Genomic DNA, 72089 nt, shown 5'->3' with positions numbered 1-72089 from the left:
GATTATTAAGGCTATGCAACAAGATATCAATAAGGGCCAGATATTGCTGGATGAATAGAACAATAATTTATTAAATATAACAAATGCCTATTAAAAAAGGACATGTATTAATTAAAATGATAACACCAGTATATACGACTAACATTTGACCAATGGCTCTCCTTATTTCATAAATTATTCTTAGTCTGTGCTGACACCACCAGATTTCAAAGTGGTGAGATCGAGGGTCTCAATTTTTAATAACTCATTTGAATGACAAGTTGCCTAGCTTTCAATTTATATGCTGTAGGAGAGATAAAGGTGGAATTAAATCTGCTAGCATCTGCATCTTGGATTTTGGGGTTAGCTCTGAAATACAGAACCACAAGTGATAATTTTCAATAAGTAAGTTGCATTACCAGCCACTCACAGATGCTAATGGCAAAGTACCTCTCATTATTCTAAATGACATAAACACAGTACTGCTGTCATTTATACCATGGAGATTTTTCTCATCATCATTATTATAAGATAAATTAAAAAGATTATTAAGAGAAATGAGTCAACATTTCTTTATATGCCAAAAATGGCAGCTGTGATCATACGGGGTTCACTTATGTAGACAACTTACCTCATCCAGTCATGTTCTGGGATTCTGAAACTGTTGTACACAGCCACACTGAAAGACTTAAATGCTGTCCGTCTGCTCTTAAGCAGCCAGGAGGGTCATAAGCATTGAGAGAAATGCAGCATCATTTGTTACCTCTGTCTCTTCCACTGTGTGTTTGAGAGGAAGTATTGGCACTTACTTTGCAACAGATTTGATCTTCTGTTCTCTGAGGGAATGCTGTCACTGGTATTATTTACTCCCTGAGCAACAAATCCTCATAAATTATAATGGTTCTCCAGACAGCCATTTCCAAATTTAATCAGGGATGATTTCCTTGCTTTTTTCAATTATCTCCAAATTATATTCAGGCACTGTAATAGATTAAGTCCTGTACCTTATTTATTCCAGACACAGGACTACAATAAGCTTCCCACCTAAAAGGAAGAATGCAGCTGAAGATACATCTAGCCTACTGAGAAAAATACTACTCCTCATGCCTTAAACTATGTAAGTGATACAAGCGATTCTCGGTCATCCTGTGTGTCAAGACCCTCTATTACTTCCCATGGACAACACCCACCATCCAAATAACCAATAATCATAGAACGTTAGCACCAACTAGAGCCTTATCCCTATTGCACAGGTTTTGAAGACAGACAGACCTGAATCGGTGTTCTGCCTCCACCATTTACTGGATGTATACCCACGAGAATGTTTTACCTTCTCTAGGACTCAGTTTCTTCAAATGTAAGGCAGACTAATACTAATAACTCTCTCACTCATTTATCATTGGATTAAATGATACAATAGATATAAATAATATAGAGAAGTCTAGGTACAGTAAGGACTCAGTAAATAATGGCTATTGTAAACAGACCACCTTTCTGCTCTTTTTAAATGAAGTAGCTTAACCTGAAATAATTTAAGTAACTGCCAAGGACCATATTAAGAATTGGCATAGCCTTGGGTTTTGAGCATATGTCTCCAATTCTGGACCACTTCCTATTAAACTTTTGGCTGCGGCAGTTTGCATTATGTCAGACTCTCAAATGTAGATAATTCCCTCAGCGTCTTACTCATTGTCTAGTGGCGATCCTACCATGTTTGCGCCATTTTGTTCAAGTAAGGTTATAGAGGCATGGTGGCCCATCACCTCCGGCTGTTGCCCTAAGAGTGTCTGGTGACATTTTAGGCTTATCAGAAACTGCTTTTGCCTTCAGACATCGTGCTGCTGTTGGACACTAATGCTGGATGAAGTTGAGATGCCTCAAAAATCAATAGTCAGCAAGACTGAACTTACGTTAATAGGCTAAGTAAAGGCCCCGGAAACAAGGGCTAAGAGTAGGGAGTCTCAAGGAATTTAAAGAATAACATTTCTCTTCCCAAGGTGGAGCCTGAGGAGAAGACCACAAGCTGAAAGTTGTATTTGATTTATTTTTGTATCATGCTTATTATATCTGGGAGCTAAAAGTGGGAGACACCAAAGAAATATGTGAACAGGCAGACTGAAAGCTAAGTACACACAACTATACTGATCTCTTTCTTTTTAAACAATTAGATTAGCTACTAGTCGAAAATGCAAAAAGCAGATATTAATATTTTTTAAATAAAGGTAACAATTTATAATTTGATCATCTCAATTCTTCTGAATTTTAAGACTGAGGAAGTCAAATAAGTAAGTTTTTTAAAAATAGGCCCAAATTCAGAAAATATTAAGAATGAAAAAAATATATGCAAAAAATCACTAGTTTTGACATGCTGTAGTAGGTTAAGTTGAGCAAAATTATAAAATATTTGCATTCTAGCCTTGTGTTATCAATTTTGGCTTTGGGATTATATTATATTTTGAACCCATTTAACTTGTTAGGGAAAAAGGTAATATTCAATCCTTTCCAAATAAGAAATGATTCAAAGTATATAGACTTTCAAGCTTTGAAGTCATTGTGTTCATCTATAAATCTATAAAAAATACATTTTGGGGGGGGTGTTGTTTTTGTTTGTTTGTCTTTATTTTTCTTTTTGAGCGGGGTGTAATCTGATTTACTTATTTTTGGAGGAGGTACTGGGGATTGAACCCAGGACCTTGTGCATGCTAAACACACTCTCTACCACTTGAGCTATACCCTCCCCCTTGCATGTTTGTAAATAGCTGTTTGCATATGTGAGTTGATGAACACTGATAGGCATTGAAAGTGGTATATTGAAAGATAAATGGGTATGTATAAAAAGAGCTGGAGTCTCTGCTGTATCCCAATAAATGACACTTCTCTTCCTTGCCCAGATGTTTTAAATTGATGTCTAAAAGGAAAAGGACATTGAGGCCAAATATCATCTCATCTACTAAGCTGGAAAAAGTCAGTTCGTGTTGGAGCTAAGAGGTTCTGCTAAATCACCCCCCAAGATAGAATAGATGCAAAATAGAATAGACGTGTCATCCCGTCACTATGGAGTTCTTTAGTCTCATTACAACTCTTACGATTCTATCTGATAGATTTCACTCTTCCTAAATCTTTAGCAATGTCATTAACCCTGGAATGACTGATACACAATCAAGAACATGAAAATAAGTGATATTTTTACAGAAAAGTGAAACAATGTATCTTAATAATTCAATCCAATAAGAGCTAGATTTTGCCTCAAACATCTTGCCATCTCAAAGTCTATGGTACAGCAGTGTCCATTTGGTGTCCATTTTTCACTTAGCTTAACAATTGTCTGCATGTGTATTGCTCATACAGCATCTACCTTGCACTGATAGTCCACCCAAGCAGTATAGATATGTCACATCTGTTTAACTTTAATGAGCTTTACATACAACATAAAAGATGATTTCTATATCTGCCATGCTCTTGCAATTGAATATGACAACCACAGATTTAATAAGCCTTAAATGCTTCACTTTTGTTTTCTATTTTATACTTTTCATAATGTTGCACATTTGAAACTCATCCTTTCTGCCAGTCAAAAGAATGTCTATTAGGAGATAAGTTTCCTATCTCAGCATTGTTTTTAACAGAGTACTATCTTGTTGTCTCTATTCCAAATCTCACCTGCGGAATAATGGAGTTTTATTGCAATTAATCTTAGTAAAGCAGCATAGCTTTCCTCATTGCCTTTAACGCCTTTTCTCCCCTTTTCTCAACCCATAAAACATACAAGAGAAGCAAAGGCCCTTGAGGACAGACTATAGGGGCAACTATTATATTAGTTTTTTAGATTATTGTAATGTTTTATATGTATTTTACTGAAGTATAGTCAGTTTACAATGTTATATCAATTTCTGGTGTACAACATAATGTTTCAGTCATACATATACATACATATATTCCTTTTCACATTCTTTTTCACTGTAGGTTACTATGAGACATTGAATATAGTTCCCTATGCTGTACAGTATAAACTTGTTCATCTGTTTTATGTATAGTAGTTAGTATCTACAAATCTTTTTTTTATAATTTTTTATTGAGTTATAGTTAGTTTACAATGTTGTATCAATTTCTGGTGTACAGCACAATGCTTCAGTCATACATGAACATACATATATTTGTTTTCATATTCTTTTTCACCATAGGTTACTACAAGATACTGAATGTAGTTCCCCGTGCTATACAATATGAACTTGTTATTTATCTACTTTATATATATTAGTTAGTATTTGCAAATCTCAGACTCCCAAAGGGTACCATCTCTGTTGCACATCCTGGTTCTTCCTCTGAGCACATACCCAGCACAGCAGATAAAGGGATCTAGAGTTATATGATTAGCTGTTAAGCATTTAATGACAATGGCTAAAGCATTTATTAATTTGTTTCCTTTTGTAATACAGTTAAAGAAATGCTCATGTGAGAAGGTGATGTGAAGCAACAATTATCCTATCACTGTTCACTCTGACAGTCAAACTGAGACTACATGGTCAAAACTGAAAATACTTGAATAGTTCATCTACCTCATTCCAAATATAGGCATGTTTAGAAAGCTCAAGAAGTTAGTGTTATTATCATTATTTTTTAATTCTAGTAAAAAAAGTTCCTCCAGTAAAGTAAAATATGGGGCTGTCCTTAGATTCAGTTTTGATCACAGGAGGAAGAGACACTGTTCTCATTGATGAGATTGAAAGAATTAACAAGTGTGAACCAGTTCTCTCTCTCTCTCTGATACACCTGCTGAAGGACAGCACATACTCTCTGCATCACCTTCCTTAAAACTTTACAGGGGCAGGACCCCATGGAGAAGTCTTGTAAGTTCCCAGCACCAGTTAAAACCAGAGGGGCAAGTTCAGTTTCAGGAGGTAGCCTGAGCAAGCCCACGTGGCTAACAGAGAGAAAGAGATTTTCTCCAATTTAGGCTTTATCAGTATTGGTGGTGCTCTTTTGATCTCCACTTGTTTGATTCCTGTGTCTCTTAAGTGACTCCAACTTGAGCAGGAAAAAAAAGGGTTGCTATTTACTGTTCTCTCCTCAAGCTACAATAATAGCTTACACTTACTGATGCTTCATTTATTTGAATTTTATAAATTTATATTGCTCATAAACTCCACGGAATTATGAGTCAGTGTTTCACAAACACTTAATTATTTACCTCTACAGCAAAGTTATAGTTTTCATTATATTTTAATAGCTTTATTAACTTTTCATTACTTAGATAAAATTGAACATTAATAAAATCTCAAACAATGATCATAGATAGGAAACTTAAGTGACAACAAGCTACAAGAAATGCAGAAGAAATTAACTTAAATAAATCTAAATTTACTGAAGGATTTGGAAGCCAGGAGTGTGAATTGCTTTTTTATGTGTTTTAATTAGGTCCACTTCCAGGAAATCACAGTACTACTAGATTTTTAGTAGAAAGAATTCCAAGGTTTTCAATCTTTGAATATTATTGGAAAATTTCCATTGTTTCCCAATTTTCCTAGAACAGCTTAGAATCATTATCCTGACATTTCCCAGATTTTTTTTGGTAAATTCAGTCATATAGACAAAGTTTCTGCTACATAACATTTTAGTGCCAGAATGTATCTGGGTACAAACCAGTTTCAAAGATCTTTAATATGTCTTTGTTCGATTCATTGATAAATTAATCATCAGGAAGTGAAATGATTTCTTTTACCCACAGCCACTATTTACCGCTCTTCCTCAAGAACATTTATTTAGGGTATGTATCTTGGTTTTCCATTTTTTTTCAGCCTTTGTATTGTATTTATCACACTTTATTTTACTTTTAAACTAATCCTTGCTGCCATCCTCCCAAAAAAATCGGGAAACAGTGAGAGAGAAAAGAGGAGTTTTCAGATTCCCTTGACTCCCTGGTGTATTTTTCGTCCTTCAGATATAAAGTGATACATTATCTGTAGGCCAAGTGCTTTGAGTTCATTTTCTATTTATGAAAATCCAAGCATGCAAATATCCCTGTGCTCTCAGAAATGCAAGCTCAATTTAAGCTATGTCACTGAGGAACAAAGGCAATTAAATTAGCCTTCCCTGTTCTCCTTGATGGCTTTCTCCTGACCATACCACTTCACTGATGATTTGTCTCAAAAATCATGTCAAGAGAGCTCAAGATCAAACTCCTTTGGTACTCACCATCATGAATAAACTCACTTCATCTCTGGAAGAAAATGTCTTGGGTAGGACGGACTTATTTATGTTCCACTCCGATGAAAACTTTCCTCGGGAGCCCTGGACCATCTTCATTAGCACTGATGTACTCTCACTCCAGACTTAAACTTTCATTTCCACTTTAAATGTGATGGAGGTGACCTTCTCTTTGGAAAGATAGTGATTAGAACAACTAAACACGCTTAATATCACCTTCAGTTTTCTTTCGCTGATGCTCATCCTTCTCCACCGTAAGACATTCGAACTGTCAAAGGATCTTAGCAAAGAGAATAGATAACATGGCCGCGTCATTTCTTGACTAACATGCAACCATTTAGTTACTAATACAGTTTCAGGCAATGCCCTGAATGGGAAGTTACTGAACTAGAATTGGGGAATGGTATCTAAGCTCTCCAGTTAATGTAGTAAACAAGTGGAGGAATGCAGTTTTAAAAATCCAGAATGTTAATCGTGAATAATCTTAGAATTCTATTCTGAGTGCTTTGTCTTAGAAAGGCTTATTGTTCAGGTCTGTGTAGACAATTTTATATAGCCAGTACAGACCAAAATGCTTCATCCTAACAGCATTTGTTGATTTATGTAACATTTTTCAGGTGAAAGATTTTTTTTTATCTTTTCTAAATATTTTGATAAAATAGCTTCATTCCATATCCCAGTAGTCTGAGAGTACTTGTCTTCTCTGATGTCTGAGAAGCAATTATAAAATATGAAAAATGTGATCAAACCCATCAAGACATACCCCTTCATTGCAAAACCAGGCAAATGCACACGGATCAGATAAGCATACTGCTATTATTCTGGTAGATTTATGTTTGAAAAACTGGTTACTTTTATCATATGGGTTTATGTGATTCTTTTTTTCATTTTAAGAATAACAGAGGTAATGACTTTTGGATGATAATGAAAAGCCATCGTTCATGCTGAGAATCCATATTCATACAATGGAAAAAAAATGTGAATGAAATTCTAAGCATTGCTTTGAGTTGAATCAAAGAATGCTAAAATGCTTCACTGTCACTTTTTTAAAACCTTTTTGAGCCAACCTGTGCAAAATAGCAGGAAGATATGTCAACCTAGAGACACTGTCCATCAGACTATGGCATAGTACAAGTATCTGGTAAATATATTAGAGCCCCATGGGGAATCACTTGGGGCATTGACACTTTATATTTTGGCACTTATGCTAAAGGTAAAATGTTAAATGAAACTCATGCAGGTATCCATATATTTCTTGCAAGACCTGAATTATCTGGGGAATGATGAAGCTGAATGACCAAGAGAGCAGTAGTAGGTATTTAATGAATCTTCTCTACAGGATTACACTAGTCTTGGACCTCTTCTCCCTTTCTTGCTCAAAGGGGCCATTCCTAGGGATACCAGGAATGGCTGACAGTTCTGCTAACTGTACACAGTTGGAGAAGGAACATCGCTAAATTCTTCTGCCCTGTCTTCTAAGAGTTCATTCTTTCAAGCAGCAGTGTTAGCAATTCACTTCAGTTTTGAGGAAATCCGTTTTTGTTACCGGACTACCCCGTTCTCAGAAATCCCTTTAGATTGTCAATAGGAAAGGCCCATTTGGGGTTCAGTCAATGCGTAAAGGAGGTTTTTCAGTCAGGAGATTCTTACCTTTCAACAGAGCTACTGTCCCACCTCTCTTTTCCCAGGCAATTCCCGGGCTCTCTCTTACAGTTGTATTGTTTGAAAACCATTACCCCTCAGTAATGGTATGAGGACTGTGATCTGAAACTTGACTGTAACCATTTCAAAGTGCTAATGTTAGTGGTAATGCCCCCTCAGTGACTAAAGGAACACCAACTGAATTGAAATGTTCTCTTGTTAATGGGAAAAAAAAAAAAAAAAAAAACCACTCTACAGCTCCAGGGAGAATGAGCAACAATGACTCTTACGATGGCGAGAACAGCAGGGAGCTCTCCTGTACATACCAGTTGAAAAAATCATATCTTGGTCATATTGGGGATGAATTTCTATTAAGGGGTGATTTGTCTCTATGCTATATACTTTTGGACTCTCAAGAGGAATGAAAATACCTCCCTGGGAAACCTACGTGCCATTAAGTAAAAGACATTTAAATGGCCAGGGGTACAAATATGACACATTTCCTAATATGTCAGAACAGAATCAGAATTTGACATTAACCTCCAAAAGGCATTAATTCAGAAACCCATTTTTAATCAACTTGGCTATCTCCATATGTCTGTTTTTATATGTTTTGCCTGTTACCCTAATTTAGAGTCATTTTGACAAAGGTGCTGTTTTGGGTTTCCATTTCTGGTCCCTCTCTATGCCTTTGTATTTTCTGTCTTTTTAATTTCAATTGTAATCGAAACCAGATATGAGAATAAGTATAACAGATTGTGCCTTGTACACAACTGGAATTCAACAAGTGCTGACTGTTTCTTACAAATACATGTCATATCATTCTTGTGATTAATTGTGATCTCACAATTACAATAGTAGCTTATTTGACTTTAGATCAAAAATCAGTATTCTGGAGGGATCAGATCACTTGCTAGAGTGGCATCAATGCTTTAGGTATTCAGCTAATATTAATTGATGATGATGGAGATATTAATGAATAGTAAAAGATGCCACTGGCTAAAAAGGAGCAGATAATATCTTTTAACTTCAATTTTAGATTTTTTATAATAATAAATGATATGCAACTGTTATCTACTTGAGAAAGGAAAAAGTCTGCTCTAGCCAACTTCCTTTTGTGAAAAATATTCATTCTTAGGTACAAAAAGTCATCTCAAAACTGAGAGATCTATCTCTTACTGAAAAATCTCTTCCAAAAATTTTTACCAGTCTAATTCTGTAATAAGTCAGCTTTTAAATTGCATTGTCAAGAGGGTGAATTTCTGCACATACATTAAGTTGTAGCATTAAGTTCAGTCACCATTTTTTTAAATCAATAGTTTACAAGGCTTGCACCAACTTTCCAACTTTCAAAAAAGTATGTAGATAAACTTCCTCATTTTTATTTATACGGTCTTGGAAGAAATAATTGCTGAGTTATAAGACCCACAATAGCTGTGTTTCAGATTTATAGTCCATGCATATATCTTTCAGAATGCAGAACACCTGCACAGTATGATACGCGCTTTGGGCATGCATCAAAAAGAATTTCCAAATTTTATATTGGCATGTGGAAGAAGAGGGTGGATTATCAGTGATATTGAGATATTAATTATTCAGTTTTACTGCCATGTGTTATGAATAATGTATTTGACATTCAGCAGTAGAACAGTGGTTCCTATCAGCATGCAGTACTCTATAAACATGTATAGGAACATCGGGGCATTCGTAATGTAATTAATTGGTCCTGGTTCTTAGCATGAAGACTTCGTCTTCATCAAGACTGGTAGGACAGGCCTCTGTTTTCATATGACTCTGGTGTTGGCCCAGCAAGTAGCACGAGATAGAGTAAAGTCAACAAGGCACAGTGGATTAATTCTGTTGGGAGAGAGAGCTTAGAAAAGTTTTGAACTGTGATCTGTGGAGAAAATGAATTTTCTCTCCTTGTTCCTTTTTTTCTCTCTTAGTTTCTTTTTTGTTTTAACATTCTGACTTTTTACCTATAGAGGTTTGCCAGCATTTAATTAGCATCAGAAAATAAGATTACAGTGGTTACAAGCTCAGATTCTGGGGCAACTCAGAGCTTTTTCCAAATCAGACTCTAAGATCCAGGAATCTTTATTTCTCTAATAATTTTTTTACTTGAAGAAATGGTGAAAGTAATACCTAAACTAATAGGTTGATATGAGGACTAGGTAAAATTAGATAGAAAGAGATACAACTAGACAGAATTATTTAATTCTTGAGAACAAAATATTGATGAAAACTATTATTGTTATTATTATTATTGAAAATGAACCTAATTTTTATATTGGATGCTGGATAATGAGAACACCTGAGGATAAAATATTACTTAAAAATAAGAAAAAAAAACACAATTAGGGATTAAAAAATAAACTCAAAATTAAATAAGAGTGAATTCAAATTTATTAAAAATCTGTGAATATATGATGAGATAAACTATGTTTTCTGCCTTGGCTAGTTAGCATGAACATCGTAAGAAAGATGGCTGAGGAGAAAGCTCACATTTCATGCAAAGAAAACACAAAGCCATTTATGACTCCCTCCTCAGAACTCAATGCTGGGAAAGTTAAAGGCAGGAAGGAAACATGGACTCCAAGAACTAATCAGTCAAGCAAACAATAACAATAAAATATGAGTAACAAGCAGCAGGACAATTAAGACAATCATAGGAAGACGGAGTGTTGTCTAGGACCCGGGTGCTTAGGCATGCGGGGCTGCAGTCTGGACAGGAAGGCAGCTGGAGCCTGCAGGGAGGAGACGGCTGGGAGAGCGTGTTTTAGGCTTTGTTCCCGCCTTAGCTCCTGCTAGCCTTATTTCATTAGAATGAAACAAAACCCCACAACAATTGCCAAAGCCATCTGTGGTCATGTCCTTGGATTATATCTGTGCATTGACAAACGCGGGAGTTGACAAAAATGGGTGAAAATTGAGTAACCCTTGGGCATTATTACTTCAACCCCGAACATAAAATATTCCTTTTGGACTGATAGAAAATGGAAATAATCAAACTGGCTACAATTGTCACTATTAAAAAAAGAAGGGATCTGACTTGGAAGCCTTATTCAACCCAATATTAGCAGGCCATGTCTGATAACCTGAAGGCAGTGTAAGCTCACAGACCAAAAACTAGATATCTGAGGAAGACACACACCATAACAGTGATTGGCCGACAGAAAGATTTGAAGCAGTTACTGCCAACAGACAGGTCAAAATTTTTTAAAGAAAATAAAGATGTTAGCAATAAAAATAAATAATTTGAGATGTTACGTATGAAAAAGGTAATGGTTGAAATAAAGACAAAGTAGATGGGGCTCTTAATAGGATACAGTAAAGAAGAAATCAGTGGATTGGGATGTCAGATTGAAGATCGCTCAGATAACTTAAGGAAGGGATAGTGTTGGAAAATATATAAGGAAGCATAAGGCATATAAGATCACACTATAAAAATTAACAGCATTTTTCTATACCAGAGATAAATGACTAAGACGTACCACAAAGCCTTAGTAATAAAAACAGTGTCGTTTAAATAAATGGCTTTGCTTAAAGGATATCGAGATGGAACCATATGTGTGGGGACATACAATGCCATAAGTATGTGACTGCAAATCAAAAAGACAAGGGCAGGTTTTTCAGTCTATAAAAATTGGCTCACGATATGGAAAAAAAAATAAAAAATCTGAAACTCTACCTTTACGTGACATCAGGTAGCTCCTATTGAATTAATTATCTAAAAGTGAAAGATAAAGCTATAAAGTTAGAAGAAGAAAATGTGAAAAATATTTCTTGCCTAGGGAGAAGGAAGTCTTAGGCAAAACTTCTCACCAATGAAGGCTTTATGAAAAGAATCAACTGAATCATATCACAAGTAACAGCTTCTGTCAGTGAAAAACACTACAGACAAAATTATTAGAAGAATGCTAGAATGGGAGAAAATATATGCTTTTCAAAAACTGTCAGTGATTGAATACTCTTTCCCCTCAAAATTAAGGGGGGTCTTGTCAATCAACAAGAATTATATAGAAGTTCCAAGGAACACATGAGCAAAGGTTATAAACCATAATTACAGAGGAGAAATACTAACGTGCTAATAAGGTATAAAGAGAGGCACATTGTCATTAGAAATCAGAAACGTGCCAGTGCAAGTAACAATGAGATATTAGCATATACCTATTTCTCTGGCAAAACTTTAAAAGCTGGACGATTCTAAGTACGCTTGTGGCTCTTGGCACAGCAGCTCTCAAGCATGGGTGGTGGCTCTGTAACCTGTGAAATCTATTCTACATGGCACCCTACCAGGACCAAAGTACTCAAATGCATACATTTTATCCCAGCAGTTCTGCTCCTGGGAGTTCATCACGTAGAATTCCTTACACTGGTCCACAAGGGGGCGTTTACTAAGATGTTCAGTACCCTGTCCTGAGTGGTAGTGAAGAATTACAGTCGACATACCCATTGCTTGGACAGCAGAGGGAGAAATGTGGATGCACATCCTACAGCAGAGGAAGGAGTAAACACACATAACAGAGCATGGCTGAACCTTATAAATACAGCTCTGAGTTAAATACATACATAATACAGGGGGTACAATGCACAAGATCACTTTGGTAAATTTTAAAAATACTTGCATACAATCAGTATATATTTTAAAAGAACACATAAAGGGGCATAATAAAGATGAAAATTTTTATGTCTGGGGAGATTAAAATATCTTGGAAATAAAGGAAGAAAGCTAGGGAGTAAGGGATGGGGGTGGAAGGAAGAGAGGGAAGAGGGGAGGAAGGGAGGAAGAAAGGGCCTAATGAAGGGAAAGTGGGAAGGAGGGAGGAGGAAAGGAAGAGAGGAAATGTGAATGGACCAATAATGTTAAGGTACCATGAGTAATATGATTAAGTCATTCTCTTAATTTGAAGGGTTTTTTTTTTTTCAAAGGGACCAGTAATTTGTGAGAGAACGTCTCTCTCTTCAAGGAAGAATGCACACACACACACACACACACACACACACACACACGTGTCCCATTTTGTACAAATATGTCCCAGAGTTACGCACAGTCAAACAAAATAATAAAATAGAAAAAGATGGAATCATGCATTTTCTTGCTGAAATCCGTGACTCAAAAGTTTTGGTATAATTTATACAGCTAATATCATGGTGTCTGACGAACTATGAACATTCAGCACAACATTCATTAAGTAAATGATTGAAGCTATAATTGGTTTAAAATAAAAGTAAAAAGTTTATTCATTTATACTTTTGAAAAGAATTAACACCTCAACATCTACAGCCGTGACCGAGGTTTGTATGCCTATAGCCCAAGCGGTGGGTGGGTAAGACTCCTGCCAGGCCCCTTGGTGTGTGGTGCTGGTTGCAGAACCAAAGCCAAACCGGGCTGTAGCAGAGTCCTCAGGGGTACAGAGCTGTTTCCATGTCTTACAGCCGGGACCACGGTCAGGGAGGCTTTGACCTCAAAGAGTCAGCTTCTAGCTTTTGTGGGTTTTTGTTTGTTTTGTTTTTTTGGTTATTTATTTATTTAATTGAAGTATGGTCAGTTACAGTATGTCAGTTTCTGGTGTACAGCACAATGTCCCAGTTATGCATATACACATATATTCCATATATTCTAGCTTTTATCTTAATTTTGACTTTTTGGTTTCCCATCTCATGATCTGCAAAGAACAAATTGATGAATAATTCGTCAAATTTAAGATTTCTTCTCTCTGAGAAACACTGATAAGAATGAAAGTACAATCCATGTGTCAAGAGGAAGTATTTGGACAGCGTGTATCTGATTAAGGCCTTGTAATCAGTGTACATAAAGAACTCTCAAAAACTCAGCAGTGGCACAACAGCAAAAAATTATTTTTAAAATGCGAAAAGAAATGGATACTTTACCAAAGGAAATATATGGATGGCAAGGAAGAATATGAGAAGATTTGCAATATCATCGATCATCAGGGAAATGCACAATAAGATAACCTACACATCTGTTAGAATGGCAAAAATTAAAAAAAAAAAGAGTACTCATACCAAGTGTTGGTGAAGATGAAGGGACACTGGAATTCTCATATACATCTGGTGGGAATATAAAATATTATCATTTCTAAGAAAATTTTTGCAGTTTCTTAAAGTGGTAAACACACTCATCCTGTTAATGCAACCAGATTACTTTTAGGGGTGTTAAAGCACATATCTATACTCAGCCTACACACAAATGTTCATAGCTTCTTTATTTTTAATAAAAATTTAATTATTGCTGCATACCACAAAATACATAAATTTCAAAATCATCATGGTGAGTGAAAGAAGTCCAACAGAAAAAGAGTACAAATTGTCTAGCCGCATTTATGTAAAATCCTAGAAAATGCAAACTAATCCTTCATGGCTGAAAGCAAATCATTCTCTGGGGAGGGGCGTGCAGGTGGGGTGGAAGTGTGGATAATGGGCAGAGAGGTCAGGAGGGAGGCATCACAAAGGGGAGTGTGGAAACTTTTGGGAGTGGTAGATACGTTCATTATCTTGACTTTCATGATGGGTCCATGGGTGCGGACATATGTCAAATCTTATCAAATTGTACCTTTAAATGTGTAGGTCATTGTGTGTCAATTGTACCTCAAAAAACTCCTTTAAAAAATAAATACACGGAGATGATATAAAGGTAAACTAGAAAAATCATACAGTACTGTCAGGCGAGATCTTCATTTAACCAGATCAGGTGCATCTGAGTGCCACGTCTGATGTTCCTAGTGCAGGCTTGCTAAGGTACCAGTGCAGGTCAGCATCTCCAAAGCCTGGAGCCCCCCGTTAGCCATTCCCCTGCAGACAACAGCAGGACATAAAGCTCTTGACCTGAACTGATATTTTTCTTACCTGTATATTCTCACTTCCTAAAGCCCTCAAGCCACAGGCACAGACTGTATTTGATGCAAATGTGTGAGATAAGGCTCACTTTCCACAAGCAAGAAACATCTTTATTTCAACTTAATTATTTTTAAAACAATCCAATTTTAACTGTGTATCTCCTTCCTCTTTGACAGAAAATTCAAGCTTGGCCATAGGCAGCAGCAAAAAAAAAAAAAAAAAAAAAAAAAAAATCCTGGGATGTCTCCTGTGCTTCATCAGCACAGTGCAGTGGTTTCCTCTAAGAAACCTGCAGGTTCATTTCACAAGATTCCCATAGCTCCCTCAGCCCTGCCACTTACTCTGACTCATTAATCTTTGCCGAGGCTGGAACCATACCAGTTTTCCACTTGGAATTCTCAATACTTTCTTGGAAAATCTCAGCAGAACAGATTAAGGAGTCGCATTGATTGTCCTCACCATAGAACTGCACCCCAATTTGCTTTCTCCAATCTCTTGATTTTGCCTTTAGCCTGAAAAATAATCCTTTCTTTCTGTTCAGGTTTCTTTGTGTCTTCTTCCTCTAGGGATCCTAGACTGATTGCTTCAGGGGATTTTGGTTATAGGAAACAAAGGCCAAGTAAGGGGGGTGTCATGCAGACAATTGCTTTTTCTTCCTCCCAAAAATGCCTCTTAAGAAAGGACAGCTCAGAGCCTGTTATCTGCAGAAAAGAAGAAAGGAGAGGAGAAATTACAAAGAGAAAGCGATAAATTGATGTCGCAAACATTTCATAAGGACACAAAGTATTTGATTTCCAAACTGTTTTGGTAGCATTTGCTAAAATCTTTTCAAAAGTCCAATCCAGTGAAGAAACTTCTTGAAGACTGCAGTGCCTCGCAAAGCCTTACAACTGCTCTGCATTGTGAGCAAGACCCACAGAATCAGCTTCCAGCAGAAAGTTAGAATATGCTCGATAACAATTCTGAGAATTCACATGTGTGTGAGTCTATCTGTGTATGAGTGTGTACGAGAGAGACAGACAGACGGACACCTAAAAGCATTGTTCATAAAACAATATGCTGTAGTTCACATTGTCTTTTCTCAGATACTGCACTGCTCTAGTCTCATTTCAGCCCTTGTGAGAAAATATTTTAACTGTAATCTCCATTTAAAAAACTAGATTTAGGGAAGTTAGGTGACTTGCCAAAAATATGAAGTTAATTCAACAGAGATAGGATTTGAAATCAAGTTTTCCTCTTTAAAATCTCTTAATGTGCTAGTGTTATCAACAATACTGGATTCACATTCTGCCTAGACAGTTTACACACAAGATGTATATTTCTCTTCTATAAAATGCAGATAATCTGGTAACCACCATGCTTACTGCTCCTAAGGGAACCATGCCCCCATATGCAAATAGGTAAACCTATTTGATTTTCTTAACATGACTAATTCTTCTGCTCTCCCGGAAGATAATATAAGTATTTCCAAATCACTGTGATGGTGTATATCATTTAAAAATTAACATGTTTTGTCTGTGAGGTGCAATTCCAGATTTAATGAATAACTTAACTTCAGGTAAGACAAACTGTAAAGAACTTTCTAAAAGAAATGATTTACTCTGTTGGTGGTGTTAATTTTTTTTTCTGCCAAATACTTGTTTTGAGCAATTTTTGATCAGTAACCAAGAACTACAACTGTCGAGGGAAAAACTATACAGGTTACGAGACACCTGGTGAAGCGGAGTTGACAGTAGTAGGGCAGATTTCTTCCATGTGCTTCCCCAGATCTGCTCGTCTCCCGCTCCCTTGTCTTTGCTCTGAGAACCTGTCCCAAGTGAACTACATAACTGGGACACCTCAGCTTTCAGGACTGGTTTTGTTGGGTTGGTGTTCAGGGTTTCCATTGGAGAAGGGAGAAAGAAGAGTGAGGCCAAGATCCTTATTCAACTTGCTGCCTCTCAGTGAGAGCGACTTAAATTTTCTATGTCCCTAAAAAAGCAGCCTGTCTGTAAGATTCTTCCTCTTTTTAGCATTTGGAAGCCTCTCTTTCCCTCATCCCTTCGGCCTAGACTGATAACAGTCTTGCAACTTTGTAGTCAAGAATCTTACACTGTCTCTTTCTTTCATGTTCTATAACCATCAACACATTTGTAATTAATTTCTTTGTAAATAAACTTTCTCCAAATTACCTTAATTTGAGTGTGCATCTGTTTCTTATTTGGACCCTGATTGATACAAATTATTATATAAGCTCCCAGAAATTTGCTTAATAAAAGTTTTATATTTTTTTCTGCACAAATAGTAGCATCCTCTGCACAATCGTGTTTTTTTTAAATTAATAACGTATCTTGTGGATTTTTTCCATGTTAGCGTAATGAAGATTTACTGTGTTAAAGTAAGTTTTAAACAGTGTAAAATTTGGAAGGCTATGAAATGAAAAGTAAGTATTGTTTATAATGGAAATGTTTATCGTCACCAAAAGAGTTTAATACACAATCATTTGTTTTCAAATTTCTCACAACTTCAGAATCTATTGAATGAGAATTTAATGTCACCACAAGAGTAAAAATTATTCACCTTCCAGAGGAGAAAGTCATTCTTTTCTTTCAATCCCATGTGTCACTGATTTTCTTTAAAGTAAATCCTTTAGTAACTACCTAATAAAACAGAACATGTTTACCACCTTAGGAAAGAGTGTGTATCACGTAAAAGTGAAAAATATCAAGGAGCAGCATGATTGTAGGTGGGCCTTATTACCACTGGCATGAGGGTTGAACTGTATCAAATCAATACATTATAACCCTTAAACTTATATAACATTATATGTCAATTATATCACAGTTAAAAAATGATAATTTTTAAAACTAGCTTATATTGGAGTCTACAAAACCACTGCTGATATCACTGGTTATAGGTCTTTTCTATATATTAGTGTATCCTTTGAACAGATAGAGAGCATTTGTCAGGGGTGGAGAGGAAGTGAGGCCATCTTTTTTTTTTTATTGAAGTATAATCAGTTTACAATGTTGTGTCAACTTCTGGTGTACAGCACATTGCTGCAGTCATAGATGTACATACATATATCCATTTTCATATTCTTTCTCACCATGAGCAACTATAAGATATCAAAAATAATTCCCTGTGCTATACATTGTAAACTTGTTTATCTATTTTATATATACCATCAGTATCTGCAAATCTTGAACTCACAGTTTATCCCTTCCCACCCTCTTCCCCTCTGGTAACCGTAAGTTTGTTTTCTATGTCTGTGAGTCTATTTCTGTTTTACATATAAGTTCATTTGCCTTTTTTTTTTTAGATCCCATATATGAGTGATATAGTATTTTTCTTCCTTCTTCTGGCTTTCTTCACTTAGAATGACGTTCTCCAGGGCCATCCATGTTGCTGCAAATGATATTATTTTGTTGTTTTTTATGGGTGAGTAGTATTCCATTGTGTGTGTCTGTGTGTGTGTGTGTGTGTGTGTACCACAACTTCTTTATCCAGTCATCTGTTGGTGGACATTTAGGCTGTTTCCATGTCTTGGCTATTGTAAATAGTGCTGCTATGAACAGTGGGGTGCAGGTGTCTTTTTGAATTAGGGTTCCCTCTAGATATATGCCTAGGAGTGGGATTGTTGGATCATATGGTAAATATATTTTTAGTTTTTTGTGGAATCTCTGTACTGTTCTCCACAATGGCTGTACCAAACTGCATTCCCACCAGCAGTGTAGGAGGGTTCCCTTTTCTCCTCAGCCTCTCCAGCATTTGTCATTTGTGAACTTTTGAATGATGGCCATTCTGATTGATGTGAGGTGATAACCTCATTGTAGTTTTGATTTGCATTTCTCTTAATATTAGCGCTATTGAGCATTATTTCATGTGCCTATTGGCCATTTGTATGTCTTCATTGGAGAATTGCTTGTTTAGGTCTTCTGCCCAGTTTTGGATTGGGTTGTTTGTTTTTTTCTTATTAAGTCATATGAGCTGTTTATATATTCTGGAAATCAAGCCCTTGTCAGTCTCATCTTGTGCAAATATTTTCTCCAATTCTGTAGGTTGTCGTTTTGCTTCGCTTATGGTTTCCTTTGCTGTGAAAAAGCTTGTGAGTTTAATTTAGTCCCAATTGTTTATTTTTGCTTTTATTTCTGTTGCTTGGGTAGACTGCCCTAAGAGAACATTGCTGAGATGTATGTGAGATAATGTTTAGCCTGTGTTTTCTTCTAGGAGATTTATTGTGACTTGTCTTATGTTTACTTCTTTAAGCCATTTTGAGTTTATTTTTGTGTATAATGTGAAGGGAGTATTCTAACTTCACTAATTTACATGCAGCCATCCAGTTTTCCCAACACCATTTGCTGAAGAGACTGTCTTTACTCCATTGTATGTTCTTGCCTCCTTTATCAAAGATTAGTTGACCAAAAGTTTGTGGGTTCATTTCTGGGCTCTTTTTCTGTTCCATTAATCTTTACATCTGTTTTTGTAACAATACCATGCTGTTTTGATTACTGTAGCTCTGTAGTATCGTCTGAAGTGTGGGAGGCTTATTCCTCCAGCTTCATTCTTTTTCTTCAGTAATGCTTTGCCAATTCTGGGTCTTTTGTGATTCCATATAAATTTTAATGTGATTTGTTCTAGTTCTGTGAAAAATGTCCTGGGTACTTTGATAGAGGTTGCATTAAGCCTGTAGATTGCCTTGGGCAGTAAAGGCCATCTTTTGACTCTGAGAATATTAGCAGGGTGCGTGTGTCCTTTGTTCAACTTTCAAGCATCTGCAATAACCATCTTCTTTTGGTAGCTACCAACACTTATGTTAGTCAGCTTCATGGGAACGTTGAATAAGCCTACACACATTTCCAATCTCTTGGCATCTTCTTCATTCCCACTGATATATTTATTATCAGAATGTTCTAATAAAATCCTTGGAATGCCTCCCCAGTGATACAAATATTCTGGAAAAGTATTAAATAGCATTAACAAAAGAAAAAAAAAGAACTGTATTGAAATCTAAAGGGAATCACATAATTCTGAGAAAAATTCTATTTTCACAAAAAATAAAACCATATGGCCAAGTGAGAATCACTTTCCATATTTACATCATCTTCTTATTAAATGTTCCGTATGCTATTGTCTGGGAGACTGGAACCACATTGTGTTTAAACAGATTCAATCTATTCATTTATTAAAAATGACAAAACAAGACAATTGTTTACTTCCAAAAAAGCATACCATTTCCTTTATGGTACTCCTTTTCTCTGTGGATTCCATCAGTTTTGGGCTAAGAAGTGAGTTTTCTCTGCCCTGGAGGACTCCGCTTTCTTTTGGTTGGCAATGATCCTTGTCTCAGAGTTTATTTCAGCACTAAGATTCAAGAGTCTTATGGAACCTGTCTCTGTGTTTATGTTGTTCTTTTTAGCATTTTAAAGCTACATGAGTCTTTTTAAGCCAAAGAAGAATGGGCATTCTCTGTGAATCTCAGTCTTAAATTATACTATTGCAAAAAACACTGTGATTTCCTACAGAAGCACATTAAAACACTGGATGGGGTTCTCACTAGACTTGGAATTAAATAAGTAATTGAAATGACCATAACGTATTATAAAACAAATAACTTAACAATCACAGACCTATGTAACTACTGAACAAATTTAAGGTATCTTTAAGATAAAAATGGGCATTGGTATAATGTACACATTAATTCTACTAGAGATCCCAATGTATTTCAGTGTTCACACATGGTAAATAAAGTATAGAGTCATACTGTATCTTAAATCTGACCTAACTTTATGATAGCAGGGTAGGCATAATAATGCTTCCCCAATGAAACGTTCCTATCCCCTAAACTCTGTAGTCTGTGAGTGTGTTGTATATTCATATTCAGATATCATTAAGGTTACTGACGTTGAGATGGAGAAATTATCCTGGTTTACCCAGGTGGACCCAAAGTAGTCACGTGGACCCTTAAAAATAGAAAAGAGTTGCAGAAGAAATGAGTCACAGATGCAGCAGAAAAGGAAGACAGAAGAAAGATTTTAAGTATGAGAAGAACTGGGCCTCCTTGGCTGACTTTGAAAGTGGAGGAGAGGGGCCACTGAAAATCTGATAAAAGACTTCCAGCAGACAGCCAACAGAGAAACAGGGACCTCATTCTTACAGCTACGTGGACCAGAATTTGCCAACAACTTGAATGTCCTTGGAAACTGATGCTCCCCAAGAGGCTCCAGAAAGGAAGCAAGCCCTGCAGACACCTTGATTTCAACTTCATAACAGAGCTGACTCCGTATGGAATCTGTTTCTTGAGCTCTAACCTTTGTTCTCTGTTGCCTGTGCCTAGTCATGCTGGGTCTGTACCTTTTATAAAAGCATGTTGCCTAGAGCCTGAAATATGCAGGAGAGCCCATTCTCAAGGCCCTAATCTTTAAAGGGATAACACTTTTCCATTCATATAGAGATAAAAAGTTGCAGAACAGAGAATAACATATGTCTTGTTGGAGGTTTATAGGAACATTGTGACCAGACCTACATGGACAGATGCAAGAACAATGGATTCCTGCACCAAGAGGCTTGCAACAACCAGCCAAACCCCCACCCCTTTTAGTATAAAAAGAGCCTGAATTCTGACTCTCGTAAGAATGTTCTTTGGGACACTGGACTACCATAGTCTGCTGGCTTTCTGAATAAAGTCGCTATTCCTTGCTCCAACACCTCCTATCTCAATTTATTGGCCTGCTGTGCAGCAAGTAGTTTGAACTTGGACTAAGTAACACTGAGGCAGACAAGCCAAGTCCACCTGTGAGCTAATAATTGATGTTGCTTAAGCCAGTGAGTTGGTGGTAATTTGTTAAGGTAGCAAAAGAGAACTAATACAGTTCACAAGCTTTATTTGTGATAATTGTGATGGTCCAGATTCTTTCAAAGGATCTGATCAATGGTATTTTAAATTTTATTTTATTTTTATAATTAGATCTATCTTCTTCAATAGGCAGAAGGAGGCCGTGAAATAAGGTGTATCACTACCCAATTAAGGCAAAGTGCATTAAGATAGTTGAGTGGTCTTCCAAACTACATATTATAACTTTCTTTAGTTCATCTATATGGTTTCCTAAGGAGTCAAGATATTAGTACGATCTAGCCCTTTTGCCCCTGTTGTTCGTTTTAGAATGAATGACAGTGTAACAAATTTTGGCCAAGTCAATGCCCTGTGCCATTGACCATGTTTCTTGATTATGGGATGGAGATCTGCTTAAAGGTAGAAAAAATAAGGAAACTGATATACAGAGAAACAACAAAGACAGAAATGGAGAAAGCATAAGGCATTTGAGTTTATGGTCCGGTATGCCACAGGTGCTTTTCCAAACCTGATATGGGATAATAAATTAATTCTTTCCTAAGGTAGACAGAAATGTGTTTCAGTCATTTACAAGTGAAAAGAATCAGGGTGGAATACTGTGTTTGGTTTTGGTTGGGGCTATTACAGATTATTGCAAACAGTGGCATAAAACAACTCAGATTTATTCTGCTACAGCTCATTTGGTCAGAAGTCTGACAAAGTTCTCACTTAGCTAAAATCAGGGTCCAGCAGGGCTATGTCCTTTTCTGGATGCTCTCAGGAAGAATATATTTTCATGTCTTTTCCAGCTACTGGAGGACATCCTCATTTCTTAGCTTATGGCCTCTTTCCTCTGTCTTCAAAAGCCAGCAACATCCCCACTCTCTGAATTTCTTCCATGGTCACAACTCCTTCTGACTCTTCTTCTGCTTCCCTCTTTCACTTTAAAAGACCCCTGTAATTACAATGGGCCCACCAAAATAATCCAGAATAATCTCTATTTTAGGGTCAACCACGTAGTAATTTAATACCAATTGTGATGTTAATTCCCCTTTTGCCATGTAACCTAACATATCACATGTTCTGGGGATTAGGACATGGACGTCATATAGACATTGCTATGTCTACCAATGCACTAAGGGTTCATAGAGTAATGGTCATGAGAATTGACATTGATGCACAGAAAAATGGAACTCATATCCTGTATCTTCCTTGTTGTATGGCCTTGGGCCTGTATTAAGGTGTTCTGAGCCTCAATTTTCCCAACTGTAACCAACTATAAAATAGAGGCGACAATGGTTACTTCACAGGAGAGCTTTCAAAATTAAATTTGTGAAGTAGTCAGAACAATGCTAATACAATAGTAATATGATAAATGTTAATTATCATGTGTTGATTAAGAAAGGAAAATTTCACCAGAATCCAGAGGAAGGGAAGACAGTGGCATAATGAGGGATAGAAACAATGATTCTCCTGAGTCCTTGGTTTATGTAGCGTTAAAGATAAGGATACCTGTTAGGTGTGAGCTCTCCTAGGCCTAGTGACTTCTGTGGTAAGTTAGGTTGTCCCAGATGGATATTGAAAAAAAAAAAGAACACTATTAGTAGTGATAGAGGAAAATGGGACACAGAGGATGATCGCGTTCCAGGTCTCAGCCTAGTCTCTGGGACGCACTCTGCAAAGTGAAGGTCCTTAGCTTCGCACAGGAAAGAATTCAAGAGTGAACCATAGTTGAGTGGAAGTAGATTTATTCAGAGATCCATACTTCATAAACAGAGTGCAGGCCGTCTCAGAAGGCTGAGCGCCCCCAGGGTATAGAGCGTGGGAGGTGTTTAAAATAGAGGCACACTCCAAAGACATAGTGTGATCCTTCTGCAAAAGCAAGAAAGAGACCACAAGGTGCAGGGTTGTGGTTAGTTTTTATGGGTTCTGTAACATCATATGCTAACAAGTGGGAGGATTATTTCAACTACTTTGGGAAATTTTGTCAGCCTCAGAACTGTCACGGGGCCTGTGGGAGTGCCATTTCCCATGCGAATGTATTAAAGTGAGTGTATAATGAAGCTCACGGTCTACTGGGAGTCGAGTCTTCAATTGCTGTGTCATTCCTTTAATGGCTGTGCCTGTCCCCTTCCCTCCTGTCTCAGAAGAAGTAAAAGTTGATTTAAAAGATACTTAGTAGTATCTAGTAAAGTTGAAAAAAGCACATACCTTATCTGTTTGTTTGCTGAGGCTGCCATAACGAAGCATCACATCCTAGTGGCTTAAATAGAAAGCTGTTGGCTCACAGTTCTCTGTTCCATGCCTCTTCCCCAACTTCTGGTGGTTTGCTGGCAATTTTTGTTGTTCCTAGACTTATAAAAGCATCACCCTTATCTCTGCCTTTATCTCTCCATGATGTTATCCCTGTGTGCCTGTGTCTGTATCTAAATTTCCTGCTTTTATAAGGACATCAGTCATTTGGATTAGGGTCCGCCCTACTAATATCATCTTAATTTTATTTCTCTCTGAAGACCCTATTTTCAAATAAGGTCACATTCTAAGGTACACTTAGGTTTGGGAATTAAACATAAAATTTTGGAGGGACATGATTAAACCCATTAACACCTTATGCGAGAAATTCTCTTTTCGGACTATATTGGGAAAAGTATTGCATATTTATAACAGAACATATGCACAATAATATTCATTGCTACATTGCTTTTCATAGTAAACTACTGAGGAAAAATATCCATCAATATGGTAATAGATACTTATTTTTAAATCTATTTGCACTATATACATGGCATTCAAAATTATCAAGTTTTTATGTTCCAAGGCGGTTAGATTGCAGAAACAATGTTAAGTGGAAAAAGCAAGTTGCATTAAGAAAGCTTAGAAGTAATTTTTAAAAGCGTATGAAGAAATGACATGCATTGTTTATGCAAGCATAAAGATTATTTTTTAATTGATGAAAAAATAAACAAAAAAATTTAGGAAAAAAAAGCTGAGTCTAGATGGAGGGCAAGTGAACTGGTGAGAGAAACAAAGACCTCTCTTTTACCTGTAATACCTTATTTCTTTGTTTAAAAAAAGTCTAAACTAGTAAACATATGTATTGATAATGCTAATATAATCATATGGTATCTAAATTGTTACATTATTTACTTACTTTTCTGAATGTTTTAACCTAAGAGAGTTTTATAGGAGAAGAAAAAAATTACAATGATAACTCCAAACTTGGAATTATTAGGTTAATGTTTCTCAGTGGACATGGGACCCATGGATAAACCATAGCAAATGAGTAGGCTCTTAATACCATCATTTCTGTCTTAAAGCAACCAGATGTTTATGAAATACTGGGTAGACACATTTACATTTTATTTTGCATAAATATACATATAATTTGCTTAATTTGCATACTTCTTTGAAGGTGTTTAACATCAAGTATGTAAGGTAAAATAAAATGCTACAACTTGGTAACAACTGAATTAAAAGTTCAATTTTCAAATCCAAAATTAAAATAGAATTTTAGAAGAAGCCCATCACAATCGTGTTTTGAAAGATGATGTGGAAATATTTCTCTCCTGGAGTTCAGAACTAGGGGGAAGAAAAGGGATGAACAGATTATTTGGGGGAAGTTGGGAGGAAGCACAGTGTAGTGGCTGCACACAAGGTGTTAGAACTGGTGCTAACCCACCAGTTTTCCCATCTATAAAAAAAAGGCTAATAAAGATGTATACATCTTAACGCTATAGACAGTCCTATAGAAACAGTTTGTGTTAAGACCCTGGCACAACGTAACTCTTTTGAAAAAAATAAATCAAATGTTGAAGTATTCATCTGTTATTCTGAGAAACCAGTGCATCATTTTCTGGACTGTGACATGGAACTGACTAATGAATACTTTGGAGATGGTCAAATAAAAAGAAACCTGGATGTAGATAAAGAGAGATTTTACTCAAATTAGATGATTGCAATAGGGAGAACACTCCCAGGGTAAGGTGTACATGTATCGCAAAGGTTAGACAAAGAGGACTCTTGTCCAGGAAGGAGTAAGTTAGGAGATAAAGAAATGTGGGGGACTGGGATGAACAGAGGGCATGATATGAATGTTGATCCAGTCATGATTTTTCCCCAAGGGCAGTCAATTCTCAGGAGACCCCAGTAGGCAGGGCTGTTCCCAATTCCAATATTTTCTTAACTTCAAGGGTGAACCAAGGTCTAAGGACCTGTAGGGAGGAAAGAAGACTGACTAAGATTTGGCCAAGTTAAGTTAGAGGATATTTTGTCTAGATTGGTTAGGTCAGATAAAAGCGAAGGACTGAAATTAAAAAAAAAAAAAAAACCCTAGCAGAAGCTGATTAATGCAAATGTGAGTGTAATTAAGTACAATTTGGAAAGTGTTTTTCCTAAAAAAAATCAATTTATATGTGCCCTTCTTAAAAGCAAACAAAATGTAATTAACAGATATTTTCTCATTAGCAAATAGCACTGGGTTTATATTCCATTAAAGGTGTTAAAATGAAAAGAAAAATGAAGGTAACTTTGTTCTTAAATGTTGGTTCCAGATTATTGGCTCAACATTTATTACAGTGATTTTAGTCGAGACTTAATAGAGATGCACTGTGATTATTTCATGCCACCTCATCCCATTTAAAATCTGACTCTCTTTCTATGTTAGACCTTTGTGTCTGATTCCCAGGTCTACCATTGGCATGCTTTATCTTGTAAACTATATGATATCATCCTTTTGGAATTGCATTTTTATAGATGGCAGAAAGGAGAAAGAAAGTTGGCTTTGGAAAATGTAAGCCTTTGTTTAAACATGGAGAAATTTAGTTCAGAAAGTAGTGAATGCTAGAATAGTTATAGAGGCATAATTAAGGTAGATGGAGCTAAATGAATTTGTTTGGAGATGGTATCCTCTCTTTCCCTCTCATGCATGAACTCATAATATTTAACTCAGAGACTGTATTTCATTTTGCTCCTAAGTTTTACTTTCACGAAAAATAGTTTTACCAATATATATATACATATATGTGTATGTATGACTGGGACATTATGCAGTACACCAGAGATTGACATTGTAACTGACTATACTTCAGTAGAAAATAGTTTTAAGTATTAATGGAAATAACTATTAATGTATTGGCCAGATTTATTGAATTCCGTAGAACATGTAAATAAACCCAATGCAAATATAATTTCTCAGTATAAACAAAATAGGGTATAATCATTCATTCTCCTATTACAAAGCAGTGCCGAAGAGGTTAAAAAAACTAAAAAGCTAGTATACAAAGAAGAATAAAAAGCACTAGTAGTATGTATGTAATCTGAGAGTTATTTTCAGTAACAATTTCAGAAAGGTATTTTATACAGTTTATTATATGTAAACTAGATTTATAGCCGTTTCTGCCTCCTATCTTGACCTTGACTTCTGAAATTTTAGCTCTGTTTTAGGATTCTGAAATTTTAGCTCTATATTCATGTTTTCTCTATCTTCCTTACAAGTTTAGAATAGACCTATGCAATTATGTAATTTTTAACAAGCTAAGATACTGACCCTTAATGTATGATTGTAAAGAACTATTACATTTCATCTGAATTACGAACTTGGAATTACTAACATTTTATGCTGAAAGTAGTATGAAGCATAACTCTCCCTTTCTCTATTTGATTGCCCTTCCTTTCACTAATAATCTGGACTTTTTATTTGTCAGTTGGTTGATTTGTTTGATATAAAAGATGAAGTGATAGCAATAATAGAATAAAAGCAAATGAGCCCTGAGAAAAAAACCACTCTGTTATCTAGATTTAGGTCACTTGATGCAAAACTTCCTTGTCCTCTTATCTAATTCTCCTTTAATACAAAACCTTTGTAGCTCTACTTTTTTTTCTCCTCTTGAATATGCAAAAATAGAACCGAAGTGGACTTAGAGGTTTCCTTCCAAGTGGAAAGAATATGTAAGTATGATGGGCAGTGATGCCTTTGAGGTCCCTTAATGATGCTCTGTAAATAATCTGGCTGAATTAAAGAATCTTGAATTAGTGGTAAAATGCTTAATATTGGAGACAGCCACCTTTAGAGTCCCAGATAAATCTCTTAGGATCTCCCTACCTCAGGAGAGCTAAGGCAGGCTTCAGGGACTGGCAAAATGCCTTATAGATTTGTTTCTAAAAGATCTATATATGAGATGATTAGCTTAACACAGCAAGTGGAAAGTGGGTCATACTCACTTTTTTATGTTCAATTGAACCAATATTTATTAAACACCTTTTATATGTCAGATACTAATAGGTGCTTGGAATCCTAATATAGTTCAGTTTATTCAAATGCAAGAGATAACTATACCAAAAGAGACTTCCAATTTACTTTAAATTACACAATGTAAATACACATAGGGACTACGAAAGCACAGGACCTGGCTCCAGTCTTGCCTGAAAAATCAAGATTTTCAGAAAGATGGTGAGATAGAAGGAAAGAGGGTAGGGCAGGACAATATGGATGGGTAGCCTTTCAATTACTAGAGTTAACTCCTTTTGTCATTATCCTGGTTATTTCTGTGACTACCAATATTCAGTGAACACTTGGCATTTGTAAATTTATGTGTAAGTCCTGCTATTGAGAAGTGACCCTAAAATTTTTATGAAATACCTAATTCTCCTAAAATTAAAGTTGAACTGCTTTCTGTTGGGAGTAACTGAAAACTAAAGTGAAACCTGTTTAAATAATAAAGGGAAGTGATTTCAGACTATCATGCATTCTTTAGAATCTTTGTTTTTGTATTGCCTTATTTAGCTCTGTGCTCTGAGTCCATTTTGTAGTATCCTCTGGGGCTACCCTTTTTCATATGAACATTTCAGACTCAAATGGCTTTTCCTAGGGCAGTGAACTGATTTCCACTGCGCCAGTCTGCCCATTTGTACAGCAAACCATCTAGAAGAAGAAGGAATTTGTCTTACTCCAACCATCAAGTATAAATCCTGGACATGAAGATGAGTGTTCCAAGTTGGGTTGACATGTGAGCCCATCACTTTAGATGGAGAAATGCACACGGAGATTAGATTTAGTCTAGGTTAGCGTCATCCCTGAAACAATCACAGGGACAAATGGATGGGTTTATGCCATTGGTTTAGAAGACACATCAGCATTTGGCTCTAGAGCAAGACATGGAGTGAGATGCAGTCTGGGTAAATGAAGAGTAGTTGGGGAGAGTGGGTGCCTAAGAGTCCAGACATTGTCCCAGCATGAAACCTTCTCCTTATTATCTTCTGCTGATCTTGTGATCTTGTGTTCACCACCTGTCAGAATATATTTTCTAAACTTTTCTATGTGGAAACTAATATGCTGCTTTGGTACATATGAACTAGTTTTGGAAGGTCTTCAGGTGTATTAGTTCTGAATATCCATAAACTTCAATACTCAGATGTGTTTTTCGACACTACTAGGCCATTCTCCAGTTCTCCATGGACATTATGTCCTACAGTCTAATTTAATTGTGACATTATCTATCCAAAACATATCTTCAGATCCTACAGTTTAAGAGCACAGCCCAACAAGGTTGCCCCACCCCTACTCCCACCATTTCAGCCATCAGTCACAAGTTCATATTGTCACATATGCTTCTGACCAACTGGATATAAATCAGTTTCTTATAAACCCCTCCTGGGTACCATTAATTTGCTAGAGCAGTTCACAGAACTCAGAGTAGCATTCACTTACAGCCACCAGTTTATTATAAAGAATATTATAAAGAATATAGATGAATAGCAAGATAAAGAGGCACATAGGGAGAGAGCTGCAGAATTTGGATGCACCCTCCTTCCATCATCTGGACACATGCACCAATACAGAAGTTCATCAAGTCTCTTTGTTCAACAGTTTTCATAAAGCTTCATTTGTAGCCCCACCTCTCTCCTTCCCAGAGGTCAGGATGGGACTGAAAGTTTCAACCATCTAGTCACTTAATTTTTCTGGTGACCAGCTCCATCCTGAAGCTATCTAGGGTCCCCACCCTAGGTTACCTCTTTAGCATGAATTCAGGTGTTCTCAGAAAGAAATTAATTATAAATAACAAAAGATGTTCCCATCTCTTAGGGAATTCAAAGGATTTTAGTAGCTATGTGCCAGGAAAAGGTGAAAAATACCTTCTCTATTATTTTTTATGCCACAAATATTTAATTTTAGAAAATTGGCTTCTAAGATGAAAGTGGCATACATTCCAAGATTGACACCTTTATTAGGTTTTCAATTTGCTGCCACAATAAATTACCAAAAACTTAGTGGCTTAAAATAGCACATTATTTTTTTTTAACTTGTATTTGTAGGTTAGAAATAGAGCATGTGTGTAAGAAAGCTAAAATAAAGATGTCAGCAGGGCTGTGGTCCTTTTTGGAGGCTCTAAGGAAGACTCTATTTTCTGCTCACTTGGTTTGTTAGCAGAATTTAGTTCCTTGTAGTTGTAGGACTGATGTCCCCATTTCCTTGCTGGCTGTGAACTAAGGGTTGTTCCCAATTTCTAGAGGCTGCCACATTCCTAGACTCATGCCTTCCTTTCTCTGTTTTCAAAGCCAGTAATAGAGGGTCAGATCTCACTCACTTTGAATCCTTCTGACCCTCCTCAGCCAGGAAAGATTCTCTACTTTTAGAGATTAATATGATATAATATGACTAGATTGGGTTTACCCAGATAATCCTGGATAATCTCCTAATCTAAAGGTTCCTAAACTTGATCAAATCTGCAAAGTCCCTTTTGCCGTATTCACAGATTTGTGAGATTAGGACATAGACATCTTTGCGGGCCATTATTCTGCCTACCTAATATACTAATCTCCACATTATTTCCAGATTGACCTTAAAAGTATTGAAGTTCCTGTATCAGTCAGAGTTCTCTAGAGAAAAAAGCCAATGGGATGCATGTGTCATGCTTGCTGGAGTGTCTTTTGTTTGCCTGGGGGCCTTTAGAGTCCAACAGTGATTTAGTGTGGGGACTGAGGGTTATGTGGTATCTCCTTCAAGTCCTGAGGGGCTAGAGTCTGAGATCAATCTTGTGGTCAGTCAACCATGCTTATGCAATGGAGCCTCAGTAAAAATCTGGACACCAAAGCCCAGGTGAACTTCCTTGATCGGTGATACTCTGTCTATAGTCACACATTCTTAATGGGAAAGGAACGCCGTTCACGGCTCCACAGGGAGAGAGCTTGAAGTTTCATAGCTGGAACTTTCCTGGAGCAGCTATATGCATTTCCTCCCTTGGTGAGTATAAATTTGTATCCTTTAGCAGTAATACCCCATAACCATGGGTATCACAGCTCTCAGTGAATTCTGAGTCATTCTAGCAAATTAGTGAGTCTCAACGTGGTCTTGGGAACCCCCTAACTTGCAGTTGGTGTCAGAAGTGAGGGCAGTCTTGGGGACTGGGCTCCCTCTAACTTCGTAGCTCTCCACTGATAACCTTTACATTTCTAAATCCAATATTTTACCATCTGGTTTCCATATCTAGTCCCAAACATGAGCCTTCTATTTTAGGCAGAAGGCTTCAAAGTGATTCTGGCTTTTCTCTCTGGTGGTGTATGATTGCTGTAATGTCCCATGTTGTTCACACTTCTTTTCATCCTCCTTGGGGAGCCCCTTCCCATAGTGACTTAGGGTTTACCATGTTATTTGATTTGACTGATGGACAACAGACAATATGATACAAGCAGAGCCTTAAAAAGGACTTGTATTTCAGGATTTTCCCTCTTGCTAAAACTCTGTGCTGCCACTTGAGTAAGCCTGGACTAGCCAGCTGAATAATGAGGCATGTGGTGACCCTGTTGCTCCTGTGGCCCCAACTGACAGCCTGCCAACCAGCAGACCCTTAACTGAGCGCACTATAGAGCATACCTGCCGGCTGAACACAGGTGCATATGTAAATCCAGCTGACATCATTGCTCAAATTTCAAGAAGGGACTGGAATTAATTGGTACTGATAAATGAACACATGACTTACGATGGGAAAGGAGTATAAGGGAGGTGGTCCATATCTGGGTCATGTTGATACCAATGGGTTTATGCAGGGAACTGGGAAGGAAGTAGCTAACCTCAGTCCCACTGAATGGACAGAACTTGTGTTGACTGGAAGATATATGGGTCTATGAATAACAGGAATACTGGATAAATGAGTTACTCTTCCATTATAGTTGCTCATACATTTGGAGTTGGATTTGTCATTTGTAGTGTCCACTATAGTGCAACATTATCTCAAGCAGACATACATAAAAGTAGGTTATTTAAAGAGGTCTAGTCATATTTCAATTAGATTCACAGTCTGATCTACAAATGTTTATTGTGGCTCCTCTAAATAGGGACCATGTTGGCAACCCTTCAGAGGATAATAGAAGAGCAGTGCTTTCTTGCTAATGGACTATCGCAGCAGTGAATACATTAGGCATAGTAAGGTAGACATAGAACGTGAATGGTTAGATGGGTTTTATCTAGTGCAATCTGCAATATATTTTGAGTTGTGCTTAAAATTATAATGCAAGTCCTTGAAGAACTTAAATATTCAAGACTACTGCATGAGATCACAGCTTCCCTGTTATGGACTGAACTGTGTCTTTTCCACATTCACATACTGAAGCTCTCACCCCAGTCTGACTATATTTGAAGATAGTGCCTTTAGGGAGGTAATTAAGGTTAAATGAGGTTATAAGGGTGGAACTCTAACCAAATAGGACTGGTATCCTAAAAAAAAAAAAAAAAAGCAGAAAGAGACCCTAGAGGGAAGGCCATAGGAAGACACAGCAAGAAGGAAGACCATCTACAGTCCAAGGAGAGAGGTCTCACCAGACACCAACTTTGCCATTTGGACTTCTAGACTCCAGAACTGTGAGAAAATTGATTTCTATTGTTTAAGCCACCCAGTCTTTGGTACTGTGTTATGGCAGCCTGTAATACACTCTTCAATCAAAATGGATTTTTCCAGTTGCCTCATCATGGGCTCCGGCTTTTTACCCATTCCATTTTACTTTGTTGTTGTTAGGAACTGCATGATGGTTGTCTTCCTGGAACCTAATTAGAGTCTGTAAATCATTTTAATTAGATCTTTTAATGAAATATTGAGCAATGGAAAATTCATTATGGCCAAACTCTATAAAAATGATAATTAGGAGTTTACTAATCCTTCAGTAATATTTATGCTTGTACTATGTGCTTAAAATAGACTAAATGATAAATATTTTTAAACTCCATGTACATTCTGAACATTTGTGTCTGTATTTAGAAAAATTGACAGGAAATTGAAGAGAAGATAGACTTCAGTGTAAGGTATATTAGGTCTGCACGGGTTTACTTGGCATGCACTTGAAAATTAATATTATTGCAAAGTAGAAAAGCAGTGGGACCCTAAGGTAAACTATGAACTTGGAGTGTAGGTTAATCAATTGTAACAAATGTATCACTCTGGAGAGGGACAGGATATTCATCTGTGGGAACAGGAGGTATATAGGAAATCTTTGTACTTTCCTGTTATTTTCCTGTGAATCTAAAACTGCTCTAAAAATTTTATATGTGTGTATATATGTATGTGTGTGTGCGTGTGTGTGTGTGTGTGTGTATATATATATATATATATATCTCAACCTAATTTATTAATCCAGGAATTTCACAAATCTCAGAAAAAAGTAGCTAACAGTCTCATAATGATAATAGCATACATTGATAATATTAAATTTTCATGGATCAAAATTAAAGGTGCCACAAGCCCTGGGCAGTGAAGGGAAGAGCAACAGGTGGTATAGTTATTACCATACAAGTAAGTGGATGAGCAATTATTATCCTAAAGCTGCAAAGTGGAAACGTTTTGCCATTGTATTTGTTTTGAAATGTTATATTAAGCACCAATGAAATGATAACTTCTGTTCTCAAAAATGTAATTTCTAAGATGTCTGACTACATCCTAGTGGGAAAGTAGGTGGAATGGGTTAAAAATGATTTCCTGTTCGGAGTAGTTAGAAATGTTATAAATTAATGAGAATGGTGCATTATTTGAATGAAGGACATAGAAATATTAGGAGACAAAGGAATAGTTTACTCATGAATCTCTGTGGTAAAAAGGCCTCTAAGAGGAGAAGGAATCTGTGACCTAGTCAATGTATCAGGACAACAAATGAGATAAGGGAAACGTATATTGAAAGAGACTCTCTCTTCCAAAGAGAGAAACCAATGAGCTGCGAAGTTATAGCTGCTAGAAGAGGAAGTGTAAAACTCTGCCTCAGGTTCTGGCTGACTGGGTAATAGGAATTGAGTAGAAATCTGACATAAAACCACACAACCATTTTCAACCCAAGGGCCTTTAACCCCTTGACGAGGAAAGCTTACCATATCTGGAGCCAGTGTTTCCTGTCTAGAGTAAATTATTCTCATCTTCACCTTTACAGCATTCTGTGTATAAATTCTCACAGCTTCTACCACATTGCATTGAAATATTTTTTTAAATGCCTGTCTTTCACATAATGTCAAATTCCTCCAAACACCAGTGAGGAAGATTTATGTCATTGTCCCTCCAGCACCTGGCATGTGATCCAGTGTTGGATAGGTGCCCAGTCAGTGTTTAGAGAAGTAAACGGTAAATTCATCCTGTAATTAACTAAACAACTATCCCCCACCCACTTGGACATGGTATAGAGAAGAGGTATTTTTATGGAATTTCTAAGACATTAGATTTAAATAATATAAACACTTAAATCCAACAGGATGCTAGAGACACATAGGAAATCTGCTTTTTCTTTTTTAAAATATTTTTAGCTATGATTTTTTATACCTTTGTACTTATTAATTTACTAAACTAAATTTTTGATCTTTGAATGAACTTCTGCACTATCAGTTGATTTAGTTATTGGATTTTTATATGCATGCTTGTCTATAAACAAATACAAATCTCTCCTTGTAGTCTGGGTTTCCAGCTTTTTCTATAATGTTAATATGTTAAGTGAATCATCCACTAACTGAAGTACTTAAATGTCAGGATCAAGTACTTCAGTGACATTAATCAAAAATTAAGGAAGAAACCTCAGATTGTGTAATTTGTTTTGCTCCCAATTTGCTCTGAGATGCAAACAAACCCACTTATTTTTCATAATCTAAATTATAAGTGAATGGAAAAATGCATACTATGACTATAGCTAAAAATTAAGAAGAAATGTGTTGGTGTGTAAAACTGGATAGACTATAATTAGAGAAAAGGCTTCGCTCTGAAACAGCACATGCCATAGAATGTTTTAAAATGTTTCTATTGCTGTTGGAGACTTTTAAAGGACACTTAAAGAAGTTGAAAATATTTTATTGCCAAAACAACACTGCTATGATTCTTCTTTGGACTAAAGAGAAATTGTTGGATGAGCCAAGTATGCACTGGCTGGATCCTCACAGTTTCAGGAAAATTTTTAAGAGAAAGAGAACACACACACACTTACATTCACACTCAGAGATACATATTGAAGACCTTTACATTTGAATATTTTCTTTTGTGTTATGGAATTTTTTTCCCTGGATAGGAAAAAATAAATCTATTTTAAGGAGAAGGGCTGATTTCAATTAATTAATTTTCTTTCACTATACTACTTTTCTAGGAGCCTGGCACACAGAAGAATTCATTAGATGGATTTGAAAAAAACATCAAATCATATGCTTGGAAAAAGATACAGATATATGTTCCTTCATCCATCACCTAACAGAAAAGCTCTAGATGAGAGTAGGCAGCTCCATTCAGGCTCTGTTAAAACAACTCATTACTTCTTAAGCCAGCCCTCTTCAATTTATGAAATGTTCTAGGTTTTTATTAGAATGGTGAAACCTGTTTTTTCTTTTCATTTCTTTTTATTCTTTAAATATTTGCTTGCTTACATAATGTTATTTCTTTTACTGGGAATTATTTCAAATATTTATTTTTAAATTTCCAATAAATGTTTTAAAGATAAAAATACTCATACTATACAGCAAGTACTCTAATATTAATTGTTTCAGATTGTATATGTATAGGTATTAATTGAAACAAAACCTGCAGATACAGGAGGAAAAGGCCAGCTGGGTACCCTTTCATCCTGTTATTACCTCATTTTCTTTCTCCTCTTAATGAATCATATCCCACATTGGTTGTTCATTCTTCCATCTGTCATAATTTATTTATTCAAATATTTGCCAAATGCCTGTTATAAGCCAAGCATTCTCTTAGACACTGCACAGAGAGCAGAGTACAGAATTTATAAAATTTATAAAAATTACATGAATGTGTGTAATCATAAAAATGTATGTATTGTTTTCATGGTTTTAAAGTCTTTTAAGTGATAACAGAAACATATATATACTATCATTTTTTAAGCAACTTTTAAAATTATTGCTAAATTTGAAGTTTTTGAGATAACCATGTTTAAACATGTAACTGTAGGTAATTCATGTAACAAGCTACACAGAATTCTTATGGAAGAACAGATCACATACATACCCTATTGATAAAATATACTAAACGTGTTCATAAGTTGTGTATCCTTGTTTTTTTTTTCTGTTGATGAATTGTTTCTTTTGTTATGAAAGCCACGCTTCAGTGGACATTCTTAAACATACCCTAACAGACATGTAACCCTTAGTTTGCTAGAACATGTATCTCAGAGAGGAATTGTTGGCTCAAAGAGTATATATACCTTCCATATTAGCTAATATTGATCAAATGCTCATCACAGGGTTTATGCCAGATACCAGTATATGAGGGCTCTTGTTCTAACACATCTTTGCCATCAATCATTATTGTCAAAGTTTTTTCATTTTTTATCTTTGGTAATATAAAATCCTGTCTTATTCTAATTTTGAATTTGCTTTCTTGATTACAAGGGAACTGAGCACTTCTCAAATGTTTATTGGTATATTATTTATGATTGGACATCCTTTTGCTTATTTTGATAATTACACTTTGTTATTAGTATTTAGGAGTTAGAAACATTGCATACCATTAGTTTGTTAAATTTTACTTTGTTTTCTGTATCTTCTGTGGAATACAATTTTATTTTATTTTATTTTATTTATTTATTTTAATGAGGTCAAATTAATTTCTTTTTGCTTTGTGCTCCGAGTGCCTTGTTAAACCAAGACCATACATATATTATCTAATATTTTATTCTTGGTATTTAAATTTTTTGCTTTTCTTGATTAAATAACTTATCTGCCAGCCTGACCGCTTAATTTTGTCTGCAATAAGAAACAAGAAATTAATTCCTTCTCATTGTATGCATAGATAATCCCTGACCTAGTGCCACTTACTGAATAGTTACCACTTCTTGAATTTCATTCTATATATACAATACGTCAAATTTCAATGCAAGCATAGATTACTTATAATTACTCTATATTATTATTTCCATTTGTTTATGCATCTATCCTACAGTGTATTGCAAATTCTCTTTTTAATCCAAGTAGATGATTCATACATTATTTTGCACTTTCTGCGTGTCTAATCCTGTTTGAAATCTGTTTTTGGGATTTTCTTAACATGTTTGTTTGGCTATTCAGGGCAATTTTGGACATAGACAGTAATATAGGATGTATTAACACATTTTAAATACTGAACCATCTTACAATCCTGGGTTAAAATCCATAGAAGCAAGACATATTTTTAAGTTAATTATTTGACAGGTGAGAATGAGAACATCCTTCTCTTTTTAAATATTCTTATCCAGTTCTTCTGTTGAGTGAGCCTAGATGATAAATTAGATAATATTCTTACCTTTCCTATCTGTGAAACATTTTACAGGATATAAATTATCAATACAAGCTACCTGATCTAGTAATTTTTGCCATTTTGGGATCAAAACTTTTAGGAAACTGCTGTTTCTCATTCCAGTATTGTGTTACTGTGGTTGTTCATGATATGTAAGTGCTAAGGATTCTTAGAAATTCATTTACTCATTCAGCAAATATTATGAAAGATAGATGGATAGGTGAATATATATAACCACTCCTGAGGCATTTTAGATGCTCAATATTTGTTGGGAAAAAAATAAATAAAAACCAAGTAATGAGACAATGTGACTGGAGAGATAAGCAGAGAAAAAAGAGGACTGTTCATTTCAAATGGAGTTCATAGTTCTTCTCGTAGAAAATGAATTTTGTGGTCAATGGACTTGAAGGTTAACAATTCAGATGCTATTGTTATCATCTTGGTGAGAATTTGGTCTCCTAAACTAGGTCCATAAACTAGTCTGGAGAGAGAATAGAAGCATACGCTCTCATCTGTATCCACACACGAAGAGATAATACATACAGATAGGAATTCAAACAGCTGAACTTACTTCGTGATTGAATTTAGGGAATGGGAGAGAAAAAGGAATCAGGAATGTGTGCCAGGTTTCTGTGTGGGGTGACTGAGTGAATGACAGTAATGCTACCAAGTGGGGAAATATTGAAGTATGAGTGGGATGCAGGCAGGATGAATTCTGTTTGGGACATAGTAATTTTGAGATAGATTACCCTGACTAACCTTATCCCACACAGAAGTCTCAAATGAGAGAAGCAACTTAGATATTAATATAATCTTAGTATGTAAAATATAGTTTCACTATGTTCAGCAGAAAAAGGAACTATGTAAATCAAAAGTAATGAAAGCTACTTTCTTTTTACTTGGGAAAAGTGAAATAGAGAGGTGTATTGGAGGTGTATTGCATCATTAAATTAAGCTAGAACCTGTGTATCAGGATAGTGAATGTTGGTCCCAGGACCCCGAGATGCTATGAATCTGTGTTTTAAGCCTACATATTTTGAATATAGTATGCTCCATAAAGTCTTGATTAATTATTTTCTCATAAAGTCCAGTTAAAGAGAACACCATAATAGTATTCTCTATGGCCACTACTGAGTATGGGAAAAGCACCACACTTTGATGAGACACTATCAGCCTATACTGAGGGTATAAAACATGAAAAATTATTATGAAACACATCATCTTGTCTACTGTAAGGAAACTACTGTAAGAAATACATGAGGTCATTCTTATTAGTCACCTCCAAGAAAAGTGTCTAATCTTTAGAAATAATACTCACATTTATTTAACAAATACAGAATCCCAGAATAATGCTAAATTGTTTGCAAAAATTCTCTCACAGGATGGATAATATTAGTATATCCACTTAAAGTTAATGAGACCTAAAACTTAGAAACAATTCTCTGAGGAGCCACTTAGAATCCCATAATTGGTATGAACATTATTTTTAAATGAAAATATTTGAGATTCAACAGATGCAGAAAGTAGCCTTCTCAGAGCTTCTTTTATATGATTAGAAGCAACAACTTCTCAAAATGAGGCTGCCATAAATTTCCTCTGCAGGCTGGCTTTACTCCCAAGAGAAAGAACCAGAATAAATCTATCGTAAATCCCTTCTCCAGGGCGTTGTGTGGACCTGAAGAATATGGAAGGATCACTTGTGCACATATAGGCAAATATCATCATAAACTTTCTTTGTCTCCCATTTATTCTCCTAAAAACCCACTCATCTTTCCTAAGAAGCCTTTTCTCTCCTCTCCTTTTCCTCTGCTAAAATAGGCATATAAACCTCTAACTTTAACCAGTTAGCAGGACAGCTACTTCTTTTGTTGGTTTCCATATACATATGTATTAACCTTTTTGGCCTGTTTTCTATCTGTTGTCAGTTTAATTTGCAGGCTCCAGTTGCTAAGCTAAGAGGGGAGAGGAAAAGATTTTTTTTTTTTCTCCTCCACAGTCTCAATATACAAAATTAGCGATTGGTGGGGCTCAGACTTAAAACCCAGTTATAGGGTTCTAGAGTCTGTGCCTTTGAATAGCCACATTCCTCTGTTTATTGTTCATTTGTGATTACTCTTTTGTTTGTTTAGTTATCTTCTTTAGTTTTTAAATTTTAAATCTTAATGCTCCATGAGCAGTGTCATAGACTATCTCATTGGTTACTACAGTGTTTTAAAGAAACCTGTAATCTGCCCTAATAAAATACATAGGTCAACAATCACAGTGTCAGATTCCTACCAGCTTATTATCTCAATAATCTGTTTCCTTATTAGCAAAGCAAAACTAAAAGATCATACTTCACAGCAGCTACGTAAGATTGTTCGTCTACTCTGACAATACAAGAATTTGCTGTTCATGGTATAAAGTCAGGCAACTTTCAACTAGACTAAAGATAGAATTTTATGTGATAAAATACCAGTGGGTTTAAAAGTTTGTTGTTGGAATAAATAGCAGTTCAAGGTATACAGGTAAAAGACATTGCTATGGGAAGCTAACAAGTAAAAGGAAGAGTGAATCTGGCCGTATATATTTGCCTAAGAATATATTTTGTCAGTGGTAGAGAATAAATAACACTAGCAAGGAGAGAAGGGCTGTGCTGCTGGGGTTTAACACACACATTTCTTTTTTTTTTTTTTAACTTTCATTAATTTTTTTTTCTTTTTCCAGAGGGAGGTAATTAGGTTTATTTATTTATTTGTAATAGCAGTACTGGGGATTGGACTCTGGACCCTGTGCATGGTAAGCACGTGCTACCACTGAGCTATACCTTCCCCCAATGCATACATTTTTAAGCCTCAATTCTGGTCCTATGTTTGTTTATATTTGCTTATTTCCACTTGCAGCTTTTGTTATTTTATTATATTTTATATTTTCCTACAAGTGGCCTTAAATATTTCCTAAAACTGGGTTGAAAAGTAAAACTAATAAAATAAGCAATAACATACATGTATGTGTATATATAATATGCATTACACACACATATATACATATATGTATGGTTGTATATAATGTGTATTACACACACACATATATGTATACATAAATACACATACCTATACATACATACATAAATATATATATAAAATATATGGAGATAGAGATATTCCTTCACCTTTTCTGACCTTGAAATGGACCATTTCTACTATGGAAAGTCACACTACCAGGAATATATATGGACCAGATAGGATCATATTACATCTAATTTTATTACTATCTTACTATTTTATGAATCACATACTGGGATGGGTTTCATAATAGTGACCAGGGACTCTTAGCTGCTAATCAACAAGAGACAGATTAAAAATATCTAAAATATAGAAGCTGACTTCTGTCTCTGCTGAGAACAGTGACTTCTGAATTTTTTTGTTTTTAAATTTCATAGACTACTTCCTATTTTTGTAGTTTTGAAATTAAATCATTTACTAAAACAATTACATTTTGAAAGATTTTTCAGCTTTTAAATCTACCCTTTAAACAGTACAAATCCATATTATGATTAAATAATCAGGCCAAAGGTGTTAGAAGAAAACTGTTAATTGTATTCATATATTGGCGGTTTCTTAATTATACAACTGGTGAAACCAGAGGAATTGTTTGATCTTTTTTCCTTTTGTAGAGAAATTTTGAAAATCAAAAACAGTGACTGTCTTTGCAAAACAAAGAACTGATTACATGTTTAGTCAATAAATAAAGAACGGCTGGTTACATGTTATATTTTGTTCATTTATCTCCCCAGCTGCATTTACAAGGTTTCCTTTGAAACTGCGGTAAAATGAGATGGTCTCTGGGTAGAGAACAGAGAAAATAGTGTTTTCTCTTTTTCATAATGGTCCAGTTCTGCAGTGCACGGTGTACAAGCAGGCCCGGCATTGCAAGGCGATGAGGGCACAGAGGGAAGGCTTCCTATGGTAGAGGTTATAATTCACTTTAAGAAGGTTCTAAAATGAGAGGCGCTGCCTTGTACGTGTGCACAGGGGCAGCGTGTGAGAGGTGCCGAAGGAAGGGTTGCTAGGAAATGTACAAATAAGAGGAAAAAAAAGGAAGAAGGACGATGACCTCTGATTATTCCCCCCTTACACGGATTCTACCCATTGTCCTTTCAACAAACATTTCCGCTAAAATTGCCAGGTCATCTGCACAAGGAAATCAGGTATGCCAAAGCACATGGACCTAATCAGGAAAAGTGTCTAGCCTAGGACAGGACTTCACATCAAATCCCACAGTCATTAGTGACCAGAAGAGAGCTTCAGGCTGTCACCTTCACTTCATTTGGGCTTGGATATCAGAGTATTCATGTTGGAGAAGAAAGCAGCTAGCTCATTTGCAGCAAAGCCAACTGTGCTCGAGTATCGTGCTAGAAAACCGACTGGTTTTCTGCTACTGGCTGAGTTAAAGTTGCCCCCTTATCTCTCTGCAATTCTTGTCATTTGAAGGTGGACTGTGGAGAGAAAGGATCACTTTACAGATGGGCTTTAATGCCACCACAAATCTGTAGTGTCTGTGTGAAATGCTGAGGCTCAGCACTGAAGCACAGTCTGCCAGAGAGAAGACCCAGGAAGTGACCCCACTGTGACCCCCCCATGGGGCTGTGTTTCTTTCTTTCTGGTTTAGCGGGGAAATGTCAAACAAAACATACAGTCTTCATAGCAAAAAAACTGATAATAATAAAAAGGGTAAACATGCTAGCAGCCTATTTGACCCCCCCCAAGAAAAAAAACCCACCCATGAATTAAACTAAGCAGACTAGGCATGCACACACATATATACTCACGCAGACATTTTTCTAGTCAGAGAGACTACAGTAGTGGTTTAATATGCATCTACTGACATAGTTCCTTTTCTATTTATTATGATTTATAGTCAAGAGATATTTTTTCAAGGTGATTCAAAACTAAGAAAACAAAAATACACATACATACCCAAGATAATATAACATGAGTAAAGCCTTAGCTGAAAATTTCAGTATTAAATTTTCAATAGTCTTATCATCAGATAAAATGAAAAAATAACAGTTTTCTGAATCCTTTTTTTCCATTTCTATTTTTATTTCTTTTTCTTACCTCCCTTTTGGATAGTAGACTTGCTCTTTCGGTACTGTAGGTTCTACAAAGAGAATCCTACATATTTGTTCAAGTATAAAAAAAAATTTCTTTTGATAATATGCTATTAGTTTTTCATATTTACACAAACACACATATATGCATGTATGTAGGTACATATCTCTAACTCTACGTTGAATAGACATACTGGTTAATTTCTAAAATGTAATGGATTTGGATTATTTTATATAGATGATACATTTAAAACTGATTTTTTTGGAACAAATACCATTCTATCATAGAGGTTTGTGAAGTTGAGATCTGAGATTTCAACCAAATGCAATTTTTCTACATTTTTGTGAGAATCAAAGACTTTCATTGTGATTCAAACAAGAATGACAAAGGTGACTTAAGAGTTTCATTTTTTGACTTTGTAAGGAGTGCTCTCTTTGTTACCATTGACTTAAAGAGCTCCCTTTCTATAAATCTGACAGTAGATTATTTGCCTTAAATCTGAGAGGCCTAACCATTTGGAGTTTAAAAGTCCTGCATCAGTCTGACTTGGCATCACGCTGGGATGAGTCAAAAGGCCAGACACTATCTCATTGGGAAAGATAAATTATCATGTCTGAGTACCAGGAATAAGGATTCTAAATATGGACGGGTCTAACTCATTCAACATTTCAATGATGGCCAAGTGACACATGCAGGGCGGGCTCAACCTCTACAGCTGGAACCTTAGCTCTTTGGGAAGATGTGGCAATGTAGATTTGTGAAGATAAATGACATACCGCTTTTGGGGAACGAATGAAATTTTTAGCTCAGACAGGGACCTTTCAGAAATCTTAATCATTACGTCACTTTTTTTTCTTAATTGCTTAATTCTCTTCATCCAAGAAAAGCCACTGCAATGTGGCCACCCATTGCCCTCACACATATTTATTCTTGATATTGATTTCCATACTTTTGCATTTAATATATCACTATAAATATCCATATTTTTATCTCCTTTGACAATTATATTTGCATTTTTATGACAAACTGTTCAAAACAAATGGAAAACTGTTCAAAACAAGTTGATTTAAGTAAAGATTAAATGAACATGTATAGTGAAAAGAAGAGATTCTCAGAACTTTTTAAAATAAATGATGTAATATCTTCTATTTCTAGCCACTCACTAAGGCAATAGATTAAGTGCTAATGACAGAGTCAACAAAAGCAAGATAATATTTTGCTATTACCAATGTCTCGGGTGTTACCTAATTGGCTACCTTTCACATCATTTTTTTGGACAAGCATCTCTAAAGGTTGACTTCTGCACTGCTTTCTGTCCCAGAAGCCCTTGGAGCAAAATTAAGGAAAATTGACATTCAGAGAAAAGAAATGTCATTTGAATTGTTTACATGATCTAAGAAAATAGGATGATGCATTGCTTATGTTGTTAATTTCAGTATCTCCTTTGTCAATCACAAAATAAATTCTCTAGCACTGTCCCTGAAATCCTAAGTTAACATTTATCCCGTGACAGTGATGAATGAAAGTACCCATGAGATAAAACCAAACTCTTAAAACCAAAGTAGTAAATTCAAAAGAGCAATAAAAATGGCAATACCATGGTTAATTATTGTTATACTTTATTATTCTCCTAAATTTGGAGAAGTCAAAAAAGCTGATTCTAAGTATGCTGAGCATGTATTTTTATATTTGGTTTCAAATATTGGGGTCAAGTCTAAATTTGCTGAATTTTGGCTGAAGTCTAAAAATGAGGTGGAATACTAGCAGAAAAAGGTTTTCAAGAAAAATGGTAATTTTGTTTTGACTAAAATACAGCTCATTAATGGACTTTCATGAACTACATTCTTAGACTTTATTGCTAATTTAAACTGCTTATAAGTTTCACTATAGGAATATAGTCAGATAATATGCCAACTTATTTAACATGTTCTTGTCTAGGATCTACTATATATCTGTCAGAGTGAAAGAAACTGAATACATAGCAATAAACAAAATATAAATGTTTCTTTAAGATTTACTGAAATTAATTTTCACTTAATTTAATACTAACAAAAGTTTGCTAATATATATATTTGTCTATGATTTATAAAATGCTTTTAAAGGCATTATGTAATTGATCCTTTTTGTGATCTATGAAAACATGTAAATAATTATTATGATTATTTACATTTTATATGTGAAGGAATAAAACTCTAAGGGTTTAAATAAATTTAAAAATATTTTTGGCTTCTAAGTAGTAGAGTTGGGGCTTAAGTGTAATTGAATACTCACTGCTTCATGCTTTGCAGTTGCTCTCTGTAACGTAAAGAAATTCTTGTTCATTTTCTAGATTTTCTACAGATTTTTTTCTCTCTCTTCTTCCTTTAGCAGAAAGTTTCAGCAATGTCTTCCATTCTAATATTTGGTTATATTATTCATACATTTTAGTTAATTGATACACAAAATATTCACAGAATCATAGAGTAAGAAGTAACTGTGTTAAGTCTGAACTAACTCACATCCTCCAGATAAGTAAAAACATCAGTAGTCCCAAATACTAAACAATTTATTTAATTTTTTTAAGGCTCCAGTTGACCTTTTAGTTGTATAGTCTAGAATTAGTCATTCTTGGAAAGAAAAATTAGTTAGTCTCAACATTTTCTCTGGATACAACTTAAATTCATTATTCCCTGGCTTACAGTTGAAAATGATTGATAAAGTCCTATTAAAATGTTTACTCATCTTTCTCTGGAGCAGATATGTTTCATCTCTGACTACTCCAAATGTCAATAATCTATTTTCTCTAACTCTGACTATTTATAGTATTTGAAGTATGTATCACACAAATAGGATAGTATGTATTGAAACTCATTTTACATTCATCATTAAGGTTTTATGTACTTAAATTCCATACATTGTAAACATAGTAAGGCTTTGTATTTTGCTGTGTACATCTTTATCTGACTGCTTATTACTCACAGATGATGTTTTATTTAGATGGTTTCTCAAATGTATTATATAGAGGCTGAAATACAGAATTATATGTAATTTCCTATTTTCCTATTTTGGCTTTAGGATAAAGTCTGTTATATCCAATGGTTAATAAGGAAATCTTAGAGGCAATGCCTGATTCTAGCTAATGCGCTGAAGTACTGCTACTCTCTATAGCTCCTTTGGATTAATATTATTCAGTTTCATTGACTAGACATATAGTCCAAAATCAGCATATTTTGTCTTAAAGTGGCACATGTAATCATTATAACTATTTGGCAGATATCATTCTGTACATTACAGCTATTACAATAATCAAGAGTTAATACATGGCAGAAAACTTTAAGTACCATAACAATAGAAGTACAGAATTTTAGAAGGAAAAAATGCATACGTTTGCATTGATCATAAAAAATTTCATCGAGTAGCTTTAAGGCAGGCCTTAATAAAGGCTAAGCAGGGTTTGTTTGGGTGTTAATAGAATGATAGGAATTGTGAGAAATCCACTGTTCAGGAAATAGTTGTCATTACCCTTCTCTGGCATAGACAGGATTCCATTCTTTTATTTCCGTTAGTTCTCTCTTTTAGTCATTACAACACAATCCAAAATATGGAAAACTACTTCAGCTGTACATGTGGAGGGGTAGTGATGTGAAAGAACACATGATAGACAGAAAGTCAAAAGAAATGTTTTGTCCTTGATTTTATTTCTAATTAGACTTAGATGTTTGTTAAACTGTGTAGGCTCTCCAAAACTCATTTTGCACATCTGAAAAAATAAATGAGTTAATACTCATTAACCTCCCACCAAATATTCAATGTTTATGATCTTCTAAAAATGATTGCAATTATATTTTCTGCTTTTCTCTTCTTTTTGAGCTAACCTGGTATTTTAATCTCAGGGTCTTTCTCATTTCTCTTTGCATATCTCTCTACACAAGCTGAATTTAACAATGATTTGTGAATACTCCACACTCTTCCAACTTGAGCCATTGGGACTGAGCCAGTGGGAAATAAGAAAAGCAAAGGGCTAGAAATTCAGGGTGAGGTTAGGTGATTGAAAATATTTGTGTGAAACTGGTTTGGAAGAAGTTAGACAAGGATATATAAAAGTTGGACAAGCAGGCAAGGATATAACATGTCATGCTAAAGAGTTCGGATTTAATTGTCAAGAAGCGGAAAACCACTGAAAGGTGCGAAGTGGGGCAATTGGTGTGATAATATTTGCATTTTAAAAAGCTGACTTGGACTTCCTATTTTCCATCTGGCATGTGAGGGGCTTGGAAGTCACCACTCCATTATAACATGTGAAAAGTTGAACAAACTGAAAAATCAACAGCTCTTCTTAGATCCTTAAGAGAAAGGCCACAGGGCAAACCACTGACTCCAAAATGAAACAGACAGACAGATACAGAGATTCAAAACTTACTAGAGCAGAAACACAACAGCAGAAACCTCCACAGGAGCCAGTGCCAGGGTAGGAGAACCTAAAGTGTACTTGATGAGTTGCTGGAGGCTCAGTGTGGACAAGTCAAAGAATCAAAAACTCCTGGTGGGTCCAGTCCCCATATTTTTCTGAGTTTTACCTTCAAGAGCTCAACCAGAATCTTACAGTGAGTATCAGAAAAATCCTCACTTGCTTCTGGCTGAGAGACTGGAAATTCACCATTTTGAAAAACACCAGTGTATACTTTTCTTAACAAGGTCTGCTCACAATAGAAAGTATTTAACCAGAGGCTAACCTGCTGGGTTTTTATCAGAGCTTAACCTACCTGCGGGAAAGGGGATACTCAATTCCAGCTCTGTCTAGCCATCCTGTACCACCTAAGGGTGGTTGTGGAGGAACTGAGAAGCCCAGGTAAGTTCACAGTGCAAAGACACAGGCACAATAAAATACTGAAGCCTAATCATAGGACTACAGAACATCCCCCACTGCCCTGCCCCACACTTTTCCACACATTACCAATGGCATTTTTAAAGAAGTTTCTTTTACCTAGTGCATGTCCAACTATATATATAAAAAAACACATACACAATGTATACTAAAGGACAAAAAAGTTTGAAGAGACCAAGCAAACATCAAAACCATACTCAGCTATGACAGACATGTTGGAATTACCAGAATCAGAAACTTATCAACCCTTCCAGGTGATTCTGATGTGCACTCAAGTTTGAGAACTACTGGTCTATGGGAGTGATTTGGATGCAAAATTTCCTTTTTGTGATTTCTCAAAAATGTTTTGTCATTGTACTCACAATTCGTCTCAATATAGGCTTCAAGTAATTTCCTTTTTTTCTACTCCTGTTATCTTTACCTATACAAAGATACCATAAATCCTTTGTATGTTTTTAATGCCTTTTAGTGCAGTGCTGCTAAAGAAATATTGATTAAGTGCCTAGTGAAAGGAAGTCAATAACCGACACATCCTCTAGCTAGGACTGGTTTTGCAAACAACTCTTCTGCAGACAGTCTGACCTGGATAGAGCACTGCTTTTTGGATGATGCTAAACGTCAATGTGAAGACCTCTAAGTTCCATGAACCAGAGGTGACTCCCATTTATCCAGAGACACAGTGTCTCACATAAGGTTATCTAAGCCAGAGACTCCCGTTCTCTCTCTTGCTGTTATACAGCAGAGAGGAGAAAAAATAAATCTGATATTTTGGAATGTTGCTATTTAGTATAAGCTCTGGTAAAGGGTTTGATGGAGGATGAGCTGTGAGTGTTTGACAAAAAACTAAGGGTCCTGATTAAGCAGTTGGTACCCTTCATTCATCAGGGTTATTCCTGCTGCTCATTGGAGTTAATATAATTTACTTAGGGGAAAAAAATGATAACTCAGGTTAAGCCTACTCTTATTCTAAAGTACCCAAATGTGTATGTGTTGGATTTTCCCCAGATCTTGTTCATTTCTCTAATTCATTTTTAGCCCTGGAAATCCTGAGTCATGTAAGAACCAAAGAAATCTGCTTTCCGGTGTAGATGGTCCACCTTCTAAATAAAAATTAGAACCTGTGCTCAGATCATGCTTTCTTCTTGTTTATCAACCATGAAAACAGTCTCTATGCTATATCCACTGTTCTTAGCAATCTTTGTGTATTTCATTTATATGATGATCTAGTGAGAGATATCTAGTTACTGGTTCATGGGAAACTGAGGCCTAGTGAGGTTGATTAACTTTTATTAGGTCACATGGCTAGTAAAGACCTAAAAGAATTTAAATCCATATCTCTTCTGGCAGAGAATCCAATTTCTTTGCAATATCTCAGACCGTATGTGAACATTTATTTCTTCAGAAATGTTAGTGGAGGTAGCCTCAGGTGCCTTCATGTAATTTTCAACCTGAAACTATCTTTTGGTGGAAACCTTGGGATTTTTTTTTTTTTGGCTTCCAAGTAGCAATTTTATTTAGTGTTCCTTTACTGATCCAGTCTCCTGTGAATTTTCTATTTACTTCTCTGGTTGGGGAAGAGGGGAATGTTTGCTAACCTGGTTGTACACTCCATGCATTGACCTTTTAGCATCCCTTCTGGTCTTGGTTGTTGGAGAATGTCCTCTTCCCACCTGCTTTTGTTTGTACTCTCTGAACCACTGTTTGCATTTAATTTCAAAATGTCTCCTTCCATTATCTTCTCTAGTTTTCAAATCATTTTTATGCCACTTTCTATTATACCTCTGATACTTTCCCATTTATCTAAAACTTTTAAAAAAAATATTCTAGAGCATGAGAAAAGATGCCAACTGAAAGTGAACCCATGAAGGGAAAAAAGAAGAAAAAAATTAAAGTGGACAGAAGTGTCAAAAAGATTGAAATACAAGAAATACTGAGTTTAGAAAAGATTTTAGACCTGAAATTTTTCTTAGACAGAAGTCAAGGAAATAAAGTAAAAGTGAGGAAAATAACATAGTAAAGAGTTTGGGACAGCAGTTGCATGGATACAGTTGCTATAGATTTGCCACTTAATCCTAGAAATCCAAGCTGTGAATCACACTGTCTTCCCATAAATAGATGTATCTGACATGGCTTTCTGTTCAAATGAGAGAACAAACAAATATGTACAGACATAGACGTCTTTTTTATTTCTTATACTTCTGTAAAATGGGAATGTGACCTAAACAGTTCTACCTAATACCATATGTATTAGATATACTCTTGATCAGAGAAAATGTGATATAAGAAGAAGCATTTGCTCTCATTTACTGAGATCATCGGAAATGTTGGATAATTTCTCTTTCAGACTGGGATAATCCAGAACAAAAAATGGTAACATAGTAACTGCTGAAGATTCAGATTCAGGTCACTCTGGCTTCAGAGCCAGAGATGGATTCGGGTTATGTAAAATCTGAAGCTTACACAACTCGATGAAGTTACTTTTTAAAAAAGAATGCAAAATTATAAATGGTACTTAATTATGAAAGTGAGCATTTTTTAGAATAAAGACAAAAAGCAAAATGTGCATACACATATTTTAATAAGCTATGCAAACACAATAAGCATTACAAAAATCCCAAAAAATAACATTTTTAATTAAATAACAGTCTCATATACCTCCACAATACCTTTTTCCTACATTTTTTGGCTCCATACTCATACTACAAAGATTTTGCATTATCATTTTCTATACAGATACTAGATTATTCAGTCTTTCCACTATCAAGGTTGATCATATTTGTCTTTTTATAAAGATTTTGCAAAGGTTTTTGAGCTTCACGACTCACTATTGGTGTATTAGTCTACCAGATCGAGTATACAATACTACAGATAGGGTGGTTTAAACAGCAGAAATGTATCTTCCCACAGGTCTGGGATCTGAATGTCCAAGATCAAGTTGTTGACTAGTTTGGTTTCCCCTGAGGGCTCTCCTTGCTTTGTAGTTGGCTGCCTCCGCACTGGGTCCTCCCATGGCACTCTCTGCACACATTTCTAGTGTCTCTTCCTTTTCTGATAAGGAAACCTGCCTGTTGGATTACCAGTCCACCCTTGTGAACTCATTTGAGCTTAATTACCTCCTTAAAGGCCCTATTTCCAAATACAGTCACATGAGGGTTAAATTTCAACCTGTGGATTTGGGGTGGGGGACAAAATGCAGTCCATAACAGTTGATATTCTCTTGAAAATATTTCACATTGTTGTCAAATTTTGAAAAATTATCTATCAAGTTTTTTTGCATTTATATGTATACAGTAATACTTGTTTCATAGTACTGCTAGAAATGTGTGCTCTATAACAGAAATTCTGATAAATTTTATTTCCATAATTTCTATTAAAATAATTGATAGTACATTTATAATTACGCTTGGCAGATTATCAAATAGACTACAGATAGAAGATATATATAGCATATTTTTAAAAATAAAAAACCAGAAAATTTGTAACATATGTAATCTAATCTCTCCAGGACAGTAATAAGTGCTCCAGAGATTACTCATAGGGAAGCTGCAACTTAATTTTAATGGTACACTGGCTTACATTACCTGTCATCATTCTGGAACACTGTTTAATTTCTTCTCATTCTCTTCTCACCCATTGCTTAACATTCTCCAGTCACACTCCTTTTTACTTCCTCAAACATATAAATTCCATTTCCACCTCTGAACTTTTTTGCTAGTTGGTTTCTCTATCTAGTATGTTCTTCCAGATCTTCCTACAGCACTGCAACATGACTCTTTCAAATGACCTCTGCTCCCAAGGAGAATTGGTGTAACAAGGACCCAATACATCCTGCCTGAGACAATACTAATACTTCATATAAAAGACACAAATATTTTTTGGCTATTAAGAGTGTAGGACAGTGACAGTTTAGACTTGGGGAGGAAATGAGGTGATCCCTAAAACTGCCTTAGCTTGCTAATTAGAGAGATGTTCCTGGCAGTGGACCAGGGAAGAGCTCAATTAGAGCCTGAGAGTTTCCCTGTGCTGAGGATTTGGAATGGAAGTCTAGGGAAGGCAGGGCAGCTACACTTTACAGGAGACAACACCTGACAGGAAAATGCTGCACAAAGAAGGAGTTTCAGAGATGTAGCGAGTCCACTGAGTCTTCAACTGAGCACTGATCAGTGCATGTGGGTAAGAGAACTACCCAGTGCCATGAAAAATCTACCGAAGTGGAGCAGCAGATAAAATCCTGGAGCTTGCATACAGCTGAGAATAACTTATGCTCCTACTAGCCAGAGTTGAAAATGTTGTAATTCATGGGCCACTGAGCAGAACAGTCAAAAGGGTGTTGCCTCAGTAGTGTGGCAAAATCAGCCGAAGAACTAAAGACTGATCTGGTTATATCTAACAAAGTTAAAAGCAAGTCTCGAAAGGGTCAAACATATTCCAAGTAAATTAACTACCCAGACATGTTCTAAGTAAACTACAGTGCAAAACTCAAGAAATTTATAGAAATACAAAAATATCCTGTTTTCAACGTAGTAAAATTCACAATGCTTGTAATCCAATCAATAATTGATAAGCATACAATAAAACAGGAGATATATGCCATGATAAGGAGAAAAACAAGTGAAAAGAAATACCCAGAAATTAAATATATCATAGAATTAATAGAAAAGCATATTAAAATAGTTATTATAACTGTAACCCATATGTCAAGGAAAAGAGCAAAGATTAAACGTGTTAAATATAGACATGGGAAAAATTATAAAAATAAATTGAATTTATAAGAAGGAACATCATGCCTGAGATTTAAAAAATTACTTGGATGAGATGGTCAAGAGATTATACATTATAAAAGAAAAGATAGCTGAACTTGAAAACGTAACAGTAGAAAGTATCCAAAATAAAACAGACTTAAAAGAAAAAATAATAAACAAGCTGAGGAACAACTTATGTGTATGAATACATGTTTAACTGAAGTTCCTAGTAGGGGAGATAGGAACGCTCTGAAATCTAGGCTGCTGTTTAGTGACTTTTTTAGCTATTTTTTTGTGAAGTCTATATTCTTTGTCATATTTGACCACTGAAGTCCCTGTTCTGTTCCATCCATGGTCATCTAGTGAGTTGTCACAGATTTCTTTAAACACCTGGAGCAAAAACCAAAAAATAAAAAAACCACAAAACTAAAAACAAACCAAAAACCACTTCCTTTCCCTGTCTTGTCAGACTGCCTCTGTGTTAGGACCTCACTTCACTGTTTAGCCAGGTAGTTTATGTTTCTGCCTTATCTTTCACTTCCTGCATATTCCTCCAAATATCTCCTGCTCATTCCCTTTTTCCCAAGATGTTCAATTTATTGCTTGCCATAACTGCTATTCCTTGCCGTATGTGGTTATGAATAATAATTTTGCTTTATTTCTTTTGACCATGAAACTACTCAGCTCAGCTTATTTGTCTTTTTGTGGAGTTCCCCACCTGACATGTTTAGAAATGTCACTGTTGGAGTTGTCATTTTCATTCAGCATAGCCCCCTTGAGATTTACCCATGTTATTGCATATATCAATAGTTCATTACTTTTAATTGTTCAGTAATATTCTATGCAATGGATGTACCATATTTTGTTTAACCAATCACCCATCAAATGAACTTTGTATCACTTCCAGATTGGGGCTATTTGAAATAAAAGTGCTGTGAACATTTGTATATGGATTTTTAACTAAACCTAATTTTTCTTGTTTTCTGGGATAAATGTTCAGGATTATAATTTCTAGATGGCATGGTAATTGCAGGTTTAATTTTATAAGAAACTGCCAAACTTTCTCAGAGTGGTTGTACCATTTTACATTCCCACCAACAGTGAGTAAGTGATCAAATTTCTCTGTATCACCAGTATTTGGTGTTGTCACTGTTTTTTCTTTTAGCTATTCTAATGGATGTGTAGTGATAGCTCATTGTCCTTTAATTTGCATTTCCATAATGGCTAATGATAGTGAACATTTTTTCAAGCATTAATTTGCCGTATATATATTCTGTTCAGCAAAATTTCAGTTTATGTCTGTGGCCTATTTTCTAACTGAATTGATTTATTTGACTTTTGAGCATTTAAATATATATATATATTCTAGAGACTAATCCTGTGTTGGAAATTTAGTTTGTATGTATTCTATCTTAGTCTTTAAGTTGATTTTTATTACTCTTACTAGGATCTATTGTAGAGCAAAATAATTTAATTTTGATGAAGTCCAATTTATTAATTTTTCCTTTTATAGATCATGCATTTGATGACAAATTTAAGAACTCTTTAATCAACCCCAAATTCCAAAGATTTTTCTCCTATGAAATTTTTCTAAAGTGCAATAGCTTTATATGTAAGGCTGTCATCTGTTTGGAGTTAATTTTTGTATGATAGGTGAGGTTAGATTGAGAATTTGTTTTGTTTTTCTTATAGATGTCCAATTTCTCCATCATATTTTTTTAAAAAAGACTTTTCTTTCTCCATTGAATTGCTTTGCTTTCATAACTCTGTCAAAACTCAGTAGAGCATGTTTGTATGGGTCTATCTGGGAGTTCTTCATTCTTTTCCATTTATGCATGTATAGGTTTCTATCCTAATACTGCATTGTCTTGATTACTTTAGCTATGTAGTAGGATTTCATTCTTAGAGTGATTAGTCTTATTTTATTCTCCTTTTTCAAGATTGTATTAGCTATTCTAAGGCCTATACAATTCCATATTAATTTTAGAATAAACTTGTCCATATCTTCATAAAAGCTTGCCGCTGTTTTGATAGGAATTGCACTAAATCTATAGATCAATTTGGGAAGAACTGACATCTTTAATATGTTGAATCACATATTTTTTGTCTAATATTTCACTGGTTTCTACAATTAAAAAATGTTTTCACATAGGTAGAAGTCTCGCTTCTTATAGTAATTTAATCTTCAGCAAAAATTTATGCAAATTTATGCATAAGGAAATTATCTCAGGAATACAATTTTGGCAGTTTGGAAGGGGCAGATGTTCTCTTTTTAGAATTTGGCTATTTAAATAGGAGAGATAATGGGGCAAAAAGATCTTCTATGTCTAACATGAAGATTATGTAATTCTTTAGCTCATGGATTAGAAATATCTTCTATTTATATTTCACGTAACACTTTGTCTTCTTACAATGCTATCAAAATTTCCTTCAACAATTAAAATTGATCTATGTCCTTGCTCCTCCCTCTTGTTCTATTTTATTGTATTAAAAAAAAATAACATTCTGGCTGTACCATTGAAATACTCTTTATACTTGTTGGAGTCATCATTTTCTGACATGTAGCTACAGTGCCAATGATTTTAAATACATAAAACTGCTTCACATTTTTCTGCCCCAAATGATTCTTTATTCTTTCAAATTGTAGTTTATTTTTCTAAATAGGCAGAAGAGCAATACATGCTATATCCTGAGGTGGAAATGTGACCTAAAATGATCAAATTAGATGGAAGGAAAAGATTTGAATATTTGGAGAGTATTAAATCTCTGTTTTTTTCTTCTCTGTCTCTATAGCTCTCTGTCTCTTTCTCTCTTATTCTTTCCTAGTGAACAAGAGACTTTTTTTTTTGTCTCATTTGGTTCTGAAAGCCTTCTTGTGATGACAAAAGACAAAGTTGACACAATAAAGGAAGGAACCTAGAAATCTGATGTGATGAACAATACCTGAACATGTGATATTCTGTATTCTTTGTTAGGCAAAATTACAAAATTTCTGACTTTATAAGTCAGTTACAGATAGATTTCTATAACTTATTCCCAATGGACTCTAATGATTAAGAATTCTTAAATATCATTGAGGAAAAGATAAATATCTCCAATAGGAAAAAGGAGGACAAGGAAAACGAAGGTAATACATATAGGGAGAAGCATAAATAACTAATAAAGAAAATGTTTAAACTTGTCTTAAATAAATTTAAAATTTGAAACATTACATTATTTTTATTTATCAGTTTTAAAAAAAAAGCTTTTATCATTTAACATCTACAGAAATTTTCCAGAAAAAAATATTTTCCCCTACAGTACAAATGCTACATTTGCATAGTGCCATAACTTATTTATAAACTCTGTCTCTGTCTCTTTTTATATAGTCCACCTAAATCTATAGCTTTATTTAAAGCATCAGATATGTACTTAAAACTATTGATGGTAAAGTAATTTGTTTGAAAATTTACCTTATCTAAGCATGTCATGAATACTGTAAAAACCTCTGAATATAATACACTGCATAGAAACTTAGAAAAGTATATAACTTTGTATTCATATATGTAAATGCATCTACTAATACATCTTTCACTTGTGTCAGATCAGTTTATAGAACCAGGCATATTATCATAATCTGATTTATATTTAGTAAAGATTTGCTTTAATCTCTTTGTTTTGATTTGTTTGCTGTTTGTTATATGAACTCCATGAATAATCTCCTCAAACAATGAGGAAGGTTGATTTATTTCTAGTACTTTCAAATCCTAATACCTTTTTTTTTAAGAGCACCTGTAACTTTTCATTTTGATGTAATTTAAAATCTATACCAAAGATGCAAGGAATTCTTATATTCTCTACCCAGATTTAACCAGTGTTCACATTTAGTGCAATTTGCTGTACCATTCTCTCTCTGCGTGTATTTAAATTCAAATTTCTTCAACTGTCCCAATAATGTCCTTTATTCCTGTTGTTTGTCATTGTTCAGTATCTAATCCAGGGTCTTCCAGTGCATTCAATTGTTATCTCTGTTTGGTCTCCAATAGAGTTCCTCAGCCTTTCCCTGGGAACTTTGACCTTGACATCTTGAAAGATAATAGGCAGTTTTTTTGTAATATCTCTTATTTTGTTTCCTGTTGTTTCCTCATCCTAAAACTGTTTTTAATTTACCCACAGGGGTAACATATTCGGTAAGAAGAGAATGTTGGATCAAGGTGCTATACTCTATTTTTTAAACACCTAAAATATAATGATAATTTATTAAAACCACAATTAAAGTAGATGAGTTTAATTAACCTACTTTAGGTTTAATGTTTCAAGAAAACTAAATATGTCTAAAGAAGTAAGTCCTTCTAATAATATGATCAAATAATCAACAGTCTTGGAAACTATTTAAGATTTTATAGACTGCATTACACAACTGTATACAAATATATGAAGGTAACACTTAAAAAGTTAACCTGGAGTTAAAAAAATAAATAAATGGAAACTAAAATCACATGCTATTTTGAATTTAACAAAGGATAGTATAATGCCAAAACTAAATTCTAAATTCATACTAAAACTTCTTTTGGAGGAAAATTAAAAGTCTGAAATAATTTTATTAAAAAATACAGATAAACTATTTTTTCAATTTAAAAAGCTATGAAATCAAAACTAATGAATGTAGCTGCATGCATCATGTATCCAAATGCTAAGGCAAAAAAGAAAATAATTTAAACATACAATAAGAAAATAACACAAAAAGAATAAATAAAACCAAACTATTTCCTCGAAGAAGCAATTAAACTACTGGTTATCTTTTATGTAGGTGGCCCTTCTGAGATCATTCCTCACTAAAAAGGACCAGGTATTCTCAGAGAAATCCTATTTATTCTTAGACTAAGAAAAGTACTATGTAACATTGGGGCATCTTACATCAGAAAGCAAGGAAGAACTCTAAAATTAACAATGAAGACATGCCAAAAAGGAAAGCGGTCAAGCCCAAAGGGCCACTTAAGAGCTAAATCTGGCACATTTAAATAACAACATTAGTTATTTATTACTATCATTTCTCTAATTGATTGCAAACAATTAAATAAATAAAAAAAGACTCCTTTGTGTGTGTGTATGTGTAAGAGAAAGAGAAAGAAAGACAGAAGTAAGTGGATGCTAAAATCAATGATTAAAGTGTTTCAGAAAACAAAAGTTTGAACAGTGCCAAAGCTACACCATAGATTATCTGAGAATTGCAATGGGGAAAAATAAGTGAGCCTTTCCTTAAAGAGATCTGATTGCCATTTTCTTTAAAGAGTGATCAAATTTAGCATCACTAATGTTGAATTCTAACTTAAGGGGAAAAAAATACAAATTTTGAGGATAAAAGGAAAAAATAGTGTAGATTGATAGTAGGTAGTATTAGGGAAAAATTGTTGATGTTCTGTATGAAATGGAGTAGCTGAATGAACTACTAAATTTTTTTCTATTTTTTGGAGATGCATGTAAAGTATTTTGGGGTAAAATGTCAAGATTTCTGTAACTTACTTTTAAATGGTTCAGCAAATACAATAGAGATGGATAGATGAATGTATAATAAAATATTAACAGTTGTGTAATGTAGACCTTTTGTATAAGAGGGATCATTGTATTATTATTTTAAAATTTATAGTATACAATTTTTCTCATGTGTTGGAAAGTTAACATGTAAATAGAACATTTAGAAAAATGGTATAATCTTGAGTTGTAAAAACTAAATATTAGGCGACATCAAGGTAAAATAGTCACATATAATTATATAAATTAAATTATTTGTATACTAAATAAAGTGAAATGTAGACATAATAATCAAGGAGTTAAATTTACAATCATAAGGAAAATTTTTGAAAATTTATTGAAAATACAGATTCCAATAAAAATATAAAGGCAGTTTACAAATTGGTAGTTCACACACAAAAAAATTAAAAATAGTGAAAAAATTATATTAGAAAACATGTCAACACCACTGATATTTAGAAAAATGAAACATAAAACAGTAAAAACTACCTCTTTTTTAACTTCTTATATTAACAACTGTTTTAAAGATTGATAGCATTTATTGCTTTCAGGTGCATGAGGGAAGAACACAATTATGCTTTGCTGGCAGCAGTATATATTGTAAAAAACTTTTGGGAAAAGAATATGTCAGTGTTCACCAGAAGTTAATTTTGCTACCAGACAAACAAAAACACTGCCAGGTTAGGTATTTATACAAGGGTATTTCTGAAGCACGCTATCTGACTGGAAATAAACTAAATGTCAAATTATATGGAATTGTTAAATAAATTATGCTACACTTTTAGTTAGAAAGAAAATGAAGCAATTAAATAAATTAGTTTGTTATTTACACATTGACTTAGAAGTATGTCTATCACAGTATTCAGCAGTAGGATAATTCAGTTTTTGCAAAACTTAAAAATAAAAAACGGAAAATAAACCACATATGTTTATCTATATCTATGTCTATACAAGGTTAAAAAAAAAATAAGTTTGAAAGCAAAACCCAGACTGCCAACACTGCTTAGCATACCTCAAAGTAGAGCAAGATGAAAGGACGGGGGAGGTAATACTGGTGACACAACTTATAAATATCTGTATTCCATGAATTGTTACAAATGTATTCTTCTAATTAAAAAATAACAATAACATTTTTAAAAACCCTCAACAATAGCAACAAAAGAAATGACTATTGAATGAATTATATCTATGCAGGCACAATTATTTTCTAATGTGCAGAAGTTTGACTGCAGGCATACAGCAAAGAGAAAGGATTTATGAATCTTTTCATGTAAAATTAATGATGTAGTATAATGTGTGGTCTTTTTACTTTAAAAGAAGGTATCACAATGTGATACTTTATTACTCTGCCATTTTAATTGCTACATCTCTGTGTGCTTCATTGTGAATAATTTTAGTTTTGAATTTTTGACCCTGGGCAATTTCATTATGAAGTAGGGTTCCCTTTTGTGGATTAGAAAATGTTACAAATCAAAAGGATAAATTATAAACACAGTGAATTATAACTCAAACTCTTAAATTTTCTCACATTTTTCTCTTTATCCTGGTGGAACAAAGTGAACATTCAGTAAGTTAGTGAAAAATGAATAACAGAAAGAACTGCATTTTTTTTTTTTTAGAAAGAAAGTTAGGAGAAAGAAGTTTGCCTCAATTAGTAAGTTAGAGAAATCAGGAAGCAAATGATCTCTGTCAGGCTAAAACATAAAATGTTACCCTGGGCCTGGAAAAACACTATGTTATAATATCTTTTAAAAAATAAATGTTAAGTACCATTTGTAGGATTAGTAGTCCTCAGATACCACAATACAAAAATGGCATTGTAAAGACAATAATGCAGAAATTTCCTACCCTAGACCTACTTACCCCCTATTATTTTTGTCTTCCAAGACCCTGAAGGGATGTAAATCTGTTCTGTAAAGCTTCTCCTGTCCATGGGGTTAACAGATTATTCTTGGATTTCCTTCTCCATGTGGGTGTAGTAGACACCAGATTCATATCTCCTTTTTGAAGTCACCATCTGGCTTCATATCTCACCCGTCAAACTGTGAAATCTTGAAGGCAGTAATCATATCATTAATCTTGGTAACTCCAAGATTAAGCAAAATAACCTGGCTCATATCAGGTGTTGGACAAATGTTAAATTCAGTGAATTGATATACATGACAGTGGACACCACAGATTCATTAAAAGCAGTTAGGAAATTAAATGGGATATCCTAAATTAAATGTGATTCATTTTTCCTTGGGAAAGACAAACCTGTATAGTTTAGTATATAGCACTGACCCTGGTATGCAACCTTTTCCATATTGTAAAAGGATTATCTTATATCTATTCATCCTTCTTCAATTATCTCTTGATATATTATCTCCTGTATTTATATTTCATGAGAAAGATAAATGCATTCCAACTGGAACTCTATCTTTACACCATCAAATCTATCTGCGTGTCAGTCTCTCTGCTTTCTCCTCTTTACATTGGATGAAATGTCTTCATTTCTGTCAAAGGCCATCTCTTTAACTTGCTTGTCTTCTCGAGGGTTTCATTAACATGGTTACCCTCTGTTACAAATTATCCATTTCTTCCCTCTCCTGGATGATGCTTGTGTTAACTTCCTATTCCTGCTGTGAAATTTCTACAAATGTAGTGTCTTAAACAACAGAAATTTATTATCTAACAATTCTGGAGATCAGAAGTCCAAAACCAATTTTAGTAGACTAAATTCAAATGAAACCAAAATAAAATCTGAGGACTTTAAGAAGAACATGTTTCTCCACCTTTTTGCTGCTTCTAGAGATGAGCCACAGTCCTTGGCTGCATCACTCCAATCTCTGTTTCCATTGTCACATTTCCTTCTATGACTCTGACCGTCTTAGTCCATTCAGGCTGCTGTAACAAAACACAATAGCCTGGGTGGCTTATCAACAAGATAAATATATTTTTTATAATTTTCGAGTTGGGAAGTCCAAGATAACGTCACCATCTTCCTGGTTCATAGGTGTCTGTCTTCTCCCTTTGTCCTCACGTGCTGGAAAGGCTGAGGGAACTCCGGGGGCCTCTTTTATGAAGGCACTAACCCAATCATGAGGGCTCCACCCTTATGACCTAGTCACCTATCAAAGACCCTCCTTCCAAATAACATATATTAGGCATTAGGATTTAGCTTGTGAATACGGGGAGAGTATAAACACTCAGTCTACCCATGGCCTCCTTCTCTTCTGCAAAATGCATTCATTCCATCCCAGTAGCTTTAAAAATCTTAACGCTTTCTGGCATCAACTTTAATGTCTAAATGTAAAGTTGCATGTAAATTCCGTCTAAATCAGATATGGTGAGATTTAAGGCAAGAGTCATCCAGAGGCAAATTCTTCTCTAGCTGTACATCTGTGAAACCAAACTGTTATGTGCTTCCAAACTACAATGGTGGGGCAGGCATATGCCAGCTATTCCAAAAGGGAGAAATAGAAGAAAGGAGGGGCAGGTCCCAAGTAACAGAGCAAAGTTCATTAAACCTTAAGACTTGAGAGTAACTCTTCTAGCTTGGTACTTAGCCCTCCAGACCCACAGTGGCTGCAGTCCTGCCCCTGCAGCTCTCATGGTTGGGGGTTGCACGCCTGTGGCTCTCCTAGGCAGCAGTTCTGCCTCCACTGCTCTCCCCATCTGGGGTCATGCAGATGACTCTGCCCCCATAGATCTGCTGGCATTGTCCCAAATGGGCTCTCCGTGGTGGCCCTACTCTTTAAAGTTAAGGTGAAGGCAGCCACACCCACCAGGCCCTTCCCCTCCATCAGAGAAGGTGCTGCAGGTGGCGCCAAAGTTCGCAGCCTGTGCCCTCTGGAGGGGCAGCCACTGTAGCCAGAGCTGCATAAGGGCCTGCGGGAGCCACACCCAGGGCCGCTGAGGAGTGCTGCCCCTCCGTGCAGAAGGAGGGGTCCCCCATGAGGTGGTGCCAGGCAGTGTGCTCTGGGTTCTCCAGGCTCTCACGACCCCCTCCTTTGAAACCAGTCTACCTGCAAGGTCCTTGCATTCTGGCCCTACATGGAGAGGGACAGCTCTGATGATACTTGTTTGTCTCCAGGATCACTCTTCCATTGTCTTGGAGAATAGCTCCTAGATTCCTTTGAGAACACAGATCCATACTAACCTCCTTATCAAATGGTAAGATTCTTGGCCACATCCTTAGTGTTCTTCCCCCAAAGCTTTTCTCAGGATTTACAATATGCAAAGGCTGAGAATATGCCAAATGTTTAAGTTTGGTTTCCTTTCTGATGAACAATTCTATCTTTAAGCCATTTCTCTCTTTTCCCATTTTAGTGTAAACAATCAAGAAGAGCCACCTGTACCTTCAGCCTTTACTTAGAAATATCTTCAGCTAAATATCCAATTCATTGCTTGCAAGGTCTACCTTCTGCAAAATGCCAGGACACAAACACAGTTCAGCCAAGTTTTTTTTGCCACTTTGTAATAAAGATTGCCTTGTTCCCAATTTCCAATAACGTGTTCCTCATGTCAGTCTGAGACTTCATCAGAATTACCTTCATTGTTCATATTTCTACCAACATTGTTTAGTACTACTTAGATATTCTCTAAGAAGACTGAGGCCTTTTTTATAGCTCCCTCTTTTATTTCTGAGCCCCCATCAAAATTGCCCTTAATGGTCCATCGGCAATGCAGGCTTTTTCTAGTATGCACCTCAAAACTCTTCTAGCTTCTACCCATTACCCAGTTTCAAAACCACTTTCATACTTTAAGGTATTTGTTACAGCAACACCCCACATCTCAGTACCAATTTCTGTCTTAGTCCATTCAGGCTGCCATACAAAAATATCAGAGACTGAATGGTGGCTTTTAAACAACAGAAATTTATTTCTCACAATTTTGGAGGCGAGGAAGTCCACGATAAAGGTGCTGGGAGTTTTGGTGTCTGGTGAGAGTCAACTTCCTGGTTCACAGACAACTGTCTTCTTGTTGTGTCTTCACATGGTGGAAAGGGTAAAGGAGCACTCTGGGACCTCCTTTATAAGGGCACTGATTCCATTCATGAGGGTCCCACCCTCATGACCTAATCGCCTTTAAAGGCCCCACCTCCAAACACCATCACATTGGGGGTTAGGATTCAATATATGAAATCAAGGGCAGTGGGGACAAACATTCAGTCTATGGCACTCACTCTACTGCTTCTGTCTTATAAGGACCCTTGTGATTATATTGGGCCCACCAAGATGATCTAGGTTAATCTCTCAAGATCCTTAATTTAGTCACATCTTCAAAGTCCTTCGTGTCATTTAGGTAACATAGCAACAGGGTCCTAGGGTGTTGTATTAGTCAGCATTCTCCAAGGAAACAGAACCAGTTAAGATGTGAGTGGTACGTGCTGTGTGTGTGTGTGTGTGTGTGTGCTTTGTGTGTATCTATCTATCTATCTATGTATATAAGGAACTGACTGTCGTAACTATGGAAACTGAAAAGTCCCAAGATCTAGCAACCTGGACGCTAAGGAGAGTCAATGGTAGAGCACCAGTCAGTGTCTGAAGGCCTGAGAACCAGGACAGCAGATGGTATGAGCGCCTGTCTGAATCTGACTCTAAAGGCAGGAGAAGACTCATGTTTCAGCTCAAAGACAGTCAGGCAGAGAGAATGAGCTCTCTTATTCAACCCTTTGTCCTCTTCTGGCTTTGGCGGGTTGGATGACGCTCTCCCACACTGAGGAAGACAGACTGCTTTACTTGTATCTGCCTCTTCAAATGTTAATCTCACCCAGAGACCCCCTGACACACACACACCCAGAATACTGTTTAAACAGATATCTGGGTGGACCCTACGGCCCAGTTAAGCACACATAAAATTAGCCGGCAGAGATGTGGACATGGTTAGGGGACCAGTTTCAGCCTACCACAGTTCCTATAAGCACAAAAAATGCTCTAGCATAATTAGTTTATTGACGCCACATTCTCCTCCAGTTTACTCCCTGTTTCTCTACATCCATAACATGTAAACTTAAACAATTCTGTGTTTTCTCTCAAGCATTATAATTCATTCTCCACTAAACCCTCTTTAAGTAGAATTTGGGCCCCTCCATTCCACTTACTTATCTTTTATCAGGGCAAAAATGACCTTCAAGTTGTCATGTATAATGACCACTTCTCTGTTCTCATCTTACTAAAACTCACACACCACTGCCTCAGACTCTCCCTTCTTGATGTCTGCAAGGGGAACTTCTCATCATTCAGGTTTCAGTCTGAATGTAACATTAAAGAGATGGCTTCTTAAATTAGACGCCCCTCAGACTTCTGGGTTTTTTTGACAATGCTCATACATCTGAAATAATCTTTTTTGTTCATTAGTTTACATAGTTATTAACTTCTGCCTTCTCTCCTACTAGAACAGAAGATGGGAAAGAAAGGAGCTGTGTTTGTCTTCATAATGTTTTATTCCAAGTGTCAAAAACGATGCCTGATACACATGAGTGAATGACGGGCTTTTTTTGCAATTTGTAGGATATCACTATCAAATCTGTATCTAATAGGTATATTAAAATTAGACTTATAGTAGTCAAAGGATACGAATCTAATTTAAGGTGATGTTGCATTTTATTATAACTAAAACTAATTTAAAAATTGGTTCCAAGAAAGAGTTTATGCTAAATTGAAAACAGACTCTAGTGATGGAATCAATAGGATAGCCAATGGAGAATGATTATAGATAGACAGATAGACAGATAGACAGACAGACACATACACACACACATATATAGTTAGACACAATAGACATGTCTATATGTATACTATATAATACATATACATATATTACTGTTGTGTATATTTATCTTGATATTTTAAAAATAAAAATTTTTGTGAATACAATCTGAAATCATCATCTAAGAATAGTTTTCTAAGATTTCACTCAAATTTATTCAATTCTTGAAGAAAAATTTATTTTTTGTACACCAACATTTGCTCCTGGAATAATACCCATTGTTAAGGGCTAAGGTTATAGCCACTTGAAATTTTAATAGAATTTAAATTTTTGGAAATAAGTCTTCTGGAAGTTCAGATTACAAAATGACCATACATTTTTTTTAATAGATGCTCAAGCTGTCAAGAAAAATTTGTGTTTGATTTTCCATGGGTTAAAGTCATAATGAGAATTTCTACAGTTAACAAGGCCAACAGTAAAAAAAAAAAAATTGAAGTTTTAAATTGTTACCAGTACATAGTGATCGTTATAATGGGCAAAGAAGAATATACAAAACTGAATTTTGTCAAGTAAAGACTTTCTGAGTGCTTTATACCATGGGATGTCTAGGGGAAAACATTAAAATTTAATTTGTGCCTTTTCTTATTATAATTTGGAAAATATTGAATGGAGAAAATAATTAAAGTTATTTGAAGCAGAAGAAATGTAAAATATTTCAACTTGAGATAAATTTTACAAATAATAATTTTGATTTAATATAAAGTATAGTTTAATGTTGCAAATGTGCAGGAGTTGTGGATTTTATTTGTGTCCTTCTCTAAGGGCCTTTTCACAGTTCCACAGGTAAATCTCCCATGAGACTTGCCCCCCACCTCAGATGCCAATTGCAAGTGGTAGGTCTCCAGGTGAGCCACAACTTCTGTCTGATTTGGATACAAATCAGAGGTTCCCATGACCTCCTCTCCCTTGGATTTGATTATCTGCAAGGATAGTTCACAGAGCTCAGGGAAACACTTACGGCCAACAGTTTATTACATGATAAATGATATAATAAAGAATACAGTTGGATAGCCAGATGATGAGATACAAAGGGCCGGTGCTGGCTCGGTCCTGAGCACTGGAGCTTCTGTCTTTGTGGAGGTAGAGGGCATCACCCGTGTGGTACCTGCATGTGTTTGCCAATCTGGAAACTCTCCAAAACCCACACTACTAAGAATTTTGTGAAGGCTTTATCATGTAGTCATGATCAATCATTAATTCCATTTCCAGCCCCTCTCCTTTCTCTGGTGAATGGGGAATGGGTCTGACAGTTTCAAGTTTCTAACCTTGGTTTAGTCTTTCTGGAGCCTCTATCCAGGGAGCATCTAGGACACCGAAGCCTACTCAGAGTCACCTTGTTAAAACCAAAGACTTCCCTATCACTGTGGAAATTTCAAGGGGTTTAAGAGTCCTGTGTCAGGAACCTGGGTCAAAGACTAAATATTAGAACAAAAGATGCTCCTAGTGTTCTTATGATTTAGGAAATTACAAGGGTTTTAAGAGCTGTGTGCCTGGAACTAGGGTTAAAAATTAAATGTTAGAATGGAAGATTCTGCTAACACCCCTATTTACAAACATTCTAGGAACCCTGTGTCAGGAACCAGGAATAGACTCACACATATATATACGTATATAGATATGTATTTCTTAGTATCTCATATTTACTATTGATAAAAATTCAAAATTTGAAGCAAGAATTATAATTTTGGAAAAGTTGTATTTGCCAGTCTGGACTTGACAACTTCCCAACACTTAAGAGACTTTTCTGGTGAGGTCAATGATAATTTGAATAATGTTTGCATTGTGTAACAAAATGTCTTCTATTTTAGAAAATCTATATGTCAGTGACAAATGAATGATGCTATAAATTCATGCATGAGTAAAATATCCATTTTAAGTTGAAGATAAATCAATGGATTTTAATGTCACATTGTATGAAACTTTTTTTAATATGGTTTCAGATTCCACACTGCAAGTAACTTTAAGAAAATATTGTTGCATAGTTTTGGTGTAGTAGCCAAGAAGAACATCCACAGTTATTAAAAATTCAATTTAAATGTTCCTCTATCTTCAAAATATTTATGTACGTGAGTCTTCATTTTCTTTGTACACTCCAAGCCAAACAACATTTCACTCCATATTAAATGCAGCTGCAGGTAAAAGAATTCAGTGTTTTTCTATTGAGCCAGAAATGAGGGAAATTTATAAAAATATAAAACAGTGCCAGTCTTCTCACTTTTTTTGCTTTATAAAATATAACTATATTTTATAAAAATATATATTATTTACATTAGCATCTAATGTGTTAATATTTAGAAGTACTTGGTAAATATGTATGTTTAAATTTTAAATCACTTTAAAATTTAAATTTTTTAAATTATATTTTATTTCCAATCTGCTAAATATCAGTTAAGTATAACACATATGAATAAAAGCTCTTTGGGATCCCCAATAATTTTAAAGTATGTAAAAATTTCCTGAGAACAAAGTAGTCGAGAAACATTTATCTATAGCAGTAATTTTAACATTCTTTTGAAGTTCAGTGCTTCCCCCACAACACAACCTTTCTCTTTTTTTTTGCTTTTTTTTAACACTTTTTATTGATTTATAATCATTTTATTTTACAATGTTGTGTCAAATTCCAGTGTTCAGCACAATTTTTCAGTCATTCATGGACATATACACACTCATTGTCACATTTTTTTCTCTGTGATTTATCATAACATTTTGTGTATATTTCCCTGTGCTATACAGTGTAGTCTTGTTTATCTATTCTATAATTTTGAAACCTTTCTTGAAATTGCAACAAATCAAAGAGATAATGTGGAGTTGCTCTGTTGGAAGTTAGAAAATCCCGGCAGCTAAGTGGCTCTCACTCTTATACGTATAATCCCTACTAACTAGATATGAAATAGATGGAAAGATACTGGTTTATATGGATGTGACTCATATACCCCTGTGCAAATATGGTTAAATGGATTTGATGGCAAGGCTAGTACATGTAAATGTGCACGGATTATGTGACCTGATATGCATACGACATGCATTTCATTGCAAGATCATATTGATATTTTGATTCACTGTAAATATGAAAAGGCAATTATTCCACATCAGCCTGATTACAAATAGTTCAATCAAATTGTATATAGGCAGAATGACACTGTGTAAGCACAGACCACACATTGATGCAGGATTTACATAATTACTTTATCAAACACAAATACAACGCACTTTCACTTCATGAAAAAGTTAGTACACTAAAAGGATTATATTGGTAAAATGGTTTGCTTTTGAAACAGTATGAAATTATTTCTACCTTTATTTACTGTCAACGTAATGCTTATCTTTCAATGAAATCAAATTGGGAGGAAGGAATTCAGTATGTTTTAACATTCTAGATTTTTAAGTTCTTAATCAGGGTGCAAGTTCCTCACCAGAGGACTTTAAATGCATAGCATTCTAAGCATAGATTATAAAGAATGCACACAGAGGCATGTAACCAGGTGATATCTTGTACGATATATTGGCATGATGCTTTCTGTTGGCTCACAGAGGATTTTGCTCCACTGATTTGATGGCAGGTTGTCCTAGGTCGTATTTTAACAAGTTTCATTTCTGCTAACAGACGTGTTATCATTCTCTAGAGCTTTCTTCTCTGCACAGCATTTTCCAGAGGATGTATATGTGAGTGAGTGAGTGAGTGTGTGTATAAAATGCTACTCTTTACCTTGCTAAGTATTCAGTGGGCAAGGTCACTTTTAAAAGCAGTCCCTTTAGTATTGATAGAGCTGTCTCCTCTGACTTGTTTCTCCTAAAATATTGGGTAATGGATGTCTACAGGTGATTTTTAAAAATAGGAATATTATTCAAGGATTGGAGCGTTATAGCCTCCCTTACCTGTGTAAGAAGGTGCCAGTCTGATGTGTGATGGATGGTCTTATAAAGCATTAGGAGTATCTCTGTATGCAATGTCTTTGACCACATGGGGAAGTAAAATCAATATACGCGCTAATATGGCATGCAGCATAGGTCTATTAGAGTAGCTTGTTGATTCAGTAGTTTTAAATGGTTTCTATGTAATAAATGCCACAAAGCAATAATAATAGTGTGATTTTTCTAGTCTTCAGAATGAGAGGCACGTGACTGGTAATACTGTGTGGTTTGAGATTGGAGTGGGAAGAGAGCTCTGCTGGTTCATGAGTCAGAGGAGCCATTGAGGGGGCTTTCTTCCCAATGGAGTGCTATTGGTTGAATTGTGCCCCACCCCCCAAGCAATACATATAAAAGTCCTAACCACCAGTAACTCAGAGCATGGCCTTAATTGGAAATAAGATGTCTGGAGTAGGATGTTAATGAGATGGAGTAAATAAGATGACTGGAGTAGGATGGCCCCTAATGCAATATGACTGGTGTCCTTATAAGAGGAAAGTACCACATGAACTCACGGAAACACATGGGGGAAGATAATGTAAAGAGATAAGGGAGAAGCCATGCTTCAAATCGAATAATAGCCTTGACAGGTAGAATAATTTTGGTTATAATTGTTTCTCCTTTCATTAATTTAAATATATTGTGCTACTTCTTCTGGCCTGCAGAGTTTCTGTTGAAGTCAGCTGATAGCTTTATAGCCTTATGTGTTCCCTTGTACATAAATTGTTCCTTTTCCCTGGCTACTTTTAATATTCTCTCTTTAAGTTTTTGCCACTTTAATGACAGTGTGTCTTGGTGTGGTCTTTGAGTTGGTCCTGTTTGGGGCTCTGTGCTTCATGGACCTGGATGTCCGTTTCCTTCCCCAGGTTTAGGAAGTTCTCAGCTATTACGTCTTCAATTATGGTCTCTGCCCCTTCTCTTTCTGTTTTCTCTTTCTAGGACCCCTATAATGTGAATGTTAACGTGCTTGATGTTTTCCTAGAGGACTCTTAAACTGTCCTAATTTTTTCATTCTTTTTTCTTTTTCCTGTTCACCTTGGGTGATTTCTACTACTTTGTCTTCCAGCACATTGACCTGTTCCTCTGTGTCATTTAATCTACTGTTGATTGTTTCTGGTGTATTTTTAAGTTCAGTTACTGTATTCTTCATCTCTGGTTTTTCTTTGTATTTTCTACCTGTTTGTTAAAGTTCTCACTGTGTTTGTACATTCTTCTTTTGAATTCTTTGAGCATCTTTCTGATCATTGCCTTGAACTCGATGTAGGGTAAGATACCTATCTCAACTTCATTTCATTCTTCTACGGTTTTATTTTGATCCTTCATTTGGAAGATTTTCTTCTGCCACCTCATTTTTCATAATTTGCCGTTTTCATTTCTATATGTCTTGTAGGTTGGTTACGTTTCCTGACCTCATTGAAGTGTCCTTCTGTAGAAGATATGCTGTGCATCCCAGCAGCACACTCCCTCTGGCCATCAAATCTATATGCTCCAGGGGTGCCCCCGTTTGGGCTGTGTGTGGTGGAGGGTTAGTTATGTGGGCAGCCTGGTGGGCGTGGCTGGCCCCTGGTCTGGTTGGTTGCCAGGCCCTGCCTTGTGCATAGAATGGCAGCTGCTGGTTGGCGGGGCCAGTTCTGAGTGACTGAGATCAGGGGATTGAGGATGTAGTGTCAGTCTTCTGTGGGCCAGTTTCCATGGATCCCAGGGTGTCCCAAAGCTGGCTTTGGCCTCCTGGTGAGGGGTTGGAGCCTAGGGGTCCAAGGTGTGTCCAAGCTGGTACTGGCCTGCTGGCTTATGGGGCTGGGGCCCAGGGAGTCCAGAGGCTAGTGCTGGCTCACTAGTGGGTGAAACTTGGTTCCTGGGTCCCTGGTTTCAGGGCCCTGGGGGTCCCAGAGTTGATGCTGGTCTGCTCATGGTTGGGCTGGATCCTGGTATGGGAGGTCACAGGGCTATGGTGGTCCCTGAGCTGGTGTCTGCCCACTGGTGGGCAGGGCTGGGGCCCAGGGGATCCCAGGGCTGATTCTGGAGGCTTATCTTCCCAGTACTGAACCCCCAAGCTGGGGAACCCAATGTGGGGCTCAGAAAATTTACTCCTTGGAGAAAACTTCTGCAATTGTAATTATCCTGCCACTTGTGGGTCACCCACTACGGGTACAGTTCTTGACTATAACATGTCTCCACCTTCTCACCTGTCCTTTGTATCTTTAGTTGTAGGCAACTTTTTCTGTTAGTTTTCAAGTTTTTCTCAACAATAGTTGCTCCAGAAATAGTTGCAATTTTGGTGTGTTTGTCGAAGGAGGTGAGCTCAGGGTCTACTTCCTGGGCCATCTTGCTCATTTTCTCGTTAATATTTTAGATGTATTTTGTTTTTTAATCTTTCGGGCACTTGAAGTTTTCCTAACAACATGGTATGTGCCAGATATGGTATAATTATTTTATATTACTTATCCTTTTAATGTAATTCTTACAATGGCCTTCTGAGATAGGCATTATTTGCTATGTGTTTATAGCTCAAATTGAGATGTGACGTCATAGTCAGCATTTAAGTGCAACTTTGCATGATATCAAATTCTGTTGTTGTCCCTGCTCTAAAAAGCCTCCTTTTTATGTGTATGTAAATCAAATATCCACGCTGGCCTTAAGGGTTCCGGAGATCCCTGAGAAACTTATACATACAGTTATCTATGCCTCAGACAGTTACCATTGTCTGTCAATAAATCTTCTAGGCTCTCCGAAACATAAACATCAATAGTAATTTTCGACTGTAATTTAATGGTAATACTAATCCTATTTTGTTTCACTAGGAGAAATTTTTGAAGTTAACATTAAGTTATTGTCTGAGGGGGGAAAAAACACACTGTGCTCCTGACACATGAACTAGCAGCAGTGTACGCAGCGCGCATTTGTAACTGACAGTGCCTATGGCTCCATTTAGGTCTGATTCATCAGTCATGTCATCTTCTGAAAGTACTAGAAATAGCGGCAAAGCTGGAGTGCCTTTTGAGATGTCCTTTTACACTTCCATAAGGTTATAGTACATCCATTAATACGGATGACAAAGGGAATGTCATCTGAGTTGAGTGAATGGATGCCAAGGCACTAAAAGCCCCATTGTCTCGGGTGAAGGGGCAAATGTGCAGCCTTGGGAAATGGAAATTTCCAGTTCCCTCTCTTATGTGGTCACACATGATGCACATTGTCCTTGCAGATTTGTGAGAAAGATGGTCATCAACCACCAAATAACATGACATATGTATCTAGACCTTGAAGTTAGCCCATATCAGTCTTCATCTGTTCCCAGCTGATGGGCTCTCTCTTATAATAAATGTCAGTTGCCTAGAAGTGTGAAGCCACAGTGGGTTTCCAGGGCCAAAACAGGCCCCAAATAAGGTCATGCTTAGAAGAACACAGGAAACGTGTCAGAATTTTGTATGTGACATTTTAGCAGAATTGGTTGATTGGAAATGGTGTGCTGGTGAAGAGTCACATTAGAGTCAAACCACCTCTCCCATAACAAGAATAGAAGTAAAACTGAGAAAACATTGGACATTTGATGTCAGTGAACATCAAATAATCTCTAGTAATAAATAATCTCTAAAGCAGTTAGAAGTAGAAATACATGAAATACGCAGAGATGTTGAAGGAGAAATATACTGAATATTTGTAGCCTCCATTTTCTGGGTAAAAGCCCACTGAGCTAAGGGAAGACTTTGGAAACCTAAGCGTGTGTTTTACTAGAGCAGTTTTTCTCTAAGATACTTCATGGCTCATCTTTGGAGCTCAGAATTCAGGGCCCACTTCAGATTTGACGACTCTGAATTGTTAGGAATGAAGGCTGGAAATCTTGATTTGAAGTAAGCTCATAGTTCATTCTCACTGAGATCCCTGGAGATAAACCAACAATTGGCTGGATGGTTCTCAGTCTCTTCTTGGTTCAATCATTCCTTCTGCCCCCACTTTCTTCTTCTGCCCTAGAACTCACCCTCTCCCTAA

This window comes from Vicugna pacos, chromosome 2 (assembly GCF_048564905.1).
Source record: "Vicugna pacos chromosome 2, VicPac4, whole genome shotgun sequence".
NCBI classification, from domain to species: Eukaryota; Metazoa; Chordata; class Mammalia; order Artiodactyla; family Camelidae; genus Vicugna; species Vicugna pacos.
The sequence above is the reverse complement of the archived record's forward strand: the minus strand, read 5'-3'. Positions refer to the sequence as shown.